The 60,948-nt window shown below is 47.2% G+C and overlaps 3 protein-coding genes across 9 annotated transcripts in view; all 3 read right to left on the reverse strand.

The window, feature by feature from the left end:
- The window catches only part of KNCN (kinocilin), a gene marked incomplete at both ends in the record, with an annotated part of 3,031 nt that extends 2,364 nt beyond the window's left edge, over positions 1–667 (reverse strand). Inside the window, one exon of the mRNA XM_084871246.1 lies at positions 517–667. Within this exon, the coding sequence (XP_084727372.1) occupies positions 517–667 (151 nt within the window). The remainder of the gene's footprint in view (positions 1–516) is intronic.
- A 5,872-nt stretch (positions 668–6,539) lies between these two features.
- On the reverse strand, positions 6,540–44,114 carry MKNK1 (MAPK interacting serine/threonine kinase 1). Of its 5 annotated transcripts, XM_084873327.1 has the most exons (14): positions 44,001–44,114; positions 34,104–34,293; positions 30,128–30,234; positions 27,918–28,019; positions 25,287–25,384; positions 22,069–22,148; positions 20,445–20,518; positions 18,052–18,156; positions 14,741–14,796; positions 12,835–12,930; positions 11,085–11,279; positions 10,285–10,449; positions 9,147–9,190; positions 6,540–7,856 (listed from the first exon to the last, which is right to left on the reverse strand). In XM_084873327.1, exons 3-14 carry the CDS (start codon positions 30,150–30,152, stop codon positions 7,619–7,621), a joined length of 1,278 nt encoding a protein of 425 aa, XP_084729453.1. In that variant the 5' UTR covers positions 30,153–30,234; positions 34,104–34,293; positions 44,001–44,114; the 3' UTR covers positions 6,540–7,618. The 5 variants fall into 5 exon arrangements, with proteins under 5 accessions (XP_084729453.1, XP_084729454.1, XP_084729456.1 ...); XM_084873328.1 differs by lacking the exon at positions 30,128–30,234; XM_084873330.1 differs by lacking the exon at positions 9,147–9,190.
- A 2,742-nt stretch (positions 44,115–46,856) lies between these two features.
- MOB3C (MOB kinase activator 3C) lies at positions 46,857–56,632 on the reverse strand (the record flags this gene model as incomplete). 3 transcript variants are annotated; one of them, XM_084873350.1, is made up of 4 exons in its annotated part: positions 56,425–56,631; positions 52,631–53,102; positions 49,150–49,352; positions 46,857–48,805 (listed from the first exon to the last, which is right to left on the reverse strand). In XM_084873350.1, the coding sequence occupies exons 2-4, from the start codon at positions 53,046–53,048 to the stop codon at positions 48,776–48,778; spliced, it is 651 nt and encodes a 216-aa protein (XP_084729476.1). In that variant the 5' UTR covers positions 53,049–53,102; positions 56,425–56,631. The 3 variants fall into 3 exon arrangements, with proteins under 3 accessions (XP_084729476.1, XP_084729475.1, XP_084729474.1); XM_084873349.1 differs by lacking the exon at positions 46,857–48,805 and having other exon boundaries at positions 49,111–49,352; positions 52,631–53,091; positions 56,425–56,632; XM_084873348.1 differs by lacking the exon at positions 46,857–48,805 and having other exon boundaries at positions 49,111–49,352; positions 56,425–56,632.
- Positions 56,633–60,948: the final 4,316 nt, after the last annotated feature.

The following is a 60,948-nucleotide window of genomic DNA, read 5'->3' on the forward strand; positions in this document are numbered from 1 at the left end:
TCTGGTTCTGTTTGGCCCAGGGTGGTGGAGTTGGGGTAAGAGATGGTATTGAGCATCACTGTGGGCACATCAGTGGGACTGGCCCGGATAGACAGATGGACAGATGCCTGGACAGACAGATGTGCTGCTGAGACATGCGGAGGAAAAAAGGAAACCCTTTGTCTGAGCTACATCCTGTCTTGGCTCAAGGGGGGTTCACTGGGAACTCTGTCTCCTTTTATCTGCTCCCATCAACCCACCATCAGGCTCATGAATCCTACCATAAGCCCAAGCGCCCAGGCCTGAGACTGGAGAGCCAGAGGGGGAGCGGCCAGAGAGGAATGGGGCACAGCTCCTTTCTTGGCAGTCCATGGAGGGAACCTCCCCGCAACCTTCCTCTCCCTCCCTGTCCCCCTCCCCCCCCCCCAAAGCTGCCTTGCTCTAGCTTCCACCCTCTCCTGTTGTCCCAGCTCTTCCCTTCGCTTCCTGTTCACCTGCCCATGCCCCTGCCCCTCTCTGAGCCCAGCACCTGCTCACCCAGACCAGCAGCGCCAATAAAGATACCACCCAGAGCAGCCACAGCTTTGGTCACGGAGACACCGATGATGATGCTGCCGGCCACCAGGCCAAGTGCCACGCATGCCAGCTGCAGGCAGTGGAAGTCTCTTCTGCTGACGGGGATGTCCATGCAGGCCTACCCAGGGCGCTGAGGCCAGCCGGCGGGGCCTGTTCCCAGCAAAGCCCTGGAGGTCTTGGTCCTCTTGGCTGTCCCTTGTCGGAGCTCCACCTTCAGGGTGGGAGTTTCTGGGCAGTAAGATCCTGGGCTTGTCACCCTTAGATTTATCTGCAACCCTATCCCACAGCTCTCCTCGGTGTCCCCCACCTTGACCTATGGTCTCTTCCAGGTCACCCCAGCTTATTGTTCCTCCTCTAAAGGTCTCTGAAGCTGGGGGCCATTTTGGGGACTCCTGCCTGGCCACCCCCAGTGCTGGCTGCCTGAGTTCTGGAGAGCGGGGCCTGCCCCATGGGGTCCTCCACTGCCAACCTCCTCCTGGGAGAGCTCAGCCCAAGCTCCCCTGCCCAGGTCATCCTGCCCCAGCTCCCAGGAGCTGCTCAGCTGCCACTGAGCCTTGGCCCATGAAAGTTTAAAGAAGTAGGGAGGGGGTGGGTCCAGGGGCCAGGTTCCTCTGAGATGCAGGCAGCAGGGAGGTGCTGAGTTATTCATGAGGTTGCAATGTGAGCTGCTGCCTGGGTCCCAGCGGCCTCTAGGGCAGTCAGCCCAGGTTCCACTGCTGGTCCCTGACAGGGCAGGATGAGCTACTGGCTTCACGTGGGGTTCAGGAGTCAGGGGTGTGAGGAGACTCCCTGGCCACATACTCAGGGCTCACTCTGCTGTCCCTTTGGCTTGGAGGTGTGTTTGGGACTCAGAGACAGAGCGAGGGAAGGAGACCTGGAGGAGACTCAAGAGACAGGAACAGCAACTAGGACAGAAGGAGGAGGAGGAGAGGTGTCCCTTCCAAGCCACATTGTATGCCTGCCCTCCCTCCCTTCCCCCCTCCACCCCATCCTGCAACCTCTGGTTGTAGGCAGGCCTGAGGAGACCTAGCTTAAAACCCCCCCTTCCCCTTCTCCTCAATTAGGCTTGGTACTCACTCCCCTTTAGTTTTCAGTGGGCTGAGAGAGTGAGCCCTTCTAGCCTCCTGGGAACCCTGGCCGGGGAGCTGACAGGGGAGAGCAGTGGTGGGGGCCCCGGGGGCTAGGGCTGGGAGAGGAATTTGGATTGGAATCAGCTCAGGAGGGGGCTGGTGTCTGTCGCCTGAGTCAGGAGACTCGGACATGGATGGCGCCTCCCGACCTCTTGCCTGAGCTCCTCTGTCCAGCCTATCTGACCTACTGGCAGGATCTACCAATTTGAGGTCAGGCAGCACTCACCCAGCCCAGGCAGCCCAGCCCTGTCACCCCTACCCCACTCCAGTTCTAGCCCTCATCACGGATTGTATTCTGTGGCCCTATATGGACCAGAGGCTCCCTGATCCCAGAATATGGCCCTAACCTTAGCCCTGGACCTACATATCTGGGCATAGTACCCAGGGTTCATCCCAACCCACTGGTTTCTCTTCCCATCTCTCCCACCACACTTGTAGTCTACCACAGCTGGGCCCATGGTCTCTGTCTCCAAGGCTGCCTCCGGCCCTAGTCCCTTCCCTTCTCCTCGGCTGCCCTCCTGCTGAGTATCCGCCTGGCTCCTGCAGTCTAGTGAATACCTTCTCATCCTTAGGGACCCTGGTCAGCCAGCCCCCACTCTATGAAGCCATTTCTGACACTGCCTGAGTGGATGGGCTGCCCGTCACTGCTGCCATGTCCCAAAGTGCCCACCATCAGTTCTCATTCTCTCTGTGACCCTCTGCAGCCTGTGAGCCCTTGAGGGCAGTTGCAGAGAGTGAGCTCCACAGAATGCCACAGCCAGAGGGGACCAGAGCTCAGGGAAGGCATGAACCCTCACAACCACCTCAAGTGGGCAAAGAGGAGGGCTGAGGGCACCATAGGATCTCTGTCTCTAACACGGGCTCTCCTTGGTGGGGGTGGGGGGCTTAAGAAGGCCAGAGTCGCCTGACTGAGCTACAGCCCCGGGAAGGCATGCTCAGATGCTGGAGAGAGGCCTGGGCGGGGACAGGTATGAACTCAAATTGGTGTAGAGAGGAGAGGTGCCTGCAGAGCACCCATGAGCTCCCTGGGCCATGATCCTGGCTCACAGGGAGAAAGCCCCTGGAGGTGGACATTGCTCAGCCTCAGCCATTGCTGCCAGTATCCCCTGTGCCTCTCACCAGGACGAGGTCTGATTATTCCTCTAATTAGGCATCAAATGACAGACCATGTTCCTGTTACACGTAATTGATCCCCCACTGACTAGTTTCAGAAGGAGCCGCAAAATAATTGTCCATGAAAACGTTCCTGAGATGGGAAGCGTTGGGAATCTGAACATCCTCTACAGAGCCCTCGCCTCCATAATGTGTTTGCATAGCCCCGATGGGCAGGACCTGTGCTGGCTCCCCTCATGCTGTAAGGCTGAAGGGAGCTGCCAGGTCCATCAGTAAGACAGGGGCTCTGAGGCCATGTCTCCCATCTGGAATTGTGGGACGTGGGCCAGCCACGCCTCTGCCTAAGTCCTGCTTTGCTCATCTTGTTAATGGGAAGGGGGATGGCAGAGGCTGAAGACAGGGATGCTTGTGCGTCACGAGTTTCCAATTCCAGAACATTCTGACCTCTAAACACTGGAGACCAAATAACAAATTAGAGTTTTTCTTTGACATTGCAAATCCCCCAGGGCCCAGATCGAAGGAGGAAATTTGGAGGAGAGACACACTGAGCCATTATCAGTTCCAACAGCACAGAGAGCCCTGGCCAGTAGCTCAGTTGGTGAGCGCATCATCTTCATACACCAAGACTGTGGGCTTGACTCCTGGTCAGGGCACATCCAAGAATTAACTAATGAATGCATGAATACGTGGAACAAATGGATGTTTCCCTTTAGTAACTCTCTGAGATCCAGACCTACCAAAAGATGCTGGCTGCTTTGAAGACAGCTTCTAGGTGTTTTTCATTGAGTTTTGTTACATGTTTGTCCCCAACTCAAATCCCATTTCTCAAGGGTCAGCATTTCCCATAGAAAAAACATATACCTTTCCTTGGCTTCCCTATTAGGGCTGCAAAAAGAGGCACTGTGAGCTCTTTTAGGGTTTGTAAGCTGAAAGATCAGTCCAGCCTGCACCTTTCCCCTCATCACAGGAGAGCGTCATTAAGGGACTTTTCTGATGCCTGCTCCTCCATTGATTATACATGTAGAGAGGAAGGCTTGCCAGTTCTCATCTCCAAACAGGCTGTATCATCTCTGAAATGCATATCTGTCCTTGGACAATATGCTTACTACAACAGGTAAGTAACATGGAAGTGCAAGGCACTAGAGCCGGACCACTCACCACGCCCCACCTCACAAGCTTCAGCGCCCTCTTCCCTGCTGCCTGGGTCCTCCAGACCCACACTCGGTGTGGTGAGGCCATGGGTCACCGCTCAGTTCCATCACAGTCTCCTGGTGAGACCAGCCCTGGAGGGAGCCTGCCTTGAACTTCCCTTCCAGACCCAAAGGTGGTGTAGGGGTGGGAAGAGTGGGCAAAAATGCCCGGGTTTCATTTAGTTCTGTTTATTTTCCTGGAGGGGTGAGGACCCTGGAAAAGAGCATGATTAATTCACTGTTCCCCTGGGGGACAGGCAGCTTTCCGGGCTGTTTGGAAGCTGAAGTTGGGAAGCAGCTTCCAAGGCAACAGCTACCATGGCAACGAGAGTGCCAGCCATGAGGGAACCTTGCTCCTCCATTCCTTTCAGACCTAAGTAGCTGGAACAGTTGGCACAGGACCTAGGCATTGCTATTCTTGGAGCTGAGTTAGGTGAGGGGCAGCCAAGAAGGAGGGAGGAGGGCCCTAGAGCTCAGGCAGGTGGGGACCTGGCGAAAGAAACACCTGGTCCCTGTGCCCAAGCCCCAGATGGAGCTCATACAGGAGTGGGTTGGGCTAGGAAATAGGGCATATGCTGAGCCTTGACCTAACCTTATGCTGAGGCCTGAGGTCTGGCACATGCCACTGTCTGGGACCAGCTCTCTCCTAAGGTCCAACCTAAATGTGAATCCTAGAGCCTGGGAACCAGCTGCCACAGTTTTAGGCCTCAAAGCCTCCCCCAGTGTGCCTGCCACATCTGCTTCTGCCAGCAGAGCCAGGCACACGGCCTGGTCCTCAGAAAGAGTAAAGCCCTTCCTATGGTTGCCTAGCAACCTTCCTACAGTTGCCTGGTGAACAGAGGCAGAGGAAGGACTAGAATTCAGGGCCCTGTCGCCTACCGCTGCCCCTTGGGAACAGGAACCTCACCTCAGAGGGGCAGAGCAGCCTGTCAGCAGAGGATCCCCTAAAGGGCAGGTTACCGGGCTCATCTGGAAAGCCCAGACCCAGCTCCACCCACAGCCTAGGAAGGGGGGGGGGGGGGGAGCTCATCTCCATCCCTGGGACCCAGCTGAGTAATTCTGCAACAGGAGGTAATAATAATAATAACCAAAACGATCATAGCTAACAATTGTTGAGTACTAGCATTTTCTGTGTGTGCCCGAAACGGCCTAAATGCTCTACGTTTGTTAATTTGTAACTCTCACAACAGCCTGCCCAATTTTTGGTGAAAGAAACTGAGACCCTCAGAAATGAAACAACTTACCCAAGACCTAAAGCTAGTAAGTGGCAGAGCTGGGATTGAACCCTGCAGCCCAGCTCTGGGACCCAAGTCTCTCTGGAAAGAATTCCAGTTCCCTTCTTAGCTGTACAGCCCTGGGAAAGCGATATTTTCCCTTTTTCTGCTTGGTTTTTCATAAGTAGGGTAAAATAATAGTACCTTTCCAAATAGGACTACTGTGAGAATTAAATGTAATAATGCCTCAAGCTTCTCAGAGAGAACTTGCACATTAAAGTTAGCAAACCAGAGTAGGCAAAGTAGCATTTACAGAGAGGAGTGGAGGATGGGGGCCAGTAGGTGGTCTGGGGTGGGAGGTGGGTGGTGAGGGTACAGCTTGGGCACAAGCACAGCGGCAGGAGGGACCAGCTGGAGCTGCGTGCAGGGCAGGGTGGAGCTGGGCGCAGGGAGTGTGTGATCCAGGAAACCCCTGGAAGTCACCTCCCTGCTGGGCCAACCTAAAGGACTGACCAGGTTAGGGCTGGAGTCCAGAAACAAAACTCATACCCTGACCCTGAATCCTGAGGCATTGGGAGACTTGGAGCTAAAAGGCTCAGATGGTGAAGCCTGATTTCTTAGCCCAACCCACTCCGGGCAGATGGAGACGGGATGTGAGGGTGGTGAAGGTCCTGCAGAGAGAAGACTGCCAGTAGAGTGTGTTGTCATCCCTCGGAGGCACTCACAGGACAGGGCAGCTGTGGCTGGGCCCGTCACCGCCCCCAGAGTGAAGAGCCCCTAGTCCCCGCTCCAGCTCTGCTCTGCCAGTCCACTGCCCTGACACTCAGCTCTCCCTCCTGCCACCTCCTTGGGGACTTATAAAGGCCCTGCCTTAGTCCTTTCCAGCCTGGCTCTGAGATTACAGGGGACACGCACACAAGAGCCCTCTGCGTGGTGAACACGCAGGCCGTGGATGGGAGGCGCCATTTTTCTTGGTTGCCAACTCGGCACACAATGGGTCCTCAAGAAGGGCTGCTTTAGACAGAGGGGAACTTTGCTCCCACCCGGGTGGTGGGCCGAGCTGTGCGGAGGGTGCATCGGTGAAAGCATGCTTTGAAGCCAGCCTGCCAACAGCACCTTTTCCTTGATGGGGAGACCCTGAAAGGCAGAGGCTATTTCTTACTCATCGCTGGGTCGTGGCACAGACTAGGAGATGGACAAATGTTTGATGACCCTCATTTCCTCACCTGAAAAGGAAAAGCAATCGTGTCTCCTTCACCTTGTTTTGTGAATCCAATGCAGTCCGTTCTCCTCTTCAGGTTTGCAGGCAAAGAAAGGATTACCAGGAAGGCCACAGCTTTAATTTAAAAGTTTTATTCAAACAAGCACAATGTATAACAGCATCGTGGTGTAGTATAAATGTCTGCCTGAGATATGCATATCGACTTTCTTTAGGTAACTCAGCAGCTCAGCTCATCTGATGCCAGGTTCACCTTCACACTCCCTGGCAGGCAGCAAGCACCACATCACTCAGACCGGGCAGCTGGGCTGCCTCAGGCCCCAGACCTGTGCTACCTTCCACATCAGGCCTGAGAGGCAGCAGCAGACTTGGACTCTAAGTCACTTAAAACCAATTAAAATAATAGAAAACAGCTGGTTAAAACCTTTCACACGCATGGGCATTTAAGAAAAGAAGAGCCTCCACGTACTCTAGTTAGTCCATGGGCTTGCAAGTGGGAAGAGCAAGGTTAAAAAAAAAAAAAAAACTTTTTAAAAACGAAATAATACTGACTTTAGCAGCAATCCCAAACAAGGAAGAGGATGATAAATGAGGGACACATTTCGGTCACGGCAAAGAAAGATTATGTGCTTCTCTGTGCTACAGACTGGAAGACTGATCTGGCTCCGGGATGCAGAGCCTCTCTGCCCTTCCCTGAATTGAGGGGACGGCTTTGCTCAGCCCAAGGGGAGGACATCCGGAGGACAGAGGAAGGTGGAAGGACAGACAGAGTGGGGGGTGACTGCGCAAGGAGGGAAGGGCTTCTGTCAACTGACGCTTCTTGAGACTGCCTCCCTGAAGGCTGCAGCCCCAGCCGCCACACTGCCCATTCTGGAGAGCGGGCTGGCAGGCTGATCCAGGATCTGCAGGCGGGTGAGCAGGTGGGCTGGAGCCCGGCAGAGATGTTCCTGCCTCAGGCGATTATGCAAAGTGACAAGTGATTGCTTTCCTTTTCAAAGACAACCCCTTTGGAAAAAGTCTTTTCCTTGAGGTCCCTGGGGGAGATGGGGGGTTGGGTGGGAACCTCAGGGCCTCTGTGGATGAGAAAGCAGCTCCAGCCCCACAGCAGGTCCTTCAGTGGACTCTGCAGACTTTGGCCTCACAGGTTTCCAGAAGGCAACACCTGGTCAGGCCTAAGGTCTGAAGGTGTGACTGGAGTCAGTTGAGAACTGTGGGGGTGGGGCATGGCCCCTCATCCGTACTTCGGCCTGCCTGGGTCAGGGCTCTCCGCCGGGCCAGGCGTGACTTGGAGGGTGGAGAAAGCCTCACGGAGCAGAGGCCTTCGGCCAGGGCCTTGGACTCCTCTGCCAGTTCATTCTCCTCGTGCTGAGACAGCTGGCGGTTAAGGGCAATGGCCTCGGCCGCAAAGAGCGTCAAGTCCATTGTGCTGCTATTTCTGCAGAGACAGAAGGAAAAGCAGAGAAACGAGGGAGGCAGGACTCAATGGCCTCAGCCAGGCCAGCTCCCTGACATCCCCGCCCACTGCTGAAGTCCACACTTCTACCGGGTTTTCCTGAGCCAGCATAAGACTGCTTTCTGCAAAATCGTTCTTACATGGTCTGGAATCTGACTTCACTGAGGCTGGAATGGCTTTAAGCCTCAATTACCGTCCTTGGACTTGAGGGACAAATGCCCCATTCTTTCCGCACACCCTCCTCCACAGCTGTGCACAGAGCTCTCCCAGTGAGGGCTGGGCACATGAAACCCACCCATGTGTATCCTTCTCCCGTCAGGGCAGAGAACTCCAAGAGCAGGGCCTGACCCTTTGTGTCTGTCCCTAGCAGCCAGCTCAGGGCTGGCACATACAGGCACTTGGGGTGTGCTGAATGAAACTGCTGAAGTGGATCTGAGGTTTGGGGCCTCAGAGCATCTGGATACAGCTCCAAAGAATCAGGTAGGACAAGCTGGGCAGTACACTCTAGTTCAAGGGAACTGAGAATATAAAAGTGTAAGACTTCCCTGTGAAACTCCCAGAAACTGGCCGTGAGGTTGGTTCCTGGAGGGATTCCCACAATGCTTTATCCCTGGCCCTTTGGGAACAGGGCAGTGCTCACCAAGAATGTGATTACGTGTTAAAAGGCACTAACATCAAACAGATCCGGGTTCAAAGTTGAACTTCCAAGGCCTTGGATAAGTTAACTTCATCTTTCTATGCCTTAGTTTTCTAAACTATAAGATGGGATAATAGGAATACCTCTCTTTGTACCACATCTGGCATGTGGTATTTATTATACATGGCCATTATTACTGTCTAGTAGTATTTATATCACAATCAATCCTACTGCCTTACAGTGTCCAGATTCCTGCTACTTTCACCAAACCACGTGTGGCAGAAGGAAACCTTGTAATAACCCACAGATAAGGTCTGTTTTAGGGGCTGCAAATGGTGATTTCCAGTTAGAGTTCAAGTGTTTGTTTATGCAAAACAGGGTTTTCTCCTGCACAGCACAGGGAGGAGCTATGCTGGAGGATTGGGGGAGCCATCCGGGTGGAGGAAGAGAAGGGGTGAGACATTTACCGCTGGGGGTAAAGAAAGGAAGAGAAGTGGGGAGAAGGCAGGCCAGGAGCCTCTTCAGGCCTGAGCCTAGCGATGGGCTCCCCACCCCCACCTCCATCCCATGTGGCTGAGAGCATGAGGAAGTCAAAGCCAAAGTAGGAAGAGTGTTGAGTGTGTGGGAGCATTTACCTCTGGAGGACTTGCGGCGTGGGGAGTCCCCTTTCTGAAGCTTGCTAGAATGGGAAGGATAGATTGTGGGTAAGTGCTGCTCCCTCCTTCAAAAGCTGCCCCACCCATGTCAGCACAGAATGGGTAGGTTACCACAGGCTCTGGCCCAGCACAGGGACTTGGCCAGGCCTGCCAAGGAGAGAACAAGCAGGAAACAGCCCGCAGCTCAGTGGCCTCTGCATGAAGAGCCCTCTTTGTCTGGCAAAGTCCTCACCATTTTCCAAGGCCCAGCTTCAAGCCCCTTCCCCTGTGAGACATTCCCCCTTCCCTGCCACCGCCTGTCCTAAGCAGAGGTGGGTCATTGTCCACTGGTGCCCCAAGTGTCTGCCACACTGCCCTGTCATTCAATCCCCTGTTTCCCTCTCCCCACTGGAACATGAAGACAGGGACTGGGTCTAACTCATTCCACTATTGCAAGTGTCTGATGTGGCGAGTACTCAGTAAACACAGCAACTCCTGAGTGGCTGGGAATTCGCCACTGAGAGACACTGGGATTGGGTCCCACCTGTAACATGGGGCTGTCGGAGCCACTGAGGCCGAGATATAATGACTCCCAGGAGGTCTGGCAGACCCCTGGGAGGAGGACAGAAGTCAGGCCCCATCAATAACTAAGGATGGTTAAAAATGATTTCTAGTAGAGACTTTGGATAGTTTGGTGAAAATGCCACCATTTGCCTTTGGAAAAGACCCAGACCCCAGGACCTCAAAGGGACCATATGTGCCCCTCATGCAGCCATAGCAAGCAGGCAGCAAGGCCTTGCTCCTGGGTGCTCTCAGCTAGTGGTCTTCGTACAAGGGGGTGGCACTGTAGGCACCCATGACACCACTCTGCTTCCTGGGCTGGATGCCTCTGCCGAATTCCCCAGAGGCCTCTGTTTGTTCTAGGGAAGCATGGGCCAGCGTGGGCCTCAGTCTGTGACCAAGTGCATGACCAGTACGGGTGGGACTCAGTCTGGGGCCGGGTTAGGAATCAGTTCACGCTGTGTGCACAGGAATTGAAACTGCTGTACAGTCTCCCTCCAGCTGAAGTTTGAGAGCTTCCTCATGGCCACACTGCAGCCTGAGGAGGTGGCACGCTGCCCCTCCCTGGGTCACTCACCCCCTGCACCCATGGGTGCTGCAGAACTTGGGCGGCGCTCAGTCTCTGCTTCGCATCTCGAACCAGGAGCTTGGAGATGAGGTCTTTGGCCTCACTGGAGATGTGTGCCCAGTCCTTGTCAGGAAACTCATACTTGCCTTCCTGGATGCTCTCAAACAGCTTGTTCTAGGTGAAGAAGATTCCTCTTGAGGTGACACAGGCCAGGTCTGGTCACTCTGTGCCCAACTGACTTCAGTTGAAGCCACAGACTCCCTATCCTCTCCCCTAAATCATCAAATGACACAGAATGCCCTTGGCAGGCAGATGGCTATGCTACTTGGCAGGCTGGTGGGTGATGTGTGGGAAATATCAACCATAGAACAAAGCCTGGATCCCCTGGCCCTTCACACAGGGCCCTCCAGGAATGGGCTCCTGGCAACCTCTAAATTCTCATCTCTCACCACAATCTGCCTTACATGCTACTGTCTTCCCTCTACACATTCAAACCTCTGTGTCTTTGTAAACCTCCGTGTCTTTGCTTGTGCTGTTCTTCTACTTGTATATCTTGCCCCCTTTCCCCTGAGGCCACACATACCCGCTTTCTTGCAGACTCAGCTGAGGTATGATCTTCTCTAATTGGCTGGGCTAACTGCCTAGGTATCTCTATTTCACCTGGTGGATGCCCTTGGACAAAAGAGGGCAGGGGCACTTTGTACCCCTTTACAGATCAGGAGCAATCCCCAAACCCAGTCTCGCTTGGCATCCTGCAACCCTGCGGGCTCCCAGCCCTGCTCTGCAGTGGGTCCTGGGACTGCACTCACCTGGCACACCCTGCAGACCTCTCCCCGGTCCCAGCCACAGTCGGCCCCACAGTGACCTACAAAGGGTGGGTAGCCACTCAGCATGATGTAGAGGACCACGCCAAGGCTCCACAGGTCACAGCGCTTGTCGTAAAACGTGGCCTCGTCCGTGAAGACCTCCACCACCTCCGGGGCCATGTACTCTGCAGAGCCACACTTGTGGGGGCCAGGGTTGGGGAGAGGGAAGTGACAGAGAAGAAAGAGGCTTAGTCACAGGGAGAGGGGATGGCAAAAAGCAGAGCGTAATGGGACTTGAGCAAAAGGAGGGAGCTGCAGAGCTGTGAGGAAAGCCAGCCAGAGAGCTCGCCTGATGACACCAATGCACTTAGAAAAGCTAGGCCAACTGAACATTGGGAAACTGAGTCCTATCATCCCCATGATCCATGTGACCAGTTCCAGGTCACCTTATCTTTTCTGGTCCTTCTCCAGCAAGCAGAGACCCCTGGCCAAGAAGCTCCAGGAATCGCTCCCTGCCTCAGCTCTCTGTATCCAGTCACTTAACGGGCAGGTGCTTCAATGTATCGGAAGCACGGCTCTGGGGGAGATCTGTGGAGATCGATTCCATGCAGCAAGAATTTCTTACAAGCGAAGTCCTGCCTAGCTTCCCTGCAAGCTCAGAGCAAGCATGCCCAAGGATTTAGAATTAAGAGACCATCATAGCTAGGAGAACTCTTAGAACAAATCCAGTCTCCCTGCTTCTCCCATTTACAGATGGAAAAAACCAAGCCTTACAATGTGAGAGGAATTTGTTTAAGCACATCAGTGGCAAAGCCTGGAACCAGGATTCCTTCCTCACATCCCTGCATAGAAACTGCTGATAAAAATAAATAATGCTTTTTGTCCCCCTCTTCATTATTTCAGGTTCACCAGGAAACCACCCCCCCAAACACCTCCAACACACACTCTAATTTGATGGAAAGATGGTAAGTGAAAAAAGGACATTTTCTCTGTTATTGGCAATTAGAGTTAATGCCTTTGAGAACAAAGTAGTTCAGTGTTGTAAAAGCTAATAAACAAACATTTCTAATAATGTTGCTCAGAATAAGACATGGGCATAGTCAAATGCATGTCTTTAATAAAGATTATTAGGAAAATTCATTTACAAGCAAGCAAATCTCCAAAGGATTATAATTACAGAATATCGAGTATGTACAGAGATGTTGTGGGAAGAAGTAGCTCCCAGCAGCACCATCTGGGCATGAAGTGTGAAGTGAGAGAAGCAACAGAACAACTTAGCCATGTGAGCCTGCATGCAGAGAGCCCGGGACCTCAGCTCTTGCCACAGAGAAGCCACACTCCCCATCCGCCATCGCTAGGTGATGCGCCAAGACTTTGGCAGAGGGAAGGGGACTCTCAGAGCTTTCACTGAGAGAGCCAAAGGGCTGGCCTGGGGGTGGTGTCTGTCTTTACCTTGGGCGGGGATCCAGGGCTCAGCCTATTCTTATAGATGTAATTTGTCTCCTCATTGGCAGAGGACCCACCCCAAGCTAAAAGCTCTAATGTCAGTTTCATTAGCAGTTAAGCACTGGGCAGGGAGGATGGCATCAGGACAAGCAGTGAGCCAGGTGACAATGCAGGCAGCAGGAAGAGGTACAGACATGCTCGTTTTCCTTCCTTAGCCCCCTGCTCTGGACTCCAGAGCTCTGGGTCAGGGGCACTCCAAATGTACAGAAGCTCAGAAGGAGGTGGCAGGGTGCCCAGTGATACATACCGGAGTGGTCAGCTCTGGTGTAGTTATGGGGGTGCAGGAGTTATTCAATTTCACCCCACTGCCCAAGTCAAAGTCACAGATTTTCACTGGAGACACCTAAAAAGGAAAACAGAGCGTGAAGGTTATAAATACAAGAAACCAATGGCCGTGACCAATGTGACTATGTGGGTGCACAGTTATGTGGCTGCCACCCTGCAGCCCAGCTTTACCTGTCAAGTCATGCTTACTCTCCTTGGGTTAATTGGGCATCACCTGAGGATCCATCCTACAGTGTCTTCTTCCCCATGCGCTTGCCTATTTCCTGACTAAGAGAAAATGCCTGCACAGCATGGTCAGGCTACTATGAATTGAGTATAAGACAAGTAGCAAACCTATGGAATACTGCTGACGAACAAAAAGTCAGAGAAGTCAGTATGTATTCCTGACACACTCCTTGCAGACCATTCGGTGGAGAGCAAAGGAATTATGAGTAAAATAACCCTTGACCATCTCAGGCGGCTGAGGGTGACCAACTTGTCTTTGCTTGCTTGGGACTTTGTCGGTTTAAGCACTGTAAGTCCTCCTTCAGGCCAGAGCAAACCGCGATGGCTGGCCTGAGACCACACAAAGCATGAGTCATCTCTGGAGCCACACAGGAGGGTGGTTTGTGTGCACACAGGAGAATGGTCTGTGTGGTAGAAGCAGCACAGAATCAAATGTGCTGGTTCTGGGAGTCTCAGATCACACATTTACCTCCTGGGGGAGCCTGGACAAGTCCCAATTGCTCCTTTCCTTCTTTCCTCCCTCTCTTCATTTTCCCCTCCCTCCCCTTTCAATCTATCTCATGAGATTTTATAAATATAAAATAGTTAAAAAAATATTTAGTATACCCACACAGTGCTGGCACACTGTAAGCACACAAATGTTAACTATAACAATTATTAATAATCATAATGATAATAATGATAAATTATATCAATGCCAGAGTCACTGACAGGAAGACACAAGATCGTATTGGAGCTAAAACATTACTATTCCTCACAAAAGTTGTAAGTACTAAGTATTTACTCATAGCCATTCCTCATGTATGAGCTATCCCTTAATTCAGACCAAGATACATGTGTTCATGCATACACACACATACACACACAGAGAACTATAAATGTGGGCCATCTAAACCATCAAGGCCTAATCCCTTCGTAGCAAATACAGAATCTGTCAAATTCATACATGCTTATGGAAATGCAAACACTTCCATTTACTAGTAAATTGAGTTGACGGAAAGTTTAAAATAGATGGCATTTGTTCAACAACAAGTATAAATGTTTACTTTCTAATGGGCAACAAAAAAAAGAAACAGAAACTCTTTTCAAGAACCTGCTTCCTGACCTGACTGGTTTGACTCAGTGGATAGAGCATCGGCCTGCAGACTCAAGGGTTCTAAGTTCAATTCTGGTCAAGGGCATGTACCTTGGTTGCGGGCACATCCCCAGTGGGTAGTGTGCAGGAGGCAGCTGATCGATGTTTCTCTCTCATCGATGTTTCTCTCTATCCCTCTCCCTTCCTCTCTGTAAGATATAAATAAAAAATATATATATATATTTTTTAAAAAGAACCTGCTTCCTAATTATGACCTCCAGTGACATATATACCATGATAGGAACAACATTTATAGGCAGAGATTTGCTTCATGTAAGATTAAGTTATTGTTTATGACTCCCATCAACTGCTCTAAAGGTATGTGCATTGGACTAGAAAACATTCATTTTGGGTAGGTCTCCTATATTTTACAAACTCTCAGGATTAAGCCAATCACACTGCTGAAACAGCAAAGAAGGGACAAGGAATAAGCCTGGAAACTGCTAATCAAAACTGAAAGTAAGGTGGCTCCCCCACATCAGTGTAAACACTGTAACATCCTAAGTACCTTTTCTGAAGATTCACACAATATATTTTCTGGCTTCAGATCTCGGTGAGCAATGCCTGAAATGACAAAGAGCAAGGAAATGGTTAACATATGCACATAATTATCAAACATTCCACACACAATTAATTTTTTCCAAATGCTGCTGTTCGCAGATTAATTCCCAATTATGGTACATTAAAAAGTCAACGAGCTGCAGGAGGCAGAAGTAACCAGAGACAAACCTAAAGCACCACTGAGTCTGCAAGTCGGTTTGAAGCAGAAGCTTTAGAAGTCGGGCAGGATGAGAAGGGCTAAATCAATCCCAGCCAGCCTACCTCTCAGCACTGTGGGGACAACCAGGAATAAGAAGCCCAACACGAAGCAGAGCAAAGAGCTCTGCAAACAGCCATGTTTGGAACAGCAATGCAGAAATAATGAGTGCCTTGTTTAAGAGCATCTCCGGGGGCTGAGACTGCTCTACCTCATTTCTTCTTGTGTGGCCGATTTAAAAAAAAGATCCCTTCAGTGGGACCTCCTTAATGTTCAGAGGATCAAGTGTTAGTGAACAATCTCCCAAAGCTTGCCCAATTCCCTTCTCTCCTGCTCCCATATCCAAGACAGTCCTGCCAGAGCATGGCAGGCCTGGTTGGGCCTATGAGTGTTCTTCAGATAAGCCTCTTCCCCCCTGCTTTTCAGCCAGCCCTCCTAAAGGAGACTGCAGATGGTAGCTGAGCACATGAGGAGTTAAAGTCTATTGACTGGGCCAAGAAGGCACCTAGGAGGAAACCACCTTCTAACCAAAGACAGGGACAAAGAACCATCTCACAGGAAGGGCTAAGGAATTCTAGTGGTAGACCCAGAAACCTCCCCCCTCTCTTTCCTCCTGCAGAATGTATGAGGCAGAGACAGGAGGGCTGCAAGGCTGAGCCAATGCCAAACAGCTACTGCTTGGAAGGACTGGAGAGCAGCAGAGGATTGTAGGATAACAGGAAGAAGCAGAGTCCGCTTTACTGAAACTCCCTGGGTCATCCATCTCTCAGACTCCCTGGCAGGTGACAGAGGCCCAGCCCACCGGAGGCTCTTCACGAAAGGAAAGACCCGAGCTCCAGCAGGTTCAATGACTTCATCAGTCACCTAATTGAATGAGAACCCAGAGCAACCCAGTCCAGGCTGCACAAATTGAGTCGGGCTGCAGCTCTCCTCACTAAAAGTGAAAGATATTTTCCATTACAGCAAGTGCTCCCACAGAAGGATCATGAGCCACGCATGGAGCCTTGCTCTCCAAATAGGTGCTGATGGCCGTGGCATTCCCCAGCCTGAGAACTGAGGGCCATGTGTAATAATAGGTCTGCCTCTGTGAGCGTACCAGCCATCCAGCTACTCCGGCTCATTTCCCAGAGGTTAAGCTGCAGTGTGTCCAGTATTTAAGAGCATGGAACTTGTTTCCGGGCTGACCCATTCTTGTTCAATTCATCTTCCCGGTGTGAAGTTATTTAGAAAACAGCCAAGTTCAGCTGGAAATCGTTTTTCATCCCCTCCAACTTCTAGGCACATGGGCATCTGGCCAGCTAGATGCTAACAAGCATTTCAGAACTCCTCAGACACCACCAGCCTCTGTTCCCTTTAGTGCATTTTTGTAAAAAAATAAATAAATAAATAAATAATAAAAGCCCCTTTACTCCCCTCTAAGGTATGGATCTTGTAAAAAGCGTGACCCAGTTTTGCAATCTATGAAGGCAGCTTGGGGAGCAGTTGTAAATCTCTGTCAGGCAGGTGCTACCTACATGCATCCCAGCTTTCAGAAACAGAACCACTGCCATTCATCATGCTGCAGAAAGCACAGACCCCCCCCCCCTTCTAGGAATTTTCATCCCGTGTACAAGTCAGGCCCCCAACATGGTGTGGCCTGGGTGCAGATCTCCCCCAGCCACTGGAGGAAGTGGGGTAGAATCAATGAACCAGAACCTCCACACCAGCCTGCACTGTGCTGCCGGCACAAGGTGGGGTGCGTGAGCAGGATGCCTACAGTGGTCCTGCACACTCACAGCCAAGCTGGCCCACATCCACAGAAGTGAAGGGAGCAGAGCAAAGTCACAAATTATTCCCATCAGGTAGAATGCTTTAAGGCAGTGGTCAGCAAACTCATTAGTCAACAGAACCAAATATCAGCAGTACAACAATTGAAATTCTTTTGAGAGCCAAATTTTTTAAACTTAAACTTCTTCTAACACCACTTCTTCAAAACAGACTTGCCCAGGCCGTGGTATTTTGTGGAAGAGCCACACTCAAGGGGCCAAAGAACCACATATGGCTTGCGAGCCGTAGTTTGCCGACCACGGCTTTAAGGGAATATTAGGAATAACAATGCTTTCTGCCTAGTGGGGGATAAGGATGGAGGAAATAATATTATTGAAGAACCATGTACTATGTGCCAGGCACTATTCTCCATATTGTATATGTAGACACACATAGGACACACTCAATTATGTAAGTACAGATGAAAGGCTTAAAATAGTGCGCAGCACATAACAAGTCCTATCTAAGTGTTAACTACTGTTGGTGATACAATTCTCTTTTAATTCTCACCATAATTCTGTAGAGTAGGCATTATTCTAGCTGGTAAAAAGGTAAAGCCAGAATTCATTATTTCTATGGCACTGCAGTTTGGCAAATTAAAAAATGTATGTTATAATTAAATATATTTATAGAAATGGAAAAACACCCAATTTGCAAAAACATTTAATTTACTAAAAAAAAAAAAAAAAAAAAATCTTAGATAATTAGTCCTAAATAAGGATTGTAAACCAAAGTGTAATTCAAACACTAGCAGCCCTACCTTTTACCACTATGAGGTTCAACAGATACCTCAAACTTACCATGTTAATAGAAAAACGTATTTTCCAGTTATTGTGAACAAGATATAAAATTACAAATATACTATCATGCCAATATAGGTGGTATATTTTAAAAGACTAGAAGGAATAACACCCACATATTTATACTAGAGAGGTGGTATGATGCATGGTTTGCATTCTTCATTTGAAAAGGGAAAGAAAATTATCCACATCCACACACCCACATATACCTATTCAACATGATTTCAGTGTTCTCTTCCCTGCTTTCTTCCATAATCCTTATCATTCTGAACAGGCCCTCATCTATCCACCACCCACATCAGAAGTCTGGAGGCACCTGGTTTCCCCCTCACCCTCATGGGTAGGCTGCCAGCTGCACCAGCTCTTGGCCCAGCCCCTCTGCCTGGCCTGCCTTGTTCCCTTGGTCCCTAGAGACTGGCTAGCCCAACCCACCACCACGGCAAAGGCTTGGCTTACCTTTGGTGTGGAGGAAGTCAAGGGCAGCAGCCACATCCTGTACCACGCGGCTGGCCTCTCGCTCATTGAAGTGCTTCCGCTTCTGGATGTGGGCCAGGATGGAGCCTGGGAAGCAGAGGAACATAAGGAAATGCCTTTTCAGGCTTTACTGAGTACAACTTGTCAAAGGTCAAGTGTCCACAGGTTTGGGTGAAGGACATAGGCTTATTCAATGCTGAATGTCTAGCACCAAGTGTGGTTCCTGGCACAGAGGAGGTACTAGCACAAAACTGCACTGAATAGAATCCGTTCCGACTGCTAACTTCTGTACCTGTCTATGATGAGTACAGAAGAGAGTGAGAACAACTATTTAAATGACCAAAATATGTAAATGCCATTTGGCTTCTGGAATAAAAAAGAACTACAAGTGAATCCACCTGGGATAGGGGGCCTCTCTGTAGGAATTTTTCCTCCTTTGCCTCTGATTTTAGATCCAAATGACAGCATAGTCTACAAACAGAAATTCCACACCCTCACCAGATATGCAAAGATCTAAAAAAAAAAAGAGAAAAAAACTGCTTTCCCCTGAACTTTATTATTATTATTATTATTATTATTATTTTATTGGCAACTTGTTTGAAAAGTCTCTGAGTTTCATGATGGACGATCATTACCTCAGGCCTTAATTAGAAGTCTAAACATATACTTAATAGCAAAGTACCTCCTTGCAATTTCTCAAAGACCAAGTAAATTTTGTTGGCTAACACTTACTGAGTAGTTGCTATGTGCCAAGCACTGTGTAATGCTCTTTAAATAGATTATCTTAGCCTCACCACAACTGTACAAAATATATAAAATACAGTTATCCCCATTTTATAGATAGGAAACCTAAACACAAGAATGGTTAAGCAATTTGTTCGAGATCATACACCAGTAAGTGGTAGCATCAGGACTTAAGCCCAGTAAGTCTGGCCCCAGAACCTGTGCAGACTTCCCCTCAGGAAGACCTGTGGCCCAAATGCTGGGCAGATGGGTTACCCTGAGCCAATCACACTCTTTACCCATTGGGTCTGGTCTCAGTAGAGTTGCACTCTGAGTGATATGTACAGATGATCCCGGCGGCATCGAGTATTAAATCATATAATTCAAAGTCCTAGTGCTGTTGGGTGGGGCGGGGCAGATACAGGCACTAGCATATACATATAGCTTGGCTCCAATGTGGTTTATGCTCACCTTCAGTCCAGAAATACTGGAAGCCAGTATTTCTGGACTGAAGGTGTCGTCCTAAAAGTGGTACATGTTTACTTATTCTGTTTTTGGCACGGACATGAGATTAAAGATCTTTCACTTGCCAGATGAAACAATCAAGGGATCTTAACATGTTAGGAAACATTCCAAGAAAACCAGCTCCTGGCTAGATCTCATGTTTTCCTTGCTGCAGTGGAGTCTCTTGTTTCCAAACTTGTTAAAAAGGAAGGTGGAGTGTAACATACTTCTCAGCTAGCCCCCATCATAGCCAATTGTTTTAATAAAATTAACTGCTGATAATTATTAAAACGTTAGTACCTACCAGGTGCTGAGCTAAGCATTTCACATGAATCATCTCATTTAACCTTCACAGCATCCCAAGGAGGTGGGTGCTGTCATTATCCCTATTTTACAGAAGAAAGAATACTGTTTGGGAAGGTTAAGTGGCTTGCCCACGGTAAGTGATGGAGCTAGACTGAAACTTAGCTTGGCTGGTTTCTAAGGCACGGTCTTTTAACCATCAAACCCCTCCACATAGTCCTCCACTCAGTGCCAGACACCCTCCCTAACCTTCACCTTGCAAATGTGTCCAAGGTTGGGTAAGTGATGGGGAGGACAAGCGCTTCTCTTTCTCCTTCTCTTTGTCAGAAAAGCAACTTCAGCATGCATGCTGGTGACTGTGTGTATAGATGATGGCAGTAGTGGTGATAGTAAAGAACAGCATCATTCTAACTGAAGGTTGGCACATTCTTGGGCCTCTTCTCTATCCTTGGTCTGTATCCTAAACAATGGAACCCTCCTCTCCTCTGGTGAGCCTTTCTGGACTTCACAATGTATGTAGGAGCTTCAACCCACAATTAATTCTGTTAAATAGTGAATGTGTCAAATCATGGATTGATAAATTGATGACTACATATATCTATTTATGAGCCCTATTATAATGAGAAGGCATTTATAGAATGCCCACACAGGTGACATTCTAGGCTCTGCAAAATGCTAATTATCATCCTTCCCTCCGGCCTCCCTTCTCCCAAATCAAGGGCAGTTTTAAGTCCTTCATCCTTTTTATTAGCTTGACTCGTTTTAGAAGTCTCTGGGATTCATGATGGATGATCACCACCCTGGGTCTTAATCAGAAGTCCAAACACATACTCAACAGTAAGTACCTCCTTGCAATTTCTCAAATACCAAGTAAAACCTTGTGTCATCTTCAAAGAATTCAATCAGCTCCAAAATGTTCCTTAAGTGGGGAAAAATAGGAGGAAAAGGAAAAAATGGTATTATATATTAAAGCCCATTTACAAATATACAATGAAAAAATATATACAACACCCTGTAACAGGGCAGAAATCAACCTGAAATCAGAATGCTTATTAAAGACCCGTGTTTGAGAAGCAGCCAATGGTGTTAGCAAGGCTCAGGTCACCTTATCTTTCCATAATGTTTAGTCTCTGGTGTTTTTACCAAGTCTGTGCTGTCAAACCCCAACCCTAAAACCCACTAGGTAGAGTTATAAAAAAGTCCTGGTCACATTAAACTGAATAAAATCTGCAGCCGACTGGAAGCAATTGCGGCTAATAACACTGAATAGTAGGTGTGTGTCCTGGAGGCAAGCAGCAAATAATTACTTGCCCTCCCTCTTGCCCATAAATCACGGGGCAGTATTTACATTGCCTGGAGAAAATGGAAACATCTGTCAAATAGACTTGGGGCCTAACGGAGGCACCACTAGACCCTAACTGCTAAGCGCTGCTTAATGAAACACCGTGTTCCCAGCCACCGTAGCACTTGTGGCCTTCCCCGGTGAGCACTCCTGTCTGCCTGAGCATTACCGTGCTCCGCCAACAAGGTCGTCTTGTAACTCAGTAGGGAAGCCACCAGCCTGGATATTGAAGGTGTTGGGGCTTTTTTTTCCCCTTTAAAGAACGAAATAAACCAAGTAGAGTCTCTAATGCTGAACTCAGAAGCTGCAGGCTGAAAATAAAAAATCTGTCCCTCATAAAAAAATGCTGACCACTTTGGGAGACACCAGGCTTTTACTAGTGTGAAGGCGTCCAAATAAGATGGCCAAAATGGCCTAATGTAAAAGAAGATTGTAGAGGCAGTGCCTGGAGTTAAATCAACAGCAGCCCCCATCCTCCAAGCTTAATGACAAAGCCATCAATACCGGGCCACTGGCTCCCTGCTGACCCTACCGTGGAGAGAAAGAAAGGGGAAAGCGAAGTCTTGGAGGTGACCCTGATTTAAAGCCACAGCGGGAGAGCCACTCATTTGGGGCTGGTGGTGAGCAGGCTCAGACAGGGTTGGAGAGCCCGTTGGCTCAGCTGTCAAGCACAGAGGGTTAGACCAGGTTTCACGACCCTCAGTATTAGCTGCATATATGTAACTACCATACGAACAGAAAACAGCAGCAAATATTCTTAATAGTTCTCATCATTCTCATCCATTAATCACAGCAGGTTCCTAAAAGTTTCCACTAGGCAGCCTAGTTTCCACAGGCACTTGAAAGAAATAAAACTCGATTTTTGTCCCAGACACTAATTCAGATTGCTCACTCATCTAATGGGCCTAATTGCTGATATTTATAGCATTTCAGCCTAAACAGGAGATAGCTTCTTTGCTGTTGTTATTTATTCTCTCTATTTTTTCTAAACATTGGAAGACAGAAGGAGCCATATGCAGTTGTGGGGGAGGGAGTGAGCTCAGGTCAGGAGGTGGTAAAAAAAGAACCTTTTTCTGTGGTCACACATCCCCCCAGAGAAGCAGCAACAAGCCCAACACTATACTCACTTGTTTCCTTGACACTGATACAGCGTCTCCACCTCTCGAAATACCCTACTCCGACTGTGCCCTGCTTGTTTTTCAATGATCTATGGGAAGAACAACATCTGTCAAATACTCACACCTGAACTCAAAACACCACTCAGCAGGAGCCCCTCTGGCAGAACAGATGGCCAAATTTAGCCCAAGTCAGTTACAAGCACAAGTCTGGAGTAGGACTTGGCAGTATAGGCCCTGTGGCCTTGCCAGCAAAGCTGCAGACTGGCCCGAGGGCTTTCCAGCCTGGCTGGGCTGTTTGACTCTGGCCAAGCACAACTCCACAGAAGCCTCTGAGGGCTGTCCCCAGCTGCCTAGGGGAGACTGAGGCAGCCAGCAAGACAAAGAGCTATCTCTATCCCGCTCTTATTCCAAGGATATCTCTTTTTGCTTTTCCGGTAAGAATTTATAAACTTTAATGAAGCATCTCCTAGTGCTGGAGGAAGAGCAAGGGGCAACGAAGGGCCCAGGTCAATGCCAGCTCTGCAGTTCATCTGAGAACTTACCTTTGATAAAAAGTCATTTGGGTACATAATCTCTTAACTCTTACAACAAAATCCCAAATGATAGAAAGAGGTAAAACATTGTGCCCACAGCTCTGATAGGTGGCAGGGCTGGAATTCAAGCCTAGAGCTGCCTCCGAAGCCCTTGCTAGCCTATATATCTGCCTGTATCCTATACATCTTCTCTCAAGAAAACCCAGAGGCCTTATCTCTCCTATGATACTGTGGGATGCTCCCCTCCCCACCTGTATTTGGAGACGCTTGGCAAGTACTGACTGAAGGGATGCGTGAGCCAACAGATGAGCAGGTAGTTTACACAGGGAGTGGCTGACTCTGAACATGTCTCCGGACCCATCCAGAGTCCCAAACTGCTGCTCTGCAGAGCTCGCTCTGCTTCACAGTCCCACATGATGAGCGGGCAGCTGATGATGACATCCTGTTCCTTCAATCCATGGATGCTGAGTAGAACATCACAAACTTCTCCAATATGTTGTAGCACACACATCCATGACCAATGCAATTTTCTAAATAAGTCCATGTCTGTTAGCAAACCTCTGGGCCCGTTTTCTGCACAGAGAGGTGTAGTGCTGGGGCACAGAAGCTACTCAGCTAATTCGTTCACCAAATATTTCAGATCAAAGTCAGGAAGAACTTTCGAGCAGGCAAACTATCTAGCAATGGCATAATTTTTTTCTGAGGAAGAAATGTACTCCTACTACTAGAGATGGGGAAGCAGAACATGGCATAGCTATTTGAGGAGTTACAGAGGATACTCAGGATTAGATTATCTTGAAATTTCATTCCCACCTTGAGACTCTAGTGTTTATCAGTTGTATGCTGATAGGGAAAGCCCTAATAAAACCAAATATTGTGCAGCCATGTGGGGAGAAGCAGCCCATCTCTAGATTTTCAAGAAACACGAGAGACATGGACAGAACTGCTGAAATCCGAGAATTGCCAAGCCAGGGTCCATCTTTGCCCAAAGATGCCAGGGGACATGGAGGAAGAGCCTGGTTTTCCTCTTATGAGCCAACTTTGAAGAAATAGGTCTGTCATCCATAAATATATTCAGACATTTGAAAATCAATTGACATTTGCAGTTTTTACCACCCTTCATGCATATTATTTTTTTTTTTAAATTACTTGTAATTTATACTGATCTGTTTCCAAAAAGGATTGGCAGTACTTTTGTTACCATATGAAACAATACTGCAACAAAAAGGAACATGGCTTAGCAGAAGTTTCCCCTTAATAAATCCACAGCTGGGACTATGGCCAATTGGTTAAAAAACACACATCTTGCCAGAACTGGTTTGGCTCAGTGGATAGAGCGTTGGCCTGCAGTCTGGAAGGTCCCAGGTTCGATTCCGGTCAAGGGTATGTACCTGAGGGCACATCCTGGTGGGGGCTATGCAGGAGGCAGCTGGTCGATGTTTCTCTCTCATTGATGTTTCTAGCTCTCTATCCCTTTCCCTTACTATCTGTAAAAAATCAATAAAATATATTTTTTAAAAAACACAAAAACCACACGTCTTCCAGGAGTCAATTTGACTGAGTCTTCCCATATGAGGCACCGCTTAGGCCTGGTGGCTCAGGTGGATGATTTGAAATAAGTCTGAATTGCCTCCTTGGAGTCAATAAGACCTTGCTTCTAGATCAGTAGTTTTCAAACTTTGGTGGATATTAGAATCACTTGGAAACTTGTTAAAAATACAAATACCCTGATGCAGGGTCTTTGAGAACCACTGCTCTCAATCCGTCTCTTCTTCCATTTGAGGTCAGCAAGTGAAAGCACAGAGGGGTGAAGTGAGCCATTCCAAGATCACACAGCTAGCAGCCACCTCTCCTGTCCCATAGCTGAGTGCTCCTTCCTCATAATCATGATACTCTACATCTGTGGTCGGCAAACTGTGGCTTGTGAACCACATGCAGCTTTTTGGGTCCTTAAGTGTGGCTCTTCCACAAAATACCCTGGCCTGGGTGAGTCTATTTTGAAGAAGTGGTGTTAGAAGAAGTTTAAGTTTAAAAAATTTGGCTCTCAAAAGAAATTTCAATTGTTGTACGGTTGATATTTGGCTCTGTTCACTAATGAATTTGCTGACCAATGCTCTACATCATTTGTAGAGCATTTTGTCATTTGTAAAATGTTTCTACTAATACCAGTTCATTTTTATTTTCATATTTATAACCAATCTATGAGAAAGAAAGAGCAGGTATTATTATCTTCATTTTGGAGATGTGGAAACTGAGGTTCAAGGATTTTCAGTGACTTTACCAAGGTCAAATAGTAGTAGTTTGTCAAAACAGAGATTCATGTGGTTGTCCGATTCCAAATCTGTTTGTTTACTCCCTGAAGCTAATTTCATTTGTCAGATTAATAAGAAGCATTCATACTATGAGGTAGGTATTTCAAGCCCTTTGCACATACTAACTTATTTAATCCTCACAAAAATAATATATAGGTTCTATAATTACATCTATTTTACAGATGAGGAAATTGAAGCACGGATAGGTTTAGTAACTTGCCTAATGGTACACAGCAAGTAGAGAAACCAACATTTGAATTCAGCAAATACAGCTTTGGAGCCCCAAATCTTATTGAGCCACCACATTGGGGCATATGAAATTTATTTGGTTTAGCACTGACTATGTACAAAGTAAAGCCTGGCATCCAGATGAGACACTCACTTTGACAGCATACTCTTGGCCATTCTGCAGGCTCACGGCTCCTTGAACTTTGGCATAGGCTCCCTCTCCAAGCAATTCAGAGGTCAGCTTGTACACATCTAGAGATGAAATGGATGAGAGATGAGTCACCCTTTGCAAGTTAAGATGGAAAGAAGAGCTCTGTCACTCAGCTTACTTGGGCTGACAACACAGGCACACAGTGATCGTCATAGTATGGTGTCGAGGAAGACCATTAGCTTTCCTGGCCATTTCAGAACTCAGTTTCTCAACAACCAGATCATGTAGAAAACACCTGTTCCCCATTTGATGAAGTCAGTGAAAGGGTTTCAATTCACACACATATCTCCCGAGTACCTACTATGTGTCAGACAGCATATTAAATTCATAATAGGGACAAAGCAAGGAATAAAATACAGTTCCTGCTCTTTAAGAATCACAGTTCAATGGGGGAGGCAGACATGTACACAAATGACCCCAGAATAAACTAGATAGTGGGAAAGAATATCAGAGAGAGGACAAGACATGGTAAAAAGGAACCAGGGAAGGGAAAGTTTAAATCTATCTGTTCAGAGAATCTGGGGCATCCTCATAGAAGGATGAATTTGTTTTTTGTTTGTTTGTTTGTTTGTTTGTTTTTTGTTTTGTTTTTTTTTTAAATATATTTTATTGATTTTTTTTTACCCCCTCCCTCCCTCCCACACATCCCCTCCCTCACCAGAGTTTTGTGTCCATTGGTTGCACTTATATGCATGTATACAAGTCCTTCGGTTGATCTACTATCTAGAAGGATGAATTTGAATCGACACTATGTATTCATTTACTCATTTGCTGAGTATCTACTATGTGCCCAGCTCTGTGCTAGGCATTGGTGATACAAAGGGGAATAAATCATTGTTTTATTTTATACCACACAAAAAGGACCCTCATTGGAGGTTTTTGAAAAGTTTCCAGAAGTCAACCACAGGAAACAGGAGACACATAAATGTAAACGGAAGCCTCGAGGTTTTTAGGGTGCTGAGTCAGAGTGGTTCTCACAGAGTAATAGGCTTGGGTTGAAAGAACATTTAGGTGGCCTGCCCAAGCTCACAAATAGCACAGGCTCTTTGAGCCCTTCCAAAAGAAACTACAGCTCCATCATAGTCTCTACTGAGCTGGCCTCCTTCTCCCTTAGCCTCCATTCTTCGGCTTCTTCCTCTTGAGGAAGCCTAACGCTTAAACCCACAGACTGCGTAGAATACTTTTTAACCATGAAATTAGATTTTATCACTCTGAGTCATGAGAAGCCCTACAATTGCACAAGCCATCCTTGAATAACAGGAACTACTCATATTCATTGAAAGAGCAAGACCTGTTGATTTGGAAATTATTCTAAAAATCATGCCAAACACACACACACACATCTACTGACTGGATTAAAGACAAACAGACTCATAGATACAGAGAACAGACGGACAGCTATCAGAGGGGAGGGGCGTTAGGGGGCTGGAAAAAGGTGAAGGTATTAAACAGAAAACAAACAAACTCACAGTATTGTGATTATAAGAGAGAAAGGTGTGGGGGGAAGTATAAGATGGTATATGGGAGATAAATACTGAAGGAAACAGACTTGACTTTGGATGGTGAACACAATACAATATACAGATGATATATTATAGAGCTGTACACTTGAACCTATATAATTTTATTATCCAGTGTCACCCCAATAAATGCAATAAAAATTTTTTAAAAATACACACTGTTGTTTGTAAGAATTTTAAATAACACGCTTTACTCACAATGGACACTTTAGTATTAGCCTTTTACACATGTCCGAATAGGTTGGTGGTTGGAAGTCCAATATTCCTGACTCATAAAGGGCCGGTCACTAGAACTACTCTACAAAACAATCAACTCATTAGTGTATCTGCAATACTGTAAAGAGGGGCCATGAGGGGAAGCTATTTCAGGTTTCACAAAAGAAACAGAATAGATGAAGGGGCATGTCACTACTAGGAGTAGCTACTGATCCTTTCAATTCTTTGCAGAAATGTTCAGTGATTCACTCCATCCCACCACATGCCCAGTGGTAACAGGACAAGCATTGAGCCTGGTGCCTCACACAGGATTCAAAACTTTTGATCATCAACACTGTGTCCTTTGAACACAACAGTCACTCTTAAAATGGTGTCAAACTCAGCACAAGTAGCTGCAATCTCTTGGAGTCAAGTTCTCTGCTTACAGAAGATTGAAGTTTCATTTGCAGCCATGGCCCTCTCTTCCTCTTCTTACATGGTTGTTCTACCTCTCAGCAGCCCTTCTAGGAACAGCTGAGGGGAAGATCACATCTGGAAGGGGCTGAAACGCACCAGCCAATCTCACTGCACGTACAACTCTGACAGATTGGTCTTCCTGTTCTTTGACCATTCGGAGGAAGCCTGTGCCTCATCCAAGGGCTTTTCTCATCTCTGCTCTCTCCCTTTCTGTCACTCCTTGTAAACTCTTGCACTCCTTCTTTCATCGCTATCATACACATAACCACGAGCTAGCTCTATGATAACACAGATCCTGTGATCTAGACCCACGAGCTTTTGGGAAGCTCCTCCCATACTTGGGGAGCCCCAGGCCCTGCTCTAAGAGAGTTGCATGACCAACCTTCAAACTTTCCCAGCAAGGAGTCAGTGGCCCGGGCCTTCCGCTTCTTCTTCTTCCTCTTGTCACTTTCTGCAATGGGAAGGGGTTCACTGCTGCCCATCTCTGGGAGAAAAGAGGAGATGCGAGAGAAATATCACTGTACTGATCAAGCTTTAAGTTTACCCAGAAGCAAAAACAAAACAAAACCCGGGGGAGGGGGGTGGCACTGAGACCCAGGAGCTTTACACTGATGGTTTTTAAATATCTGTGAGGACTATTGATTTGTTTTGACCCAGGAGGCAAAACTAAAGGCAAAACCATTACAGCAGATCATTAACTGTGGAAAGAAACTCAGACAGACAGGCTAGATTAAAAGAGGATAGCAGAGGCCTGCTTTAACCAAGCTCATTAGCACATGGATTTAGATCTGCCACCAATCAAACTATAGTCCCCAAACAGAACAATGAATCCATAAGCAGAATCCCACCTGTGACATTCTCTAGCTTCAGAAAGACAGGAAGGAGGGTGAGGTTGGAAGAGGTAAATGCAAAAAAAAAATCATACGATTAGTAACATCCCTATGTGGATGTGCACAGGGATTTAAAGGCCTTCAGTGGAGATTGCCTCTGTGAAGGTACAATAGGGCAGGGATATCTATGAGCACAGGTGAGTGCCTATGGAGCCAGAACACACGCTTCCCTCTCTGTTCCTTATTTGAGGGGATACAGGTAGGGTCCATTCAGAAGTGTGCAGTTGACAGGTCTACACCAGGCTGCTGGATGAGGTCATTTATTGCAAAAGCATTATTATCTCTCCTTGGCAGGCACCTGGTGCCCCCTGTTAAAGGGAAAATTTGGGAAGCAGATATTTGGACATTGGGCAGGAAAAAGTAGGGACAAAAAGAATAAGCAGGAGACTGAGAAGAAGAAAGAGAAAAGGAGGAATAATGAGCCAGTACCCAATCGTAGTACTGTTTCTAAGACACTCTAGTAAGGGCCTTCCCCTGGTAAAGATAAATTACTTACAGAACATGTCATGCCCCTGATCCAGAGTGGAGCCTTAATACTCTTTGCCTGCAGTTAGAAATAATAAGATTTCTCTGAAGTCTCAGGGTCTAAATCCCCACCAGGGTGATTAAACCTTTACATCCTTCTAAAATAGAGGCACTCGAGTGCTGATGGGGCATATGGTGTGAGAGCCTTTTAGACCAACCTTCAATAAACACAGGCTCTGGGTTGTTGGATTTTTTTTTTTTTTTTTTTTGAGAGATTTTGAAATGGAAGCTAACTCTTGCCCATTGAGGGAAAAGGCCCACTCTCTTCTCAGAGGACCCTCCTGAACATGATCAGGGAAATGACTCAGGAAGATTGATGAGAGCCAATGCACGTCTTCTATGCACTGTTCTCAGAGGCGAATACATGACAGCCATGAGGAGAAAGCACACAGAACGACAACCCTTTTCAACATCACAATCCAGAAAGCACGTTAGGCAGCCAAGTGTCTGACAGCTCAATTTAGGTGCATTCTTCCTCCCACTTTTAGGATCTGGTGACAGATTTTCAATTATATTTTATAGAAGAGATAAACACAGGGATAATAGGAATCCATAGAGAATCTCAAAATATTACTCTAGCCAACAGCTTCAAACACAAGATTCCTCTTGTGTAACACACTATGAATTAAAAATAAAATTAATCTTAAATATCTGCACCCAAATATCCACCCTTGCCAATGTATATTAAAAAGAAAAGAGCTGCTCAACATAGTGAGAAATTCTACAGGAGCTCAGGGAGGGGGCACTGACCACTGTGACAATAGGCTGAGGAGGGACCACTGTCCCTCTTGCTCTGCCTTGTGTGCAGTCCAATGTCAATCCTGGCGCCCATTTATTTTCTCACCAGCACTGCAAACCAAGTGCAGATGGGGAAGATTTTAGATTCACTTCTCTTTCTCCTTCCCCTGCCCACACTGATGGAAGGCCCAAGGACAAGCAAAACAGCCAACAAGCAGGCAATGTAGAGGAGGAGCCAGAGGGCTGGTGGTATTATAATGCACAGGGGATGCTCAAACATTCTTACGATTCTAGCTAGAAAACCCTGTTAGCTGCAATTTATACTTGGTTCTTACCACAGCAGGGCTGAGGGAGCCTCTTGTGGAAGAAGCATACCTCTGAGCATGGCTGCACACTCAATATTAGATTTTTAGGGCTTCACACACAAAAGATAGAGTACCTGGACTATTCTGCATGGGTTTCATTGGAAGAGGGTACGCCAGAAGGGACAAATGGTTAAGACTTTCCTTAGAAACAGACCTTGTTGAAGGAGAGTTGTTTTTGAAACTAGGAAGAAAAAAACGTAGGAAGACAGTGAAGTGAAAAAATGTGCTTAACTTCCCTATTTACACTAAAGGAAAGGGGAAGGGAGAAGTGTTACAATCTTACCAAGGGGTAGATAGTTTCCTCTCTGGAGCCTGTCATAGTCTATTTTATCATCAACAGTACACTTGTAGGGCCTGTGGGACCTTATTTAATATGCATGCAATCATTTAATAAAAGCTTCTTCAGAGGGCAACATTCCACAACCAAGCAGGTCCTTGGCTCACCTCCTTCTCTTGGCCTAAGGTTTCTTCCCAGCTATTAAAACCCATCCCAAAGGTCTCCATCCCTTTGAATGAAGTAAGGTCTGTGCAAACTCTGTTAGGCACTATGCAAATATTATAGATGGGATTACTGCACTGAACTGGAAATTCATTTTCTGCTCCCTAAACCCTGCTGGAAATTATTAGAGCACTGATTTTATGTGGCCTTGAGAGCTCCCCAAAGTTCCTAAAGGCCAGGACTGCCACCTCTTCACCTTTGCATCTCCTTAAGTTAGACATACAGCAGCCTTCAGAGAACATGCATTGAAATGAAAATGATATAAAATTATGCAAATATGAGGTGTTAGGCATGTTACCCAGGCCCTTTAAGTATGAGTGCACAAACTGAAAGAAGTATGTTTGTGGGTACATGTTTGTGCTTCAGACAACAGTTTCATGAATTCCCTGATAAACTTCCTCTCAAAAAGAGCACTGTGACCCAAAAGGTTTTTAACTTTCTAACCCTTGATACAGGATTGGGCAATGTGTCTGTTATTTCAGAGAAAAAAAGTGAGCACTTCTTTTGTTTTTGGACTGAACCAGCTGGTGTGGAGGCTCCCAGCACTTCCACCTCCTCCTGCCCCTGCCTTCATCTTGGTTCACATTTGTATATTGGTGGTTCACATTTGTATATTGGTGGAGATGGAGCTGGAAAGAAAGCACACTGCTGATAGGGAAGGTACTTGGGGTTGGCATCAGGAGACCAAACTGAGAGTCCTGATTCAGATAGTACCAGACATAGTACCAAGACCAAGTTACTTCACCTCTTAGAATCTCAGTTTCATCTTCTACAGAATAAGTTTAAAAATAATGCCCGCCTTTTCCAGCAACTCTGTGAGAATCCAATGATATACTTCTATAAATGTACTTCAAAAAACATGTGTATGCCCTAGCTTGTTTGCCTTAGTGGATAGAGCACTGGCCTGTGGACTGAAGGGTCCTGGGTTTGATTTGGGTCAGGGCACATGCCTGAGTTGCAGGTTCTATCCCCAGTAGGGGGCTTGAAGGAAGCAGCGAATCAATGTTTCTCTCTCATCACTGATGTTTCTATCTCCCCCTTCCTCTCTGAAATCAATAAAAATATATTTAAAAAAGTAAGAATAGTAATGCAAGTTCTCCCTTCTTTGTAAAATCTGCTACTCTACAAGTATTGATTATACTCCTATAGTAACAGCTGTTAACCTGTTAACTGGGGAGTTCCCTTTTTAATTACGCAACCTGTAACAGGCGTGAACTCTTTCACTAGGACGTGTCAGTTCATCACGCCCGGAGGACGTAATTTCATATTATTATTATTTTTTATTTATACTTAATTAAAATAAATGAAATTTATATTTTTTCATTTATTTATATATAAAGCACAAAAGGAAAATACAAAATTACAAACAAATAGCAAAGAATACCAACAAAAAAATGGAAACATCGAATTAAAAAATTATAAATTTTACAAACAATTATAAAGATTACAAAAAATATATATCGTCCCTCTCAGGGCACAACATATATTTCAAGGACGTATTCATACGGCCTACCCGTTCCCGATATTGTTTACGTTTGACGTATTTATAGGTCCCGCTCGGCTAACAGGTTTTAAAGATACAGATCCAACAACCAACCTGGCTCCTGTATGGGGAGAGGGCCCGGAGAACTCACAGAGCAGATAAAGAGTCTCACCCAGTAGGGCTACAAAGGCAACAGGTGTTCCTGACATGAAAGTACTAACCTAGTGTTCTCCCCCAAGCTATCCCTAAGGACTACCTACTGAAAGAACTGTCATTTCTCTATGAAGTCTTATGAGCCACAGTGCCCCCAGAGTCACCAGCTCTGCTCCATATTTTGGCAGAGCCTACAGAGAACTGACCAGCTCCTACAACATCTGGTATGTGACATCAGGTGATCCTTTTCCCACCAAACATGAGTCTTTGCTGGCTAACAATTCGGCTAACTCAGCTCATGCTCCTCTCCCAACCATTCTAGAGTTCTTTTCAAGGTCTAGGATTCACTCCTCTTCACATTCTTTAATATCTACTTCCCTCAGTCACAGAGCTCTCTAGAGATGGAACAGCGGTGAGAACAAGCTGATGAGTATAATGATCAACTCAGCAGTTTTCTCAGTTATCAGCTGGCTGAGGGCCCCCAAACAAATAGAAACTGAGAAAATGAAACTGAGGCAATGAAAGTAAGGGGGGTGGACACTCTTAAGGAACAGCCCAAGACTAAGAAATGTGAGGCAGAGGAGGAGGCAATCAGGAAGAGCCTGGGCAGACTGAGCCCATAACATTTACTTCTCTGAAGCAGTATAACAGCAAGTAAAGTAAACATTACCACTACAAGTAGTTCTAGTACACACATGCTTATATGGTGCTTATGCCAGGTAATGTTCTAAGCAATTTATAAATACCACATTTTACAGGTATGAACTTAGGTAATCTTCACAACTCTATGATGTAAGTATCATATTTGCACATTTCACAGCTGAAGAAACTGAGATACAAAGAGATGAAGTAATTTGTCTGGGGTCACATAGCTAGTAGTGGCAGAGCTAGGATTTAAATCTAGGTAGTTTGGCTTAGAATTCAAACTTTAAACTATTACACTATATTTAAACCTTAATGCTGAAAAGCAGAAGAGGGTAGCCAGAGTTAGCCAGACATCAACAAGAATGCTTTTATTTAGAAACCTTAATGGTGTACTATGAATCAGGTATGATCCTTTCATCAGGCTAAACAATATCATTTTATATGTGAGCTATGATGTCAGAAAAGTTGGTCATCATTGCTCTAACTTACATTTAAAAAGTATATTATCACCACTTTATCATTATTGTATTAATCTGAAACCTAATTTATCAGAAGTTTCTTATTGCTCTGAGATAGCTTTGTATTTTGTGTTTTGGCATATTATGTAGAAAGAACTACAAACCAGTCCAACCACATTATTTCATGGCAGTTCTTGTATCAGGTACAAGGTTACATTCTTTTTCTGCCAGACCTACTAGTTGGCTGATTTGGTTTCTGATTATATGATTACTACGTAGGGGACAAGGTCAAGGAAGGGGTACATTCAGACAGAAGCTAGTCAAATTTAACACATGATGTTATTTATAACCTGTCAGGCATGATAGAACCCCAGGTTAGAATGTTATACAGAACACTTCAAACAGTCATCATATATGTCACTTATAAGTTAAAAATAAAAAAACCTGAAAAGATACATCTGGAGTCATTTTAACAATGGTTACTTTGGGAGAATGAAATTGAATGGGTACAAAATTTTATTTTTTATACTTCTGTTGTATTTTATTTTGTTATGATATAGTTATTTTATAATGAAAAAATAAAAAAAAATTTACTTACTGCATGGTTTTCCTTATGAGCGTCTCTGCTATTATATTCTGATAGAAATGTGCTTCCCCCCTTTAAGTAACTGTCTTAGGCATGCCAAGCAGTCCAGCTAATCCTGGCTGCCTAACTGAATACTGAAATGTCTGACTGGCTCCTTCCTATGGAAATAGATAATTTCAATCTAAAGCAATCTAAAAGTCTAAGTAAAATGGATAGCCAGTCTTACCTATAGGTTTGCCCAATTTTTGGAAAGCAAATCCTCTATAAACTTGAAATTCCAGATAAAATAATGCTTCTGACAGGGGGTTGCTGTCTTCCAGCCGCAGGACGTGTTTCAATGGTCTCTAGAGGTAGCACACATTCTTCAGTTCTCTGCTTCAGTTCAGCTTCTGCCTCATCATGTCTGCCATGAAAATCTTTAAAAAGCAGAAATAGAAAGGATATCAAAATGCTGACTTTTTTTTTTTTTTTTTTTTTTTTTTTTTTGCCCTGGCCAATTTTTCTCGGTGGGTAGAGCATCGGCTTGTGGACTGAAGGGTTCTGGATTTGATTCTGGTCAAGGGCACATACCTGGGTTGTGGGCTCAGTCCCCAATGGGTCAGTGATTCTCTCTCATTATTGATGTTTCTCTCTCTCTCCCTTTCCCTTCCTCTTTGAATCAATAAAAATATTTTTTTAAATGCTGACTTCTTTAAAGGAACCAGAGAAGATAAAGGTCAACCTTAGTTTTCCCCAAACCTATACATTACACCAGTAAGTAGATATATACAAAGAATTACAGACTTCTCTAGTCTTTACTATAAAATCAGACATTTGAGCATTTGAAAATGTTGAGATTAAGCATTTGAAGATTTAACAAGTGTCTGAGTAAAAGTTTTCAGATTCTGTTTCCACTGTGGAATTCTAGAACCAAAAAGACATAAAAAGAGTCTCACGTAGAAGGTAAAAGCTGACATTTCTCTGTTGTCCAAGTTTAGAAGCAGAAAGATAAACTAGATTCTGAGGGTAGCAGGTAGCATGAACAGGAACAAGGTTTTATGCCAAATGAATAATTTTTGCTAGTTTTCTATGTGATGACTTCATTTTCTGTCCACTGCTATTTTTAATCGCATGGCTCTAGCTATCATGTGTCAAAACAGATTTGTGAATTTTTCTACAATATCAATGTGTACTTCCCCCTTTTTCCAATGGAAAAGATCTGAAAAAGCAGTTTAAGTCTGAATTCTGGGAACTTGGTGCCAAAACTTCTAAAAAGGTTTTCTAACTGGAAGCCAGATGTTTCGCCATTTCCTCAAATCATGTGTCCCAAACTGAACTCACCCCAACCCCACCCACCGCCTCCTTCCTTTTTCCCTTCTTCTCTATCAGATTATATCATCCTGCCAGTCGCCCAGCAACAGAACCTTTAAATCATTTCTAATGTTTCTTTCTTTCCCAATCTTATAAGCTCCAAATACTTATACTGTCAGGCTTTCCCTCAGCCTGTTATGTAGCTCTTTGAAGAATAGCACCTATTCTTTCTTAGGGGCCCATCACAAATTACTGAAAATAGTCCCACAAATTACTTCATCCAGCATTTAATCAAACCCACAGTGTACTACTAAAATACTTAGAGCCAGCTATACACATGCTTATGTGGCTCTCCCACTAGGCTACAAACTCCTCACACACACACACACACACACACACACACACACGACTCTGGTAAATATCTGAATGAATTACTTCACCCACAAAATATATGTTTATTGTCCAATATAGAATGTTGGCACATAGAATAACCCTTCCTATTTGTGCCTTTTACTCCTGAACAAATCTCTGTGACCCAATGAAACTATTTCCAGGGCCCAAAGAAGCTCTCTCCTTGTAGGTCTCAACGCTTCCCAAGATAGCCATAAACTTCAATTCTTTGCCTTTAGTCTTGTCACAATATTACTAAACTCTGTGTTCCTTTCTTCTTGTTGCCTATAGTAGGGGTTGGCAAATTTGTTCTGTAAAGGAGCAGATAGTAACTATTTTAGGCTTTGTGTATCAGATGGTCTCTGTCGCAACTATTTAATTTTGCCTTTATAGAGAAAAAGCAGCCATAGACAACATGTAAATGAATGATTGTGCCTATATGTCAATAAATATTTATGGAACTGAAACTTGAATTTTCTTTCTTTATTGTTAAGATTATTACAGATGTCTCCCTTCCCCTACCCCCTATTATTTCCCTCTACCTGGTTCCCGCCCCACCCCAGGCCTTCACCACCCTATTGTCTATGTCCATAGGTAATGCATATATACATATAAGATCTTTGGTTAATTTCTTCCCACACCCTGTTCGCTCCTTCTCTCTTGAGATTCGTTAATCTTTTCCATGTTTCCATCCCTCTGATTCTATTTTATTCATCAGTTTATTTTGTTCATTAGATTTCCTGCTTGTTTATTTTGATTTTTAGGTTCAACTGTTGATAGATATGTTTTTATTGCCATTTTATTGTTCACATTTTTCCCTTTTTCCCCTTCCTTTTCTTCCTCTTTCTTAGAGAATACCCTTCAACATTTCATGTAATATTGGTTTGGTGGTGATGAACTCCTTTAGCTTTTTCTTGTCTGTGAAACTCTTTATCTGACCTTCAATTCTAAATGAAAGCTTAGCTGGGTAGAGTAATCTTGGTTGTAGGTCTTTCTTATTCATCATTTTGAATATTTTTTGCCATTTCTTTCTGGCCTGCAAAATTTCTGTTGAGAAATCAGCTGACGGTGATATGGGTGCTCCATTGTAGGTAACTAACTGCTTGGAACTTGAATTTTCATGCCACAAAATATTAATTTTCTTTTGATTCCTCCTCCCTCCCCCCAACCATTTAAAAACATAAAACACATTTTTACCTTGTGGTCTAAATGAAAACTGGTAGTGAACCAGAAATGGCCTATAGTCAAGTTTGCCAACCCATCTTATTTCCCTTCCTTACAATTCTGTTCCTCTACATACACATATACACCCACACACACGCACACCTCTAGTAGTCTACAGTAAAAACCCTCAGAATTCCTTTATGGACTTTGTATTATTCCACTGTTTAGAGCCACAGTAGGAAGCTTTGATGGGCTTTCGAACCATTAGGATCTAGATTCAGATTCTGGCCTTATCATATACTAATGAAGTAACCCTGGACATAATGCTCAACCCTTCTGTGCTTCACTCTCATCATCTATAAAATAGGGTCAATAACATCTACAACAGAGAGTTGCTGTAAGAATTAAATGAGCTAATATATATCCAGTTCACGGCATAATGCCTGGCATAGAGTAAGTGCTCAATAAATAGTACAGTAACTATTATTTAAACTTGGGATACGGCTTGCCAGATCAGTTGTGGCATTGGAAAGTCCTCTGTAAACCACAACTGGGCAGCATGAAGGAATAAACTGTTAGCAGAGCACAAAGGCAAAGAGAAAGAATTTGGAGGTTTTCAGATACATGATACAGGTTCCAAATGCTTGGTTGGTTCTGATTCCTTCTGGCAACATTCTAAATTCCTTTGAGCCGCTTTTCCTCCCCAGCAAGAACATCTGACTCTGGCAATGCCTACATCTTTTTAACATTTCTTACCAAATACCCAGATGAGCCCTGAAATCCTCTCCTCATTCTTGTATTCTTCTTGGCATAGGGCTGGGTAGGGTGAATGTGGCCAGATCAAACCTACACAGATCGGCCTGCCACTGGATCTTATATAAGTTGGACACCCAATTCTCTCTCAATTCTTCCTAAGTTTTCTGCTGTATAGGGAAATTTCTCCAGAGCTTAAGAACTAGTTTTTCTATAGAAATTTCAGAGCAAAACATCATCAACAACAAAAACACATCAGGTATACAAATAAGGGTTCCACCATATCACTTTCAAGACAGAAAACATCAAGGTGAGCAGATAAAACTAAGGCTTGTGGTATCTCTGTCCTTGGTCCAAAAAGCCAGATTTGAGCCTTTCACTTCCTTGCTCCAACACCTCCAATGAGTATCCACTGCTTCTGGAATCCTAAGCTCCTGTGCTGTCACTTAGGGCCTCCACAAACTTGCCCCAGACCATCCATCCTGCATTATGTCTTACTACTCCTCTACTCAACTCTTGACCTACAGTCCAGGCAAAATAGATTGTTTCTATGGAACTGCCCTCAACAATTTCCAGCTTCCCACACTTGTACATAATTAAATCCCCTATAACATTTTATTGCGCATCTCCCCCTAGACTGTGCATTAGGGACAGGGCAGAGACTATTTCTGATTTGTTTCTGGGTCCCCTATCCCTAGCACAGGGCCTAGCACACGGCAAACACTCAATAAATTTGAATAAAAGAATGGAAACACCTGAAGCTACTCTTTCCTTAAAGTGTTTTAGTTGGACTCTTATTAGCAGACTAAGTATAGTCTGGGTTAGAGCCAAGAAGTAGAAAAACCGAAGAGAAAGAAAAGAAGCATGACCAATGAGATCCAAGCAACGGAAAATAGGTTTTAAGAGTAAGGTAAAAGAAACCAGGGCTGTTTAGCCTGGAGAAGAGAAGATGAGCCCTAACTCGATTTTGACTTTAAGTACACAAAAGGTTCTCATGAGAAAATCTTGACCTCATCCTCCCTTTATAATCAGAAGAAACATTTCCATATTCATGGAAAATGGAACAAGAAGAAATGGCTTAAGTTAATGCCAGGGGGGTTTAAGGAGGAGAGAAAGGAAAACCAAATAGGCACCATTTTTCCAGAGATACTGTTATTGTTCTTTTTGGCAAGAGAATTGAAATGTCTTGATTAGCACTTCTGTTGAAGGCTGTGCAAAAGGGAATCAATCTGCTGCTCTGTTTCTGTTTACCGTGGACAGAGGTGGGAAAGACACAAGTCAGGTAAGATTTTCTAATGAGCCAAAGATGTTTTATTGACCTTTTTCCTACAGGCACTTTTTTTCATGTCATGCTTTGCAATCCCGTGATGGAACAATCTAGCATTTCAACGTTTCCTGATGGGGCAATGGAAAGAAAGAGGAGGCAACAATGTCACAGTAAGACAGGGATAATGCCCTAATATATACTCTCTATAAAAAAACAATATCTAACTGGACATTAATAACAATTAATATTATTACTATTAAAGCTAATATCAATTGAACACCTAGTATGTGCCAGACACTGTGCTACTAATAAGTGCTTAACATAGTAACTTATCTCAATCCTCATAATAACCCCATGGTATAGGTAATATTTGTATGCCATTCTACAGAAAAATAAACTGAGACCCAAGAAGGTTAAATAACTTGCCCAAGTCACATAGCTAGCAAGTGATAGAGCCAGGTCTAAAACCCAGGCAATATGTCTCTAGAGGCAAAATGACTTTAATAAAACTAGGCATGCGGCCCCGCCAGCCGCAATTTTGACATGCTTGCTCTAGAGTCTACTAGTATATACTTAACTACTATCTCTCCCTATATACCTAACTACTATCTCTCTATATAAGAAAGATGAAAGGCTAGAATTTAAACTCTAGAGTCTCTGGATCTAGGTTCATATTCTCAGCTACTTCCTTATACTGCCCCAAGTCAGGAAGAACAACGAAATACATGAATGATATTAGCAAGAGAAGAGATTTCAGAAGTGAACCAAAATACCCCCATATTACAGAGAAAGAAGCTGACATTGAGAATTCACAGATTATAATGAGCAGAATCAGGACTTGAATGCCAGTCTTTTGACTCTAAGTGTAGTCCTCTTTCCTCCATTATAGATTCTTGTTTGAAAGTGAGAAAATGAAGGAAAATTATGTGCCAAATCAGTTCCTCCCTAGGCACTTTTGTAATGAACTGTTAATCTCACATTAGAAGCTATGCTTAAACTACAGGGTGCCAGAAGTCTCTATAAATGGATTCTAAGATCCTACTATCTAAGAATGGCAATACACTGATTTATGGTACTGCAGGAGCTGCCATAATGCTCACATATTAAACCAATCAAGCAGCCCTAGACCAGGCATTTTCCATAGTAGGTCAGTAGTTCACAGTTTAAGCCTGAAGTGAACTATGTCAACAGCCTCCTCATCAATGTCCCCATCCTGGGACTTGCTTAGCTCTAGTCTGACCTCCATTCTGCAGTCACAATAAACAGAGTCCTGGTCATGGCCTGCAGAGCCAATGGAAAAAAAAGAACATGGGTCTTTGAATCTAATACTCATAAGTGTGGACCAAGTTCTGCCACCTACTAGCTACCTGACCTTGAGCAAGTCACTTCAATCTTTCTGAGATCTGGTTTCTTCATCTTTAAATAGGAGATAAATATCCCCATATTACAGGGTTGTGAGGATTAACTGAATTATAGTGTGTAAAGCATCTAACATATTGCAAGCCACAAAACAAAGCAGACACTTGGTAAATGTTAGTGCTTATCTCCCCACTCCCTTCTCTACATTTTGAGCACAAACCACCATTTCAGCTTATTTCCACTCCTCACCACCTTATCAACTCCATTTCTCTCCCCCAACACACACACACACACACACTCATTTCCACCTCTAGGCCACTATTCAAATTGCTCCTTCTCACAGGAATTAAATTCCTTCAAGGCCCATCACAAATTTTCCACCTTTAAGAATCCTTCTCTAGACCCCCTTTATTCACATTGGGATTGATTTCTCCTTCTTCCAAACTCCCACTTTGTTTACATTCTTTACTACATTTGCCATAGTCAGCCTGATTTCAGTTATTTATGTACTTATCTATCTTCCCAGCTACACTAGAGGGAGAAGGCTCTAAGAAGAAAATTACTTATAGGACAGGAAATATGAGGTTTTTCCTGTGTATATTTCTCAATACCAGGGTATTCTACATAGCAAGACCTCAATATTTATTTATTGAATTGAATCTTGCCACCCTTGACTGGGAATCTTTACAGAAAAGATCCTGGAGTGAGTTTACTCTAAAGCTCTTATATTTACTGCCTGATTTGATAGACTTGCAATTTTTAATTCTAATGTTCCTAAACTAAGATCCACTGATAACCATGTCAGCACGCTTTATTCCTTTAGCCAATCTCTCAACACACTTTGGACTCCTCTCAAGAATCCCTCCAGGGTATAGACAGACATTGCTGGGAGGACGGCACACATTCACAGAGTAGGGTGACGTGGGTGATGTGGGAGCAAGCTCTTTGGTGAACTGTTCCCCCCAACTGGTTAGGAGATGACTACCATCAAAACCATATTAAAAACCAGAGTTGTGAATCCTAAAGTAGCTCTGGATGATTTCTACCTGCTTCAGTTTCCAAATCTATAAAATAGAGTTTGGAGATGATACATATAAAGCACTTAATACCTGCCACATAGTAAGCACTCAATAAATGTTAGATTAACAATGTAGTTAACTGAAAAAAACAAAGAGCCAGGACTTCTCACTTCCAGCACTATTTCCACCACTGGCTGATTCCCTGTGCAATCTTGATCAAGTCCTCTGCCCTCTAGGTCTTTCCCAATCTGTAAAAGCAAAGAGATAGAACTAGATGATTCCCATGCTCCTTCTACCTTCAACGATGTATATTTTTCTATGAACAACAAAGAGCCTTCTGTTCCATATGCTGAAGTTAATTGGCGAGGGAAAATGTCAATGTGTAGCTGCTGGCTCCCAAGTGGAAGGAACCAAGGACAGGGCAACCAATTGTAAACCACCTGTGCACTTTCCCATTTGTGAGCTATAGAGTATACACTGAGTGGCCAGATTATTATGATCTCTGAACACTCTAATATCTGTATTAGAGTCCCGGTGCATGAATTCGTGCATGGGTGGGTCCAGCCAGCCTAGCCAGAGGGAGGGGACATGGGCGGTTGACCGGCCTGCCTGCTGGTCGAACTCCTGGTCGAGGGGACAATTTAAATATTAGCCTTTTATTATATAGGATATACATTGAGTTGCCAGATTATTATGTGTTCAAAGATCATAATAATCTGGCCACTCGGTGTATATCATACTCAGTGCAGGTCCCTGAACGAAACGTACTGCAAAGGCAATACAAGAGCCTGAAAACAAGAGCAGCAAGGAAGAATCCTCTTTTGTGCAGAATACCTGCACTTTCTTGCCTTTGATGTCTGTAATTAGGGCAGAATCAATCTACACCAGGGCTCTCCTTAGGCACATCTTCTCTTGAAGGAAAAACACTAGGGCCCACTCTGAACCTGAAAGCTCATAAAACAAAAACAAAAACAAGTAAATAAAAATTTTCACTGACTCATCCAACCACAAACACTGCAGAGGCCTACTATGTACCAGGCAGAGGAGGGATGAAACAGACATGGTCCCTTGCCACCAATGTACTCAGAGTACATATGGGGTGATATACCTGAAGGCAGACAGCAAACGGAGTTATAGTCGAGCTGTGGCCTCTGCTACAGAAGACGGGAAGGGGACAACTAATCCAGAAGGGGAATCAGAGAAGCTTCACTGACAGGTCACATGAGACATGGGCCTTGAAAGATGATAGGGAAGAAGGAACTGCAGGAAGAGGGAATACAAGCAAAGGAACATGCAGGGAGTGTTTGAGCAGCAAAAAGTGGTTTGTTTTGACTGGGTCACCGGGAGCAAGACAAGGGGAAACAGGAGAGAAGAGAGGTTTTGTAACAGATTATGGAGGAACTTGTGTATGAGGCTGAGGAGTCCAAATTCTATAGAGTAGGCAATGAAGCCCACCAAGGTTTCTGAGAGGAGATAAAAAATGATGAGAACATTGTCTCAGGAAGACCATATGGGCACCCATAAAGAGGATGCAAAAGGAATCAAGTTAGCAGTTTACTATGAGACCACGTAACAGGAAACCACACTGCAGAAGCATGTGCAGGAATCCAACAGCTCCCGTTCACAGAGCTCCTCTCTGCCATGTCCAGCTTCATGCAATCTGCCCTCAGGAGGTGCTCACTTGCCAGGCCCTCTGGCCATCAAAATCTTCTGGAGAACTAGAGCAACAAGCCTCCCAATCAAAGTCAAGAACCCAATTATCCTTCTGGGTCACAGTAAGGGAAGAGCTGATGTGGGATAAGCTGGCACCAATCTTCAGCTGGCCCACCTCCACATAAAAACCCAACCCTTGCTCTCCACTTTACATCCCTTCCAGCCTATTTCTCTTAAGAGGGGCTGAACACACCTGGCCAAGGGCTAAGGAGCCAGTGAGGCAATATATATCAACTTCCCAGCATGGCACTTGGCACATGGGCAATGGTTTACAAGCATCTGTTCCTTTCCCATCCTACAAGGTCAGAGCCACCTATAAATCGCAATGAGGCTTCAGGACCTGGGTCACCTCAACTCTCCCCCCCTCCCCCAGGGCCTCCCTAAAGCACCCTAGTCCAAAATGACCGAGCTCATATACATCACATCCATTTCATGACAGGCGCTATGCTGGGTGACACACGGAATTCTATTCAACTTTCACAATGACCCTACTTTGCCCTTTCTATATAGGAGAAAGTAACGTTCTGAGAGGGGAAATGACTTGCCAGAGGACACACAGATAGAAGTTGCAGAGGTGAGATCTGAACCCAGGACCGCCTGACCCAGAGCCAGGCACTTCCAACACGTCATCCCTCTCAGTCATCGTGCTGGCCCTGTTCCTGACCACCTGACAGGTAGCCTGGAAAGTCCCTCCCTAAAGGGGAGAGATGGCACCCGACCCTGTGCTCTCTCCTCAAGGCACAGCCACCCGCACGTGTCAGGGGTTTTTCAATGAAAACAGTTAACTTTAAAAGAGCGTAGGACAAGAATATTAGAAATTCCTCACATGAAAAATTACTCATGATGTTGGACCGCCTGAGCCTTGAACTCAGTCATATAGCTAGCAGGACTCACTCTCTAATTGGCCCCAGACTGAGCTCCGACCCCTGCCACACCCCGGCCCCGACCCCAGGCACAGGCCGAGCCTGACCGGGACCCGCGCTGCACCCCGAGCTCCTCACAGACGGAGCCCTGACAGGACCCTGAAAAAGCGTCCCCTGGGCTGACACCCGCAGCAGAGTCGGGTCGTGACCTCGGACAGTTCTGAAAGCCCTGATTTCTCCGTCCCAGGACAGGAACTCACTCACAGACACGCCCTCCCCAAACCTCGCTTCACTCGCAGGGATACCTCGCCGTCTGGTCTTCCCCTCGGCGGACTTGCCACGGACCGGTCGCGCTCCCCCACCGGCAGACCGCTCAGCTGAGAACGCGGAAGAGGCGGTACTAGACTCGAGGGGGCGGGGCCGACCGCTGAGAAACGCGAAGGGGCGGGCCTGCGCCTGCGCGCTGACGGCTGCGCCCAGGGAGAGGGTGGGGCGAGCTCGGCAAACTGCGCAGGCGCGACTGAGAGGAGCGGGGAGGTTGCGGGGGAAGTGGGTGGGGCTTAGCTCCTTTGATGCTCAAACTTTTCTGAAGTTTGAGAAGCCTGGGAAGCGCCAGGAGGGAGGAGGCCCGGAAGCAGCAGGTGTCATTACCATTTACCGAGAGCTTCTGCATGCCAAGAAGGAATTTTAAAAATGTCTTTCACACATGGGGGTTATGCTGCCTGTCTTTTCTAACATGAGAGCTAATTCTGTAAAGTTTCTTAAGAGGTTTGGGTGCCTATAATTTCACGATGAGAGTTTCTCCTTTAGTAAAGCATTCCCCCAGTAGTTCAAAATAAAAAGACTTAAAAGTTCATTTCTTGGAGAAAACTAACTGCAAACATATTTATATTTCAATCCTCCCCTCCCCACTCTCCCAAGATGCAAGTGTGATGAGAGTGCTGACTTGGGTTTGATTCAGGTCCTGACTCTGTGTTTCCTCTGTTGTGAAATAGAAATAAATATCCCTTCTCTTCCTGTCTCAGGATTGTTATGAGCCTCTTGGACTTCCTTCCCATCATCCATCTGGAAAACATTAATTCCCTTCCCCCTTCTCAGCCCAGTCTTCTCATCTGCATGATGGAAGGAGGTCTGGAACATTAGAAAACATTCAGGGCTTTGCTAGATTTCCCAGTGTAGGTGAAGGCTGGAGGAGGTTCTTCTCCCAAGCATCTGGATTCAGTCACTTTCAGAATCTCTCAGTCCAACCTGGAGGCCCCTGTATATCCTAATCTCCCCCATCATCACCTTCTGGGCCCATCAAGCTTCATGTGCTCAGAGGCCATGCTGGCCTGTTCCCCTCTGTTCCTTGAATGTCTCAATAACCAGCTGCTCCTGAGCCACTCAGGCCTATGTTCCAATCCAGGTGCTCAGAATCGCTATGTCCTCCTTATGGCAATCAAGTTCAGTTAACAGAGAGGAGGGCTCTGGGAAACTCAGAGGAGTAAGGGATCCCTCAAATCAGGTGGTGCTCCAGCCATGCTTGTGGCTCCCTTTAACACATACTACATACATCTCCCAGGGAAGGGGAAGTGGCAGCAGGAAACCTCAAAGAAAAGGCTGCAGTATTCATCAGGGCTGAGGGTGGTGGGGCAGCCTTTAGAATGTTCTGCTCCAAGATGGGGGAGAATGGCTCACTTTCGTATTCCCTGCTCCAAACAGTTTTGTGAATCCAGGAAAACAAAGGCTTCAACAGCCTGGCTGCCCAAACTGTCCCTCCGCCCCTAATACATTGCCTCTCCCAGGACTCTCTCATGCAAAGTTTTGCCCTTCCAATTGGAGAGGGGGGTTTTCTCTCTTCTGTCTCCTCCTTCCTCTCTATCTCTGTTTAGTCTTCTTTAAGCACCCCTCTCTGAATTTCTCAAAACAGTTTTGTGATGGCTTATAAGGGGCAGGCCTTGGCCACACAGTTCTGAGATTAATTTATCCTCACTGCGATGGTGTATTTCAAAACAACTGTGATATCAAAACCTGAACTTTCCAGAAGTCCGAACTCTCCAGCAATTGAGGAGGTAGTGAGTGACCTGTCACAGGAGGTGTGCAAGCAGAGCCACCTTTTAGAATGCTGGACTTGGGCTTCCTCTGGTGAGCCAGAAGAAGGGACAGCAGAGTGGAGGGCCTTACAGACCCTAGAGCAGTGAAAGGGGGGATATTGGCACCAAGAAGGAAGCGAGGCAGCTACCCAAAGACAAACTCGGTTCAACAAGCTATTGTATATCAAGCACTTAGAACTGTACCTGACACATAATATTAGAAGGAGCTTAGTCAATTATTTCCTTGCTTCCATGCCTGGTCATGAAATAGATGGGAGAAATGGAGGTCTGGAGGGGCCTGCCATAGTCAGGGGCTGGGCTGGGACTAGAACCCAGACCTCTGCCTCGCAGGAGAGCTGCTGCACGGAGCCAGGCTCCTTCTTAGGTAGAGGGAGAGCTCTGGGTGGGCCTTTGCTGACTCTTAAGAGCCAAGGTGTTCTTCAACTTGTGTGGGCAGGTGAGGGTAAGGGGTAGTGGAATGAAAGCAAGACCTGAGCTGAGAGACTCAGGTGTCTCCTGGGGAGTAAGCTCAGGAGTCAGCCCCATGTCCAGCTGATCCCAACAGCATTTTCTTGAGAAGGGCTTCCTCTGCTGTGATTAGGGCTAGCATTGTTTCTGCCCTGTTCCTTTACCCATTAGCTCCAATAAACCACCCACATTAAGGGCATGAGAACAGCCAGTGCCAGGTGAAACAAGAATCTCCCAAGAAGAGACTGAGCTCCCCAAAGGCAAGGGCCAGTCCTCCCCACTCCTAGGGTCCTAGCTTTGCCCAGGAATTCTAGGTTCAGCATTCTCAGAGCCCTGGGAAAACCTTGGTGTCTCCACCCTAGAGAGCTGGGCCATCATGACCATGTCAGCCACACTCCTTATGGCCAAGGACAAAAATCCCTCCCTGCCCCATTCTGGCCCAGTTCCTTCCACAGTCTGCCCAAGAGCCATGTGGCACCCAGACCACAGCTTCCCACCAGCACTGCTTTAGTTTGCCTCCTTTATTTTACAAAAAATAACAACAATAAAGTCTTCCCTCTGTTTCACAAAAATAGATTTCCCCCTTTCCCTTCCCACCCCTCCCACCCACTTCACCCCTTCTTCAATCAGCACCGGCCACAGCCTAGAATCTGTTTCCACCCACTGTCCCTGGGAGAATCTTTGACCACCTCTCCTCCCCCACCCACCTCCTCACTCTAAAGCCTTTGGCAAAGCTGCAAGGCCAGGGCTGCTTCCCTTGGGAACTTCTCTGGAGGTAGCAACCCGAGTCCAGTGGGCTGACTCCAGGAGCTCCGTCTGCTTCCCCAGAGATCAGGCAGCTGCTGGGTCATAGAGAGGGGTATGAGTTTGGAGGTTTGGCTCAGCAGATGACTCTGACAGACCTGAGGGAAAGCTGGGCACATCAGGCTAGAAGTCCTTGCTCAAAGCAGGAATAGTTGTGTCCTGGAAAGGGGCTATCAAACCCTCATTCCATGTGCTTCTCATCTCCCTGTGTAGCAATGCACAGGCCCTGGGGTGGGAGTCGGGACCATGGCTTCTTCCCCAGCTCCACAAAGCCTTGCCTTGAGGCCTAGGACAGCTTCTCCTCCTGGCTTCCATTTCCTCTTAGGTACGTGGAGGATTCTGTGAGTGAGACTAGATGCTCCTCAGGTCTTCTCTGGCTCTCCTTCTGGCCTCCCAATATGGAGGCTCTGGGAAGAGAGGGCCTTGTCCCTGCCTCAATTTCCCCACCTGTGGGTCTGCGCACAGGGCTGGGCATGGGAGTGCTGAGAAATGGAGTACTGAATGAACATCAACATCCCAGTTTCTCTGTGACAGCTGTGCTCTGAGAGCCAACCAGCTGGAATGTCTCAGGATGGCTGAAAGGAGGCAAGTACTTGAAGGATGGGGTTTCTCCAAGCCTGGAAGACTGCATTCACTAGCCCCGTGGTTCTTAATGTCCTGAGATTGTAAACAAGACTCCAGAGTTTCCCAATTCAAGTTCTATTAGATCCTTGGGTTGGATTATTATCCTGTGCTGGGCTTCAGATGTTGGGAGCCAAGTGTACGGATTCTAGAAGTTAGATTGGAGTATGTGATTCCCAGTTTATGCACCAGAGGACCACTGTGGCCAGAGGGATCACTCCTTCCTCCTCAGTAGGCTGTCTATAATCAGGCCTTTCTGGAGGCAGAGGGCTAAGTGAAATGACAGCTGATGGGCATCTCTGGCTGAGCAAACAGAATCTGTGTCTGTCGTGGGCCAGCGATTTAAGTACCCAGGCAATGCTTCCCTTCCTATCTCCCCACAGTTTCCCAGAATTCATGCTGATGGAAAAAGGTAGCCTAGATGTTTCAAAAAATAGAGCTGCATACAACCACATTTTGTTCTTACACACCATCAGGCACATTAAGTGGGGACAGTGAATTATCATCACTTCTACAGTGATCATAGTCTGATTGTCCCAATCCCTCCTCATCCCCTTCCTCTCTCATTCCTGTTCTTTCCATTCATCCATTTGCCTAATATTTATGAGGTCCTACTATGTGATAGGGAGAGTAGGGTCTAAGGTGGCTGGCTCTCACAGACACTCCACAGTCAAAATCATACACACACACATACACACACACACACACACACACACACACACTTCTCACTCACACACAAGCTGCCCACTCTTGTACCTTTCTTGCCATCACCTCAACCACATCCACATTGCCCAGTTAGACTTGGGAACCACTACAAAAAGGTCAAATGTCAGAGTGGAAATCCTCCAGCCTACCCCATCCCTAGACTTCATGTCAGAGGTTTAGCTCCTCCTTTCCTCCTGCTTGCCCACATTTAAATTCTCCCTTTCTCCACTCACAAGCAGTCAGGGGACATATGGGCAGACTCCTGAGAACCAGAAGTCCAGGGGCTTTGTGTGTGTGGAGGGGTCCCAGGGCTTTCAGGTTCCTCTGCCACCAGACTCCTGAGGGTCCCCCTTCCCAGCCACTCTATATTCAGACGATCATCTGATGAGCAACAATGTCCAGGTCTAGGCTCAGTGACAGATCCGCTCTGTCATCTCCCTCTGTAGAGACACAAGGTGGGGATGAGGGTGGGGGTGGGGTGGGGAATGAGAATCAGTCAGAACTCAACCTGCCAGGCAGCCCCCACCTAAACCCTAGGTCCTGGCTGCTCTTCTGCCCGAACCCGGCCCCTTCCCTCCTCCCACCCCAACTCCAGGCTGCAGTTCTGGGTTTGTAAACTGTAACTTGAACAGATTCTCTATTAAAATACAGAGTCACTGTTCAATGAATTGTCTTCCCCTAATTTATCCACTTGGATATTGGATTTTCTTAGTACATGTAAACTTTGGATCAGAAAACTCAGAGGCTAGCGCTGGTAGGGGAGGGTAGTGGGGCTTGGCCTCACCAGTGGCTCCAGCTCCCGCTGGTCCACCAGGCTGAACTCTCGGATGAAGTAGTAGAAGTGCTTGTAGCAGGTGTTGACATGTGCCTCGGCCCCCATGCTGAGGATGCTGTCGAAGTGGTGGATGTAGACATGGACAAAGACTCGAAAGAGGCGGGTCAGGATCTTGGTGCAGACCTGCTGGAAGTTCTTGGGAAAGGGAACTCCTAGGGTAGTGGAGAGGAGCAGAAGTGAGGGGGATCAGAATCCTGGTATGAAACCCTACCCAGCCCTGCCTGCCCTCCCACATACAGGTAGCTCTTGTTGAGGATGGCCTCTTCCCTAGCACACTTCCCTGTGGGAGACAGAGAGCGATCGTGATTTGCTTTCCCCCATACTTCCCTTTTTAAGAAGCACAAATCTGATTTGCTTCTGTTCTGCTGAAATGCAAATTATCTTCCACCTTTGTCCATGACTCTGAGCAGGACTCTGCCACCTGGTAGGGGGTCACTGAACAACCCTCCTTGGAGTATGATGAAAGAAAGTAATGCCCCAACTCTCCCCAGAAACATATGCATCTGTAGGTGCTCTCACCAGACACCTTTGGATAAAATTCCAAGGGGAGCTCATCAACATCTGGGGTCCATTTTTAAAAACATGAGCCTTTAGAATTAAGTCCTAACTTCCCAGGATGGAGCCTGCTCAGGGACTTTCAGGATCCTGACCTCCCTTTCCAACCCCACCCTGACTCCTTCCTCTTTGCATCAGCTGCCTCCCACAGTGCAGTCCCAGACCCCTAATCCTGGGAATTGCTAAAGCTTCAAGAACTAGTTCAGATTCTCTCTCATTCCTTCAGATCTTCAAAAACACTTACTCTTCCATCTGTGACCCAGGCCATGTGCTGGGTCCTTCGACCCTTTTGCCTGGTGTGATAATGGGTATGATAGCCATCCTAGATACGATCAAATGGAGGTGCATAAAGTCGGAGCCACTTGCCCAAGGCCACATAACTATTAATTAGTACTGACTGGAGTCAGGATTCAAACCCTGTCTGCACTGCACTGTAGCTTCCCTCTGAGACAAATGCCACAAACTCTGCTCAAGAAGAGCTCCATGGGCTCAAACTGGTTTGGCTCAGTGGATAGAGCATCAGCCTGCAGACTGAAAGGTTCCAAGTTCAATTCAGGTCAAGGGGATGTACCTTGATTGTGGGCATATCCCCAGTAGGGGGTGTGCAGGAGGCAGCTGATCGATGTTTCTAACTCTCTATCCCTCTCTTTTCCTCTCTGTAAAAAATCAATAAAATATATATTAAAAAGAAGAAGAAGAAGAAGAAGAAGAAGAAGAAGAAGAAGAAGAAGAAGAAGAAGAGCTCTAGGGCTTGGCAGTGTGACCCAGTGGTTGAGCATTGACCTATGAACCAAGAGGTCAAGGTTTGGTCCCCATTCAGGGCACATGCCCAGGTTGTGGGATCAATTCCCAGTAGGGGACATGCGGGAGGCAGCTGATCAATGATTCTCTCTCATCATTGATGATCCTATCTTTCTCTCTCTCCATTCCTCTCTAAAATTGATTTAAAATATATATATATATATATATATTTTAAAAAAAATCTCTAGAACCCGTGAAAAAGACAGTTTCCTATAGTCCCCATGCTCAGGGTGGAAATCTTGGTGGCCATGTGCTCTTCTCTGCCATCCCAAGGGTTAAGGCTAGAAGGGAATAAGAGCCCAGACACAGGTCTATGCTTGCTTACCACTCCACAGATCCCTTCTTTCCTCACTGTTCTCAGCAAGGTTTGAGCCCTGCCTCTCTGTGAGCCCTTCTAGGCCCAGCCCAGGTTCCTCAGACTGGTCCTGCCTACCTAGACTTGGGGCCCAGGCTCCAAGAGACCTGAGCTGCAGTTCTGAACGCTCCTGATTCAGGGCACTGCCCCTCTCTTGGCCTCGGTTTCCTCCTGTGTGAAATGAAGATACCCACTGTTGGGCATGATAGTGCAGGAAATGACAGGCCACCAGCTGGGGAGGGGCCTAGGGCATTGAATTGTGACTCAATGCTCAGCATTCAGACTTCTCTCCTCTGGGCTTGACCACCCCGCCCCACCCATCTCTGATTTCCAAAGCCGTGAGGCCAGGTGGGGCTGCTGTGATGAACACAGTGTCATGCTAACACCCCTTCTTGATGCCCTTGGGTGGGGAAGCAGGGCCAGGGTGACATCACTCATCTCCCTTACCCACCCTTATCCGCCCAGGCTGCCCAGCTGAGATAAGAAAAGTCTCCAAGGCTTGGAGCTCTGCCCTTAGAGCTCTCTGAGGTGGAAGTACCGCCAGACACACTCAGTCCCCACTCCCTCCCCTTCTGGGGACCCGAGTCAGAGGGAACTCCCATGAGGCTGCAAGTCAGATCAACCCAAGGAGGGTAACCTGCTAGGAGCACCTTGAGGCACCTCTTCCGGAAGGTTCTGAGGATCATAGTGGTCTCACCAGTGTGGTTCCTGGAGGGGCACTCTAACGTTAGAGAAGAAGAACCCCAGCCAAAACCAGTGTGGCTCAGTGGATAGAGCATCGGCCTGTGGACTGAAAGGTCCCAGATTCGATTCTGGTCAAGGGCATGTACCTTGGTTGCGGGCACATCCCCAGTAGGGGGTGTGCAAGAAGCAGTTGATTGATGATTCTCTCTCATCGATGTATCTAACTCTCTATCCCTCTCTCTTCCTCTCTGTAAAAAATCAATAAAATATATTGAAGAAGAAGAAGAAGAAGAAGAAGAAGAAGAAGAAGAAGAAGAAGAAGAAGAAGAAGAGAAGAAGAAACCGCCGCCCAAACTGGGAGTCAGGCTGTCTAAAATTGAGATGTCTGATCTTGACAAGCAGACACTGAACCTCTCAGAGCCTGTTTCCTCTTTCACAAAATGGGGATGGAAATTACACACACATACACACACACCACAGAATTACTACCGTGTTTCCCTGAAAATAAGACATCCTCCGAAAATAAGACCTACTTACAGGTTTCCTTCTGAGTGAAATATAAGGCATCCCCCAAAAATAAGGCCCCCCTAGGCTAAACATGAGAGATTTGGTCCACTGATTCTGAAAGAAATGGAGTCACAAGAAATTCACTAGGAAATTCAGAAATAGGATTGTTATGATGATGGTCCAGAAGATGATGACATGATTGTTATTGAATAAATGAGTAAATTCTTGATAGTGTAGGATTCACAGTTTGTCTGGTTTGTGTTGACAACTACAGTACTACCGTACCGTATACAGGTAATAAATTTCCTTTATTTTCATTTAACAATAAATGTGTACAGTATTCTTCTTCATGGAAAAATAAGACATCCCCTGAAAATAAGACCTAGCGCATCTTTGGGAGCAAAAATTAATATAAGACACTGTCTTATTTTCGGGGAAACAGGGTATATCCAACTAAATGCCGCATCTGTGAAATGGGCTCCGGCGGCTCCCTCCCTCCCTGGCCAGGCCTGACCAGGCGGCACTCACCAACGCGAGTGGGAAAGACATCCTCATCGTTGATGAGGCCCTCGATCCAGTCCATGAGTAAGGCCATGTAGCGCGGTGCCGGGAGCTTGGCTGGCCGCCGGTACTGCCGCTCGTCCTGCCAGCGGTACTCGTAGCGGGGCCCTCCGGCCATCACCGGGCAGCTGGTCTCGCTGCAGCGCTCAGCCATGGTGCCATAGATGAGGTTGATGCGGTTAAAGAAGTCCACCACGTGCACAGCGATCCAGTCGTCAATGTTCTCGCCTGGCGGCAGCCGCACCACACTGCGCAGGTCCAGGCCGGACTTCAGCGACGCCTGTGCCTTCTTGTACAGCTCAAAGCGCTGTGTGCCGGGCTCGAAGCGCTTCCGCGGCCGGAAAGTCTTGTCCTTGGCGAACACCTGCTTTAGGCACAGGGCCATGGCCACCAGGCTGGGCTGAGGGACGGGTGTCCAGGGGAAGGATCTGCGGATGCCCTGCCAGAGCCAAGGGCATGGAAGAGCATGGTGGTCAGGTCCTTGCCAAATGTGCTTTGACTTCCCAGCACAGCATTCCCCCTCACCTCTCAGCTTCTGGCCCACCTCAGCAGCCTCTTCCGGATTCTAAATCTTCCTCACCCCCTCCGTCCAGCACCCTGCCCTGTTCCCAGGCTGCCCTCTCTCCCCTGTCAAGTGCCACAGCCCTGCCTTCTCATTCTGTTTCCTCTCCACATGCATTGCATCTCACAGAGGGCTGGGCCTCGGATCCAAGCAGGTGCTTCTTACACTTGCTGTTGACCAGTAGAGAGGTGGCAGAGGCTTCCTGCTGGCCCTGGGCCAGATGACCTCGGGGGGCCCAGAGGCCACCTGGTGCAGCGTGGGAGAGCCTGGCGGCATTGTGCTGGGGGCAGGAGGAACCCCCCCTCCCTCTTTCAGCTTCCTCTGGGATATCTTATAGTTCATCCAGCTGGCCGGCAGGCTACCAGCCACCGGGGATTCCCAGAGAGCAGAAGGGACTTTTCTACCAAAAATGTCCTTTCCTTTTATTACCCTGAAAGAGGAAAAGCCCTTATATGGCCAGCTGGGTGGCCTGTGAGTGGCTGGAGGAGAGGGGGAGGTAGCAGGTCTAGAAGTACACCACCTCCTCCAACAGCAGTTGGAGATCCTTCCCTCCAAGCCAGCCTCCCCTTGCGGAAACCCCAACAGGCCCCCCCCCCCCCCCTGCACCTGCTACAAAGTAGACATTCCTAGAGCACCCACTATGTGCCTGGAACTAGAAGGTAGGAATGCAGTCAGATCCACCAAGTTGGGTCCATCTAAAATTCATATGACTTTGCCTTGCCTTTTAGAACTGAAGAATTCCAGATTCAGAACAGACCTTGGGGACAGCAATCAGAGCCCCAAGCTTGCAGGCAGAAGTCCTGGGCTATAGGCCCAGCACCACCATGACTGTAGTAGGTAGGCATGGACTTGGCCCATGCAACTTCCTGGGTCACTCCGATCTAGTCCATGTTACTGTGACTCTCCAGGTAGGCTCTTCCTCTGGGAGTGTGTGAGGTCTTGGGAAATGCAGACTTAGGTTCCTACTGAGACAAATTTAGCCACAAACTGAGCATTGACCCTGACCCCAGACTGAGCACTAGATTTAGTATAGGCCAAGCACTGAGCTCTGGCTCCAGGGTTGAACTCTGACCTGACCTTGAGCCTGGTCAGTGAGAGTGCTGACTCCAATCCTAGACTGAGACTTGAATATAGCCACAAACAAAACCTCAGTGCTGACATTGGAGCATTTTTCCTTTCTCTAGTAATACTGGGACAGGACTGGGGAAGGAGGATGGGGGAAAAGGTGACACTGGATGTAACCAAGGGCACAGTAAATATGGGTTGGGAGAAGTGTCTTGTCCGGCCATAAGTCAAGCTAGAGGAGGAGTTCGGAAAAGGGGTTCTTTGTTGTAACCACAACAGGCAGGCAAAGAAGAGGACAGTCAAATAAAATAAGAGGAACTTGGAAAATCCATCCCCTATCCCCACCTTCTCACCCAAAGAAGTCCCAGGCATGAGGCATAAGTTTCCTGACCCAAGAGCAGGTGACTTCCATGCTTCACTCATTACCTGCGTTCTAAACTCTGCTTGGGCAGGTGCTTCCAAATCTCTCACACTGCAATCAAGGGGGTTCCTGGGCTCTTTGCCTTCGGCCAGTTCCCTTTACTGACTGTTACCAACAGACCCTCAGACTGGAATTCAACACCTTACCCTGCCTTTCTTGCCCCACTTCCCCACCAACTACCCTGGGCTTCTTGCTGATCCCTGAATATGATCCTCAGTCCTGCCTCTGAATCTTCACACCCAGCCACCCCCACGCCCAGCCTAGGTCAGGGCCTGGCACACGGTCAATGCTCAGGTTTTAAGGAAAGCTTAAACTCAAGAATCTTAGGGTTCTCAGAGGGAAGGCAGGCGTGGATGGGTGGGAAGAGATTAACCAAATTACTTACATATGTATATCCATAACCCATGGACACAGACAATAGTGTGGTGAAGACCTGGGGTGAGGGGAAGGGATGGGCTAGAATGGGTCAATAGGGGGGAGGGGGGAGAGGTACATTTGTATAACTTTCAATATTAAAGATAAGTTAAAAAATTAAAAAAAAAAAAAAAAGAATCTTAGGGTTGAAATAGCCCTGAGAAATCAACTGACCCAACCCACTTCTTATACAGACGGGGAGTTTGAGGCCCTGAAAGGGGACTTGAGAGCCTTCATTCACATAGCAAGTTATAGGCAGAGGCTCTCCAAGGGCAGAACTGGGAACTGGGATAAGGTGGGGCTCAGCCCAAGTTAAGCATAAAAGACCATTTTCCTACATGGGCTGCACTAGCTGGTCCCTGGCCTGGTGGAGATCAGGGGAAAGGAGGGGAATGGAGAGAGAGGGGAAGCATCTTCCCAGCAATTAGATCAATCTCATTCCTGTTCCAACACGCTGAGCCTCCCCACTGCCCCACAGTAACTTGGGTGTCCTGACCAGGGGTCTAGAGTCTCACCTTACTGCTGTAGAATTTCAAGGCCGGGGTCTTCCCCCAGGAAAAGGTAAGCCTGCCCTCTCTCCATGCCACTAGATTCTCTTCACTTCCCACTCCAATAACCTTCCTGAGTTTCTACCCCTCTCAGAACCTTTGATCCCTCCCTGAATCAAAACTATTGCCCCCTCTTAGCCCTATTTTCTAATTCTGCGACCTTTTACCCCTCAAGTGGTCAGTGAGGGCTCACAGCCTGGGTGGGCATCTGGGCTTCCCAAAGGAAGACCACAGAGGAACACTTCCTGTTTCTGACACAGCCCCCTGCCAGGGCCACACCTACCATTCCTGAGGCTGAACCTAGAACCCAGCCTAGAGCTGTGGGAAAGGCCTGTGGGGCGCTGGGGGCTCCCCTGCAGGGTGGATATCCGAGAGAGAAGTCGAGGTGGGGTTCCGTGCTCTGTACAGAGTCTGCACAGACTGCAAACGCACAGCCACCCAAGCCCACCCTTTGGCCGCCATTCGCCTGACACCTCTCTCCCCAGACTAACAGCCAGAATAGCCCGGTCCTAGGACCCAGAGGGGCAGGCCAAACATTTCCGCTCCCGAAGACACACCCCCTCAAATAGTGGCACCCCCAAATCCCGACTTTCCACTTTCACTGCTCGGATCCTGAACCGAGGGACTGTGGCCAGCCTGCCTTCGGGCAGAGATCCCGACGGCGCCACGCCCGGACAGCGGGAGAAATGAAAGTGGAAACGAGGCTGGTCCGTGTCCCCGGCGGGGGCGCGCGGGCGCAGGGATCACTCACGGGTCCGCCTCGGTGGGTTAGCTCTCGTCCTCGTCCGGCCCCGGGGACAACGCCAGCGTGCTGGGCTGGTGCTCGCCCTCCGCGGTCCTCTCGCCTGTCCAACCGCCTGCCCGGCCGGGCTTCGGTCGCCCTATCGCCCCCGAGGCCACGCCAGCTCCTCCCCGGGCCTCCGGCCCGCGCGCTGTGGCCGGCCTAGGGGCGGGGAAGGGGCGGGGAAGTGGGGACCCTCCCCCGCGCAGTGCACGCACTCATTGTCGCCTTTCCGGAAAGTCTGTATCGCGTGCTCCCAACTTCTCCTCGTAGGGCAAACTTAGTGTCTGCTTAGGAGGCAGCCTCAGCTTTCTCCGCTGTAAAATGGGGACAAGTTCAGTTTTCGCGTGAGCAGAAACAAAGGCGCTGCGAGATATGGTAGTTTTCTCGCTCTCCCCGAATCACGTGCGTTTCACTTGTGCCTGAACTCATAAGGGATCAGTTCTGCCCTATACACTTCCACACCCTCGGCTCTTTGTATATTGCCTGGCACACAGCAGGCACATAATTCCCATTGAATGAATGAATGAATGAATGCCTCAGGACTCATGAGTGAGTCCCTCACTGAAAGGACTTGCCCTGAAGATGCTCAGATCACAGATTTTCACACACACCACACCCCCACCAGGGCTGGGGTTCTTGCTCAGACTGGGCTGGTTCTCCTCACTCCTCACCTGAAATCACTCCATTTCCCACTGCCAGACATTTGTTCTAGCTGTTCCCATTTGAATGTCTTATTTCACTCCTTCCTTTCAACCAAATCCAAACCCTTCAGACTTGACTGTTTTTCCTACTTTTCTTCCTGGGTTCCCTGAGGGCAGACAGCTATCCCACACCAGCATCCAATCACAAGTGGGCTCCGGGATGAGGGACCAGGTGGCTGTCTTGGGATAGCAGGGAAGGTTGGAGGCCTAGAATGGGAGGGCCAAGACAGAAAGATAGGCTGCAGAAGGCTTGCTGTGGGGAGTTGGGGGGCGGGGCAGGGTTGAGCCGGTAAGAGCAGGGGAGAGCTGGTGGCAGGAGGAAGCATATACTGTGGCACAGATGCTTTCTGGGCTCTCCTGTGTCTGGATCTTCTGCTTGCTCCATGGGTGGCATGAGAACACACTGGATCATGAGGAATCCCAGTCCATAGAACTGAAGATTCTTTCTTTTGTTGAGCACCTACTTTTGTCCCAGCCAGAAGTCATTTGCGCTATTTCTGGCTGGGGTTTCCTAGGTCCTTAACTCTATCTCAAACCCCTACAAATATTTGCATGCTCTAAGTTTATGCAGAAGAGATTAAAATCTAGTCCTTGTTCGATGCCCTATTTAACCCCCTGTATTAAGCATGACTGTGCTGAGAGCAGGGCATCAGGTAAGGAAGCTGCTCCAGTTCCTGACCTCAGCAGACAACAGGCCAGCAAGGGGTCAACACACAGAAATCACACAAGGACAGAGCTCCGTCATCCAGAAGTGTGAGCATGGTTACAGACTGATGGGGAGCACTTTCTGAGAGTGAGTTAACTGCAGGACACACATGGAACACCCTAACTGGGCATTTTGAGGAGAGTTTAAAGAAGGCACTATTTAGAGGTGTAGTCAGGGTACAGGGAAACCACATGGATAGTGTATCACCAAAGGGCTAGCAAGAGCAGCCTTTTGATGTCCATTCTAGGCTGAAGCTGACCACCCTCACCCCCCCACCCCAGCTGAGAGGTGCTGGGAGGGAGTTGTCAACGTGGGAACTATGAGGAGGGAGCTGCGGACTGGAGCTGTGGCCTAAGCTCCAGGGGCATACGCCCCTTACAGCAATCATACTGCCAAGGACTGGGGGTCTAAGGGGTCCTTCCCCACCTCCCTCCCTCTGACTTCTGGGCAGGTCTCCCCACTGGCCAATTCCTACTCTTGAAGGCAAGGGCAGGGAACCTGTTGATTCAGTCTATAGAAGTCAGCCTCCTAGAGTGTGTCTGGGGGGTTGGGAGGAGGCAATGAAAGGAACTTAGGATGTGGGTCAGGGACTTTGACTTACAGAGGAAACACAAACCGCTTTGTGCTTTTCTTATCATTCAGTTCTAAGTATTTCATAATTTCATTGTCATTTCCTCTTTAACCCATGGTTGATTTAGAAGTGGGGTTTCTTAGTTTCTCAGCCTATGGGGAGGTTTATGTTTCTCGTGCTGACTTCTAATTATATTGCCTTGTGGTTGGAGATCGTGGTCGGTAAGATTCTTTGGAATGTGATGTGACTCTTTCTGTGGCTTTGCACATGGTCATTTGCTGTACCTCCAACTGGGTTTTATAGGATGGCAGGGGTTTGCCTGGTGAAGAGTGAAAAGTAGAGAATCTTGTGGGAAATACAGCTGATCCATTTAGGAGGAGCTTCAGAAGTCACCAGCTCACCCACAGATTTTTAGGGTATGCCTGATACTACCATGTTTCCCTGAAAATAAGACATCCTCCAAAAATAAGACCTAGTGCATGGAAAGATAAGACATCCCCTGAAAATAAGACCGAGCGCAACTTTGGGGGAAAAAATTAATATAAGACACTGTCTTATTTTCGGGGAAACAGAGTAGCTGACAGGTTGAAGCCTGGGAGAAGACAGAGATAGCCCAGGCCTCTCAAATGCCTGTCCCCCCTTCCTGTGGCTCTCAGTCTGGGCTGGAGAGATACTTACAGGAGGCTCTGCTGGGGCTGAGAAGATCCAGACCTTTGAGAACAAGGTCCCAGCTTTGCAATGTATTTAGCTGTGTGACTGGTTACTCCTGTGCTCCCTGGTGGCGTGCTGTAACTCTATAGGCACTGCTCCCTGCCACTGTGTCCTGGGTATGACAAGTGGCTCAAAGAAGGCCCTGTCTCTGAAGCTTGGTGGGAACCATTGAGAACCTAGTTGTGGACATACTCTTTTCCACCGCAAGAACATGGCTTCTCGTTGGGAGCTCCAGTGGCACGGGAGGTATCCAGAGCTGGGCTCCGGCCCTGCCGTATGTGTCTCTAGGAAAGCCCCTGTCCTTCTTTGGCTTCAATTTTCCCCATCTGCACCACAAAAGCATCTTCCATCCATACCAGGGGTCTTCAAACTACGGCCCGCAGAGGAGTCTGATCCGGCCCGCCAGGTTTTTTGGGCAGTGAGCGCAGCTGAGGTGTTACAGTAGGAATTAGTAGTTCATATAGTCCGGCCTTCCAGCTCTCTGAGGGACCGTGATCTGGCCCCCACTTTAAAAAGTTTGAGGACCCCTGATCCATACCATTCCAAGTGCCTTATCAGAACAAGCTTCCTGCTCTTGCCCCTGTGAGCCTGTACCTGTGACTCCACTGATACAGAGGAGTCTCTCCTTGGGGATTCCCAGTCCCTCCTATGCCAGAAAAGTTTCCCTATGTCCACACTCCTCTCAGAAGGAGTTACAGCACCCCCAGAGCATCCCTCAGGTTTCTGGAAACTCCGATGGGGAAACCTGGCCAGAAATCAAAGGAAGGGAGGTGAGGGAGGCCCCGTTAGACCCCCAGTCCCTTGCAGTATGATCGCTGTGGGCTGGGTATGCTTCTTGAGCTTAGGCCACAGCTCCAGTGGAGGAGCCAGATGGGGCCCACCTTCTTCTCAATCTCCCAAGAAAAAGTTTCTATTTCAGCTCTGCCTTTTCCTGCCCAGATTCCTGCAATATCTTTCATCCTGGCACAAAGAATAGACTCATTGCAATAAGAGGAATTGAGGTTGGACTTCCTTTAGTTTGAAAGACAATGTTGAAAAGAATGTACATTAAAATTCTGTGTGGCCTTAGACAAGGCATTTGTCCTCTCGGAGCCTATTTCCCCCTCTGTAAAATGGAAGCCACAACAATACGAGCCCCACAGAAGACCTGTGAAGGTCAGCAGAAGGCCATGGTCAGTCGTTTTGGGGTACTGCCTTCAAGCCCCAGCAAGCTCGTGTGTAGAAGAGGGATGGCCCCATTCCTGTGGTCCTGAAAGACAAGGGGCAGTGACCAGGACAACATGTAAGGATACTTAATACATCAGGGCGATCCAACCATGTAGCCTGGGTAGCTGTACTCACTTCTCGGGGTGGGAGTGGGGAGAGTAAATGTGCAAACGAAAGTGGCACAGCCACTGTGACATGGACTTTAGTCCCTCTGAGAAGCAGGAGGGCCCTCTTGAGCCTGAGAACCTGACTCAAGTGTTCTGTGCTCCAAGGTCACTCTTTCCTCCCTGCTCCCTGCCCACTCCTCGAGTTGGAGGCATAGTCTTCGCCTCTCCAGGTTTCAGGACTTCCATCTTGGAAAGAATACCTGTGGAGCCTGTGGTGGAAGCCTGTATGCATAAGAGCCTTAGGATAATTTCATAACACCCTCCCCAACCTGACTGACCTCCAACAGAGCTGTGGTGGGTATTGCCCTCTACAGATGCATGCCCTCCAACCACTTGGGTTAGTTCCCAACTCAGGGGTGTCCCAGGAGTGGAGGTGATAGTTGGTGGCAGAGGGGTTGGGGGTTAGAAGGTAGGCTGTGGTGACAGTTT

This window comes from Pipistrellus hanaki (assembly GCF_964339955.1).
Source record: "Pipistrellus hanaki genome assembly, chromosome: 2".
Taxonomy (NCBI): domain Eukaryota; kingdom Metazoa; phylum Chordata; class Mammalia; order Chiroptera; family Vespertilionidae; genus Pipistrellus; species Pipistrellus hanaki.

Excerpts from the sequence above, each read along its gene's own strand:
- MKNK1 (XM_084873327.1), bottom strand. The coding sequence starts at position 30,152 with ATGAAACCCATGCAGAATAGTCCAG. Across the intron at positions 22,149-25,286 it reads GCCAAGAGTATGCTGTCAAA|ATCATTGAAAAACAAGCAGG; the intron begins GTGAGTGTCTCA and ends TTCTTCCCATAG. Across the intron at positions 10,450-11,084 it reads AGGTCTGCAGGGTGTGCCAG|AACAAGCTGTTTGAGAGCAT; the intron begins GTGAGTGCAGTC and ends TTCTTCACCTAG.